At 39.5% G+C, this 72,089-nt stretch overlaps 3 protein-coding genes across 3 annotated transcripts; 2 read left to right on the forward strand and 1 right to left on the reverse strand.

Annotated features, from left to right (window-relative positions):
• The first annotated feature begins 1,895 nt into the window (after positions 1–1,895).
• On the forward strand, positions 1,896–3,136 carry LOC128544613 (C-C motif chemokine 4 homolog). The gene is made up of 3 exons (XM_053514881.1): positions 1,896–2,185; positions 2,698–2,809; positions 3,013–3,136. The coding sequence occupies exons 1-3, from the start codon at positions 2,116–2,118 to the stop codon at positions 3,134–3,136; spliced, it is 306 nt and encodes a 101-aa protein (XP_053370856.1). The 5' UTR covers positions 1,896–2,115.
• A 17,693-nt stretch (positions 3,137–20,829) lies between these two features.
• LOC128544690 (C-C motif chemokine 3-like) lies at positions 20,830–22,443 on the forward strand. The gene is made up of 3 exons (XM_053514971.1): positions 20,830–20,899; positions 21,415–21,526; positions 22,341–22,443. Exons 1-3 carry the CDS (start codon positions 20,830–20,832, stop codon positions 22,441–22,443), a joined length of 285 nt encoding a protein of 94 aa, XP_053370946.1.
• Positions 22,444–39,353: 16,910 nt separating this feature from the next.
• LOC128525583 (C-C motif chemokine 3-like) lies at positions 39,354–40,584 on the reverse strand. The gene is made up of 3 exons (XM_053497527.1): positions 40,455–40,584; positions 39,777–39,888; positions 39,354–39,566 (listed from the first exon to the last, which is right to left on the reverse strand). Exons 1-3 carry the CDS (start codon positions 40,522–40,524, stop codon positions 39,443–39,445), a joined length of 306 nt encoding a protein of 101 aa, XP_053353502.1. The 5' UTR covers positions 40,525–40,584; the 3' UTR covers positions 39,354–39,442.
• Between the last annotated feature and the right edge of the window lie 31,505 nt (positions 40,585–72,089).

Raw genomic sequence — 72,089 nt, forward strand, 5'->3', positions numbered from 1 at the left:
TAATATATACACTTATACGAATACTCATACTGCAGTTAGGTTTCAGAGTACAGTACACACACCGACTTTCTCTCCCTCTCTCAATTCTTAATGTGCATGCTCTTAAAGAGCTCGCTAACCCTTTCCTGTCCATCTGACTCCTTTACCTTTGTACTGTAGGTGTACTGTAAGTGAATTCCTGCCGCTTCTCAGCAGTGACATGGCAGAGTAATGTTAACGGTACCTGAGACTCGCCTGAGATTTGTGATGGACGAATGTGGCAGTATTAATAAAATAAGTAATAAATGAGCATTGTTTATTGCAGCAAACATAAGAATTAAAATGACAATAAAATCTCTTGCCGTCATTATCTCTTGAGCTTGCAGGTATTTTCTCTCCCACTGAAACACAATGACATTTTAGAATCACCAGTCTACTCCTCCCTCAGAGACTCAGCTGTAGCTCATCAACATGTCTTCACTCCTCTCAATTTACACCTCTGCGCGCTAAACATTTGAAGGACGGCTGGTTCATATCACGTTACATCTGTGTCTGATACCTGAGCAATAAATTCACTCGTGCGTTCATTTAAATGCGCCGATCAGAAAGCGGTAAATAGAATTACTCCGCCTCAAGCTGCTGTTCAGCCAATCAGAAACAAGATTAGAATTATAATGTTGCCTCCTCCAGCTTTTGATTGGCTATGACAGTAAACACGGAGAGTGCACAGCATGGAGTTTTCGCTAACGTTTTTTTTTTTTACAAAAGTAACACTATAGTTCCCCTCATACAATCAAAACATCAAAATGTAACTTCCCAGACATTTCACCCCCCGCTTAACTCACTAATCGTTAGATGCTAAAAAGTTTCATTGCAGTCACCAAATTGAGGACTGGAACCCAATCAACAAAAAAAATCCCACAACCTGCACTGCTTTAAAACAGCTGCACAGTAAACACATTATCCTTTTGTCAGAATATGCAGACCTATATTAAGATAGCTGATGGCTGGATTGCCATGGTGATATTTCAGAACAAATGTCATCAAAACATTTCTAGCCTGCATGAAAGTGAGGGGCTTCCGCTGCCTTACCCGTGCCTCTTCCTGTGGATAATCTTTTAAAAAGTCTTAAAAATGCTGAACTTGCATCTAGATCTTGAATGTCAAAGTATTATAAAATTAACATGATTTACCGCCAAATTACAAGGAAAAACATTAAATTTTTAGTATGGACATTAACCTTTATCTAATGAGTTTCATATTTATTTACAATTTATTACTGTAATTTTATATAAAGTTGTACGTAATTTACGAAAAAAGAAAAAAAACTGTAAAAATAATATGATATTTTTACTGTTAAAAATGAGAAAAAAGTATTGAAGTATAGTTAAAATAACAGTTGACTTAATTTAAAGACATTATTTGACATAAGATTTGTATGTAGGTTTTTTTTGTAAGTTATTTCTGTAAAATTAGGACTTTTTCACAGTGTCGTGCATCGTCTGAATACTTGACTGGATTGAGATCCAGGGAATTTGCAGGCTGGATCAAGAACCTTGAATTGTTTGCCTGATAAAGCCCATAGGTTGGAGTCTGTAACACAATTCTTGTTCTGATATCTTTATTTTGCAGCCAGCACTGATTTTTTTTTTTTCATTAGTTTGTGCTACATTGTCTTTTCTGTAAGATAAAACTGACATGCTGACCTTTGGTCAGAAGTAAATTGATTAAAATTTTTCATCTTAATTATTATTGGTGTTTGTTGCAAATATTTTTAAACGTTATATTTAATAAAAAAGTAAAAATGTGCTTTGGCAGGAGATATATAATATCTAAGCTGGACTCCACAGAATGAACATTTAACTCTAATTAACTGCTTTTTTGTTTTTATTTTGTTATATAATGTAATACCGGAGGGTGAGATGAGTTTGACTGTAAATTGCTAGACATTCAGTTCTTACACAGAAAACCACAGCCGGGTTTCCTGTGACTGAGAAAGCAAAGTGTCATCTTCTCTGCCATGTTCAACAACCTAAACCACATTCCCCCTCCTCCTTTTAGCTTATATATATTGAAGAATGAGATGAAATATGCATTAATACATCGCAACCATCATCATCATCATCATCTACAGTCATGTCGTCTCGTTCTCTTCTGCTGGTCCTGGTGATTCTCGTCTGCCTTCAGTGCTTCACAATGTCCAACAGTAAGATAATGTTCACACCGTTAATATTTATTTATTTTTTCTTCCTTTTCTTCTCCTTATTACTATTATTATTATTAGTAGTAGTAGTAGTAGTAATTTTTGACTAAGAGTTTATTACACTCTTCAAGTAAAATCCTGAGTGACAGGATGTGGATTATTTTCATTTATCAACATTTACCCAAGTGTTTTATTCCTTTTTATAAAATAACAATTCTTATGTTTCATATTTTTTACTTATATTTAATGTTGATTTAGTTCCTTTTCTCACTTTTAACAAAACTAAACACTGGAATTGGTGATTCCTTCCATGTGCTTTTACATAAATCTCTGTTGAGCAACTGTACTACTGTCAGACCTCCTGTTATAGAAAATTAATCAACAACTTAACAAACACAACTCAAACATAATATAATACAAAAACTTTCATCTCATACTGAATCTAAAAATGTCTAAAATCTTTTTTTAATCGAATATTTAATCACAGAAATTAATGCATGAATTGTTTACTACAGATGGACATGGACCAGAAAAATGCTGTTTTGATTACCTGAAGAATCCAAACCCTAAACAAAACATCATATCTTATACCAAAACAGAGCATCAATGTCCAAAACCTGGAGTCATGTAAGATTTTACTGCTTGCTTTGTAAAAATGTATATCTGTTAATATTTAACAATTGTCTATTATTGATATATGTTTATGTTTAATAAACGCTATTTTTGAATAATCTTGGAAAAATGGGCTGGAAGAATGTGAGAATGTTTAATTTCATTACAGTTTTACACAGATGTAAATTTGTAGATTTGTATTTCTCTCTTCTCTGCAGCTTTATCCTGAAGAAAGGATACCAGGTGTGTGCCGACCCCAGGGTCGAGTGGGTGAAGGAACGCATGAAAAAAATTGACCAGCTCAAGGTTAAAAACAAGACCCGACCTAAAACCACTGTTTAAATCCTTTTTTTCCATTAACTAGTAATTCATACTTATTTTACAAAAAATTATTATATGTAGTCAGAGAGTAGGAATATTTTATGTTTATAGTTTATCTTAAAAAAATAGATAAAATGCTTACCAGCATTTAACTAATTTGTACTATAAGCTGAGTAGATAAATAAATATTTTTACGCATAAATCACATTGTTTCAGTTTTTTTAAACAATAAACATTTTTAACATTTAAAATTTTACATTAAAAAGACAACAGTGTCGGTTGCATTTAAACTGCTTCTCATTCTCATTATGTGGATGTACAGACGTGTACAATTCTCTTGATAATTACCAAGTTTTAGGCATGTTTGTGGAGTGGTGTACGTAGTATTTGTTCCATCCATGAACTTAATTTGCTGATTCTAATTACCACAGTTCTTTATCCAGATAAAAGAGAACTAATTAGTGACATCACCTGATTTGTCCACAGGGAGAACTATAGTACAGTACATGGCATGTGAGTGAGTGTTGTTTTAATAATTCTGTATTATCTCATACATACGAGTGAGTGAGTGAGAGAGAGAGAGAGAGAGAGAGAGATTGCTTAAGTCAGTGCACTTTGTTAATACTGGTTCTTTTTATCATTATGCCAGTAAAGCCAGGCCCGTAGCCAGCCTAGTGCTAGGGGGGGTTCTTTTTTTTAAAAAAAAGTGGACCTTTTTTCTCAGTATTTTGTATTGGAGTATTTACTCATTTTGTATTTCATTTTGAGGTTTAAATACCGCAAGTTGGTGACATGTGCTGGATTAGCTTGTCTGCTGGTATTATAATGTGCATGCTTTTGAAAAATATTACCAATAATGATCTAATAATAATAATATACAAATATTACGGGAAAAAAACAATCAGTTAATGTACTTACAAGACTGTGGGATGAATAAAAATTATTTTTTGTGGGCTTATTTTATTTTATGTTTTATGTAACAATTATTCATGATAAACTTTATTCGAATGCTGTCTACACCGCGTATAGACACTAGACAGCATCGCCTATGGTTAATAGAATAATTTAATAAATTTACTAATTTAATATAATAATTTATTAATTCAAAATAAAATGTTAATAAATCCTAATCTTATGCATGGTCAAGCAGGTTTGTTTACGCATTGAACTCGTCGTTCTTTCTTTTCTTTTCTTTTTTTTTTGATAGATTAACATTATTTAACATAATAAATTCACAGATCCATCAGATAGGCTCCTGTCTGTTAATGTTTATTTAAGATGTTACAGACTTGTCATAGCCATTCAGACTGCTCAAGAAAAGGCACAAGAGAACTATTCTGTGTGTGATGTGGGGTTGACGATTAGCTACCACTTAACTAGCGTTAGCAATTTGATCTTGAGGTAGTAACAGACTTACTCTGTTTGGCAGTCTTTTTGAACATATGTTCAATATTCTGCGATATTGACGCTGCTGCCTGCTTTCTCTCCCGTCTCTCCTGCTCTTTTTGACCCATATTATACACCGCTGGATGCCGCCTCACAGATTTTAAAAAACGTCAGTTGCTGCGCAGACTTGTCACATGTCGCGTTTTTTTTTTTTGCAAATTGTTTTGTAATAAATTGTTATTTTAAATAATGCCCAACAATTTAAATCTGTCTCAATAATAATAATAATAATAATAAAAATCATAATAACAAAAAATTCTGGACCTTTGGCAGTGGGGGTGGGTTGTTCGAACCACCCGAACCCCCCCCCCCCCCCCCGGCTACGGGCCTGAAAGCTTACTTCAGTTGAACTGAAAGAGCAAAAGAACCCTAACTTGAATAGCTAGTCAGTTTCCCTTGATGTTTCTTTTTTGAAATAGGCCAGAAACCTAGACTGTTTTTTTTTTTCTTTTCTTTCATACCCAGGGCCCCTCTTGATGTCTCTGCGTGCGTGTCTTTCATCCTTGCGTGTGGTAAACTTCCTCTCTGTAACTCTCTACTGTATGCATGTTTGATGCTTTGTTATGAAACAACCACAATTTAAAGCAAAAATATTTAAGGCTAAAACCCCACAGGTTACTGCCTGAAGATTCTGTACAGAAATTTGCCACAGACATGCAGAGTTTGCTTTAAAATTCACTAGTTTTTAATATTTTTTGTGCTTAAAAAAACACGCACGCACCTGAGACGAGGTGGCTAATTAGAGTAATTATTATAAATAGCCTGTTTTAGTTCAGTTCAATGTGTAGCATTTGTTATTGTTATTTTGATGGTGGTTGTTTCTTAATTTAACATAAAGATGATATATTAAAGTTCTCGGAGGGCTCTAGGAAAAGAGCATTGTTTTTGTTGGTTTTCCTTAATATATCAATAAAAAGACCTCTTGCCTCTGCAGTTATGCCACGAACACGCCGACAGCCACAACATGACACGCCCGATCGGTGCACAGGGAGAAAATTAAACATATCATATATGTTGAAACACATTGTCACGTCTGCACCTCCACAGTCTGGGGGATTAAGATCTGGGTCTCCGGACTACTGAGACGCAGCTTTGTCCCCCCCTAGTGTGTCATCAAGTTCAAGTTCGAAACGCCAGACAGCGGGCTGGGAAGCCCTTGCGTATGTCTCTTTTTGTTGGGAACTAATCTTCTGTGTTTAAGCGTTCGGCCGCCTGCAGACCCAGCCTGAGGAGGCTCGGAAGAAGCCCGTTTAGTTACTTTGATTATATTTTGTGTGTTTTTTTTGTTGAACGAAAAAAGACTTTCTAAAATAATAAACGAAAGACTATATATTCACCATTCCTGCGTTTTGCGTCCTCTAAATCCACATCCAAATCATGACACACATGTATGACTGATCAGGATGTTTATTTCATTGATTTTTTTCCCTCCAATAATAGTGACCATTTTGCTGAAAATTGTGTTTGACTTGTTTTCTTCATGTATTCTTTACTCTTTTTTTCTTTTAATTTTGTGTTTCTTTTTTTTTTTAAATGTAAAATGATTTCATCATTCCTTTATACACACTGCAGACAGCCTTTAAAATTACTGAATTCAGGGAAAAACCTTATCAGAATCAGAAAGAGTTTTATTGCCAAGTACGCTTGCACGTAAAAAAAAAATAGTTTTAGTGACAGAGCTTCCAGAACAAAACAAATGACAAGAAAATCCAGCACGACACACAAAAAAAGTGTGAAACAAATGGAGTAGGATGTTTTTTTTTTTTTTCTAAGGAAAAGGTTAACATCAAATAGAGTACGGTGTGAGATACTTTTAAATAAGTTACAAAACTTATGGCATTGCACAGTATATTGCAAAGTGGTATACTATAGATATATTCATTGACAGTGAGAAGAATGTTTAGCTGTTCATGAGGTAACTTTTGCCTGGGGAAAAAACGTTCGGTGCTCTGTAGCATCGACCCAATGGCGAAAGTTCAAAGAGAAAATGGCTTGGGTGTGAGGGGTCCAAAGTGATATTCCGAGCCCTTTTCTTCACTCTGAATTTATACACTAACTGTTAAACATTTCTATTTATATATGCATAGAGAGAGAGAGAGAGATTTTCTGCACATCATTTCTGTGCAACATGTTTAACACGTGCCATCTTGTGGTCAAATCATAAAATACAAAATCCCATTTTGCTTATTTAAAAATTTACAGTGAATATTGAGTATTGTATTTTGGAGATATACTGTAAACCAAATGAAGCAAACAGGAGGATGTGATGTGCAATTAGAATGTGGAGTAATATGTTCTGAAATCTGGTTTAGCCACAGTCACGTATTTAATAATTTATTCATTTATTTATTTAATATTTTAACAGAAAACTCCGTTTTAAAACTTGTAATTCTTCTTTTCATTGACAACTTTCTGGCAGAGGGCAACAAATTTTCCTCAGTATTTTTTTTTTTATAATTTTCCTCCTGTACTAACCAGTGCTCCAGTCCCTGCTGCAGACTTTAGGAATGGTGTTATTTAGGTGCTGATCTGTATTGGGTTTCTGCTTGACACATCATTCAGTGTTAATTAAAATTCCGTCTCATCTGACATTAACAATGATTTTCAATATGGCCTCAAAATCTTCGAACTGCATTTTCGTGTTTTTTTTTCTTTTTTTTTCTTGAGGAGTGTCTTTTATTCTTGCAAACCTCACAGACAAGCTCTATTTGTGAAGAATTTGTGATATTAATGTCACCTGCACACAATGACCACTCTATGTCATTAATTCCTGCAACTGCGTTAGAGTTGCTGGAGGTCTCTATCAGATTCTCTGTGCAGTGTCCTCCTGGTTCTTTCATCCAGGTTGAAGCGGCATCATGATACAGGGAGGGTCGGTGTTCCACCAAATACCTTCTGTTTCTTAAGTATAGACTTTACTGTGCTTTTAGGCAGTGATAAAGCTTTGGAATTGTTTTACTTTACTACTTTATCACAGAGATCTTTGGACATTGCCTTACCACCCTTAGTTGATGTTTGCTTCAATTGTACTACCAGGGATTGACATGCTCCAGCTTTTTATGCTGAGCTAATCAAAATGACCACAGCTGATCACAGTTGAAAGTCAAATGGCTTTGTATGTCATTGAGAATATTCCCATGATTTAATTCTTTTCCAAATCAGTGCTTCTGTTTTTTATTCTATTTTTTTTTCCAGAAATGTTGGTGTTACTGTATATCTTATACCTGCCTGTTAAAAGTTGGACTGATCAAATACAGCTAGATAAAACAAAACGGTGTCTTTCATTTTAAGCTGAAAAGCAACAAAATGTGACTAACTAGTGAAACTTTTCTATACCCACTGTATATGCATTTTACCTCTACATACACCTAACTTTAAAAAAAGAAGATAAAATTACGGTGTGTGGCACCACATGGAAACAACAAAGTTGACTTTAGGATGCAACTGATATGAACAAATCTTCTACGATGGCTTGGGACTGCAATTTGAAAAAAAGTCCCCTTAATTTATTGCTCTATTTTTATGTTCAAGTGCTAATTGTTGGTATTTCTACCATGCAGCGTGTGTTCTGACTCCTTCCTATCAGGGCCAGTATTCCCTTTTGCAGCAGATTGTTCTACAGAAGCTCTTCAGTGTGATCTGATCAGACAGACTTACCTTTACTCTTCACACACATCAGTGCGCCTCGGGCCCCATAACCCTGTTAGCCTGTAGCGTCATAGCTGATCAGTGTATACAACTATTTACTTTACATTTATTTTTTGAGCAAAACTTACTATTAAGGAAGTTGACAAGACAGGTTTATAGGAAGTTTAATGACTTACATTTTTTTGATGCAATAAAGTGAGTAAGCAGTTTCTGTTTGATGTGGTTTGTAAGAAGCTATAAATGATACAATTCTTCCATTACACTTTTAGTGTATATACTGTGTGTCAGCCCTTAAAGATTATTGCTCAGACATGCCCTTGTCACACCACACCTCCACTGATCTGCTATATTTGTGATGGCTTTCAGGTGGGAGGTAATTGGTTCTCTATATTCATCTCTGTATTTGAGCATTAAGTCCCTCAGCAGGAAGTCCCCTTCCCTTCTTACACAGTTACCCTTCCTCCACTCTTTTCACACACACACGCATGCACAGCAAAAACGCTGATATATCCGAAAATTAAAGGAGAAATCTCTCTAATAACACTCGATTGAGCGACACACTAACAGAATCACTGCTGTAAAGTGAAAATAAAACAAATTAACCTGGACTTTACCTTTAAAAAGAATCACAACAGAGCAGAGTTTCTGTGTAGAGCAGAGAGAAAGAGAGTGTGTGTGTGTGTGTGTGAAGGTGAAAGTAGGAGGGGTCTGAAGAAGGTGAAAGAGCAGGCTGATACAGAGAGAGAAAATGGATCTTTAACCTCTCTAGTGAGAGGTTATTTTGCTTTACACGTGCTCTATACACACATGCGCGTACAGACATAAAATAAAATATGTTTTTACGTGCACACACGTGGTCACAGTGTTATAGTAAACAGTACACGCATGCACAGATGTTGATTATATCAGTGAAAGAGACGCACTAAGACCCAGCAGGGGAGACAATTACCCACAATCCCAAATGAAAAAGCACCAACTCAAAGCACAGATATTTCAGGCTGAAGCTGAGTCCAAAGACGTCTTCAGTACTCTGGTGTTACTCGCTCAATCTAATCCATAGCTTCCTGAAGATTCTGTACTGAAATTTGCAGCAGAAATTACTTCAATTACAATAATTCACAATTTCACAATAATTCAAAACATTTCCAATGTTTTTGGAAAACTCCATTCCAAAACTCTATGTTCAGTGTGGTTGGGTGGACAGGGGAAACTGAGATTTTGTTTGTTGTAATGTCACCCAGGGCCGGTTCTAGACCAGACCATATGGGGGGGCAGTGAGAAATGTGAAGGGGGCATCATGTGTACACATCATGTTCGAGCACTGTTTTTCCCCCTGTGCTTATAGTAACAGTATTATCCTTGCTGAATTGTGTTATTAGCTGCGTCCAAAGCCTGGAGAAGTGTATTACACTTTGTCAGGCCTCTACCTTCAGACCTGTCCAACTTGGGTGTCCCACTTGAAGACTAAGCTCCTGCTGGTATAGCTCTTAAGGTCACTGAGGCAGGCGAACCCCCTGACCACAATAAGGTGGCAATCCCTCAGGGGGGAAACTATTAAATAAATAAAACAAAATAAAATAAAATATCCTTAATCCAGATTTTATCAATCAACGACATAACATTTATCTTAGCTGGATGGTCTAATTCTCAAAAACATTTAACCTAAAGTAAGACTTAACACACTTTAACTAGTAAATGAACAGCTCTCTTCTCTCCAATCCACTCTACAACAACAGTCTCCTATTTCCCTTTGGAAATATTTGGCCAATTCATCCATGAACTAGAGTGTGGGACGGGGCTTTACGTAGGGGTAATTTGTCTTCGGTCTGTCAAATTCAGCGGACGTGGACTCATCGCCGTGCTTGTAATTGAAAAAAACGCTGCAACTGCTTCAAAGTCTTTCCACTCCGTGACCGCTGAAATCCGACACGACACTACGGTAGGCTTGACTCATTTGGTTTCTCAACATTTGAAAATTTTTATTTGAGGGGACAAGACATTTATTTGAGGGGGCTTTGACCCCTCTTGCCCCCCTGTAGAACCGGCCTTGATGTCACCTTGTGTGGATGATGTCATCGCTGGGTGCAGTCTCCTTGATTAAACATCAGCTTTGTTTATGAGGGTATTTTGTGCCATGGTGGCCGTACATACAGTAAACCAGTGACTGTGTTAATGTTGTGTACTGAACTTTTACATGCGTGTACATACACACACAGTTACCCACACATAATGTTAATGAACAGAGGTGACTGAATGTACTGCGGAGTTCACTTCTGCTACATACTGTACAAAACTCTGACGACACAGACCCTGTAAACAGCGACGGTGGTGTCAGATGAGACCCATCGCATTTCTACAAAGCGCAAACGGAAATGGTGTTTTGTCTAGGCTCCTGATTGGCCCCCTGTTGATTATGGGGGCTCCTACAGTAATAGCACTTAACTCTGGTTAAGTGCTATTACTGTACATGTATGTACATGGTTTTGGCCAACACTGTACATGTATGACTGATCAGGATGTTTGGTTCATTTTGTTTTACCCCCTTCATCAATAATGACTAGTTTGCTGTAAATTGTGTTTCACTTGATGTTGGTCCAGTGCTATTCCACAGGGTTTTTATGATGTCTTGGACAGTACATTTATTAATGTACTGTGCTTTAAGTAAATGTCAATCACTCTTACACCATCATTCACCAGCAATTTTACAAGATCCCGTCTAACTAGAACACTCTTTAGCTTGCATTTTACCCGAGCTTTGTTATACAGTTTGCACACTAAATGGTGACAGTGGCTTTTTGTACAGAAAAATACCACAGGGAATTGTTATGTTATGTTATACCATTTAAGAAATAATGTCATGGATGACATTTCTGCAGCAGGATGTTCATTAGATGAACCCTCTCTGTCTACATGTGATGCTCATTCCCACTCCTACGGCCATATGCTCATTTACATACATTACTGGTTCTATGGTAATAGCTTGTTTATTCACAATTTAAATTATAATGCATATCCATTACAGGGTATTTATTATGTAAAAAAAAACCTGATTTGATTGATTATTTAATTTATTGAAACTCTTTAACTGTAAGCTCTCCTGTTTGGAAAGCTGACTTGCTGAGGGCACAATTCTTTTTAATCAAAGCCACAGAGTCAGAGGTCATAGTCATCGTCACTGCATGAAACCACAACTTAAGGGCGTGACGTTATGAATTGTAGTTGTTTAATGCCTGGTGTATTTGGCAAAGTGTAATGTGCCTTAATGAGGCTTGACTGAGCTCCATCTCCATTGTTTATTTGTTAGACTACCTTCACAAATGTTAATATTCACCAAAGCAATGATTGGACATAGTTGTGTTTTAGTATTTGCACACACAAAAAAAAAAAAAACACACACACAAACACCAAGAGATTAATTCTGTTTCCTTTTTTTATTTAAAGTAAATATATGCTTTATTCTTACATGCACAGAATTAATAAGGACTGGATCTTCTGCATTAAACAATAATGTCTAACATTTGCTTCACTCTCACCATCTTTTGATCAAATATTAAAACATAAACCTCGACAAACTTGTAATTACTGAGATATGGAGACATTCATTTATCATTCATGAAATGAGTCACACAATCACGCATCTCAATTTGTTTAAGTAAGGGCCAGGGGTAGCTCAGTGGTTAAGGCATTGGACTACGGTTCGGAAGATCCCAGGTTCAAACCCCACAACCACCAAGTCGCCACTGTGGGGCCCTTGAGCAAGGCCCTTAACTGCTCAGATGTATAATGAAAAAAAAATGTAAGTCGCTCTGGATAAGAACGTCTGCTAAATGTAAGTAAAGTCCCATTTAGCTGATCGAAAAAAAAAATCCCACATATATCACCTGCATATGTCTATCTGAATTTAAAATCAATGGTTGTTTTATTACAGATATATGAACCAAATTTCATATGAACCAAATGAAAAAAATGGACAATGCGATTTTCAATAAGAATGTGATTGTTGTGTAAGATGTTATGAAACACATTTAGTCACAATTACAATATTCTTTCTTTCTTTCTTTCTTTCTGTCTTTCAACAAAGTACACTATACTGTATTTCAGTTGTAATACAATGTACCTACAAGTGTACTGCAGTTAGACTTAACCATACTCGAGGTGTACTGCAGTTTTTATACAATATGCTACAGGTGTAAGCCAGTTGTACTACACTATACTACAGTTCTTTTGCAGATCACAGATATGGGTCATAGCTCTGAAATGTCCTACTCATATTAAATGTTATATATGCTCATAAGGAAAGTTCACACATTTTTTAAATCTGTGTGTGTGTGTGTGTGCGCGCGCACATGTGTGGGTTTGGACTGTCATGTGTTTCAGTTCTGAAAGTTCCTACTCATTACTCATATGTGCCACTGACTGTGTCTTACCTTTATGATAAACATCACACATAAATATTCAGAAAAAAAAAAAAAACTTTATATTTGTCATGAGCCATAAAGGGCACTGGTGGCTCAGTGGTAGGTGTTTCGCCTGCCATGCGGAAGGCCCGGGTTCGATTCCCAGCCTGTGCTCAAACCACTTTGTGTCAGGAAGGTCATCCGTCCTAAAACCTGTGCCAAGTTGTTGTGCGGACTGGACTGTGGCGATCCCTTGCAGGGAGCAGCAGAAAGACTAAACTCAAGACTGTTTTGAGCTGTAACATTTCATGTTTAGTACTCAGATTAAAAAGCAAGGCTTTTCTCTCTTACTGATCTCATTAATATAATTGTTATTATTACTATTATTGAATAATGGAGATGCTCAAATCCTCACAACATATGATGAAATATAATATTCACTTTCATCTCTTTAATCTGGCATACGCGTAACTCATCCCATAACCTCATACTCCAGTACACCTATCCTGAATGGCAACTACGCTAATTCTCTCCATTTTTTCTCTATTTTTCTACCCATCCTGAGACATCTGGAGATTGTGCCAGCTTCAGTAGACAAAGGCCAACCCTGCGAGGTTTCTAAGGCATCTTGAGAAGGACCTGCTCCAGCTAGATTCTGCTTTATGATGGCTGGAGCTACACATCCTGCTCCTGTGCTTCCAGTGATCCTGACCCCATCTGCCCTCTGCACCTACTGCTGAACTGAATCTACACAACTTCTGATATATTGAACTTTCACCTGCACAACACACTTGATGTTATTTCTATCTGTTATCACCCAGATGAGGATGGGTTTCCTGTTGAGTCTGGTTCCTCTCAAGGTTTCTTCCTATTGCCATCTCAGGGAGTTTTTCCTTGCCACTGTCGCCGTCACCCTTGGCTTGCTCATCAGAGACATTTCATTCATCATTCATTCATTTCATTATTATCACACTTCCAAATATTTTCTTTTCTTTTCTTTTCTATAAAAAAATCTTTATTTATTTATTTATTTTTTTTGTGATGCTGCTTTGGGACAATGACCATTGTTAAAAGCGCTATATAAATAAAATTGAATTGAATTGAATTGAATATGCCACAGCATTGGTTTTTGGACCTAAATTGGCCAGAACAGGTTAATTTTCTATAACATTGGCTCTGTGCAGGTTAATATTAATGGTCTTGTTTTAAGACATTATCATTTCTTTAGTAAAAGCTCATTCACATCTAGACATATACAATGGTAATGCCCAAACACAGATAAAAAATAATAATAATTGTCTACCACCTGACGGAGTGGTGATTTGGGCGTGTTTAAAGCCGCAGGACATGGGAAGCTTACAGTCAATAATGAAGTAATGAAGTCCACTTTATACTTTTGTCCAATTTTTGAAATGTATTTATTTTTTTAGTCACGTTAGAATGTATGTTCAGTGGGTATCCTGTAGAAAAGAATCCCCCCATAAAATAATTACATTAATCACATACAAATCACAAATCATCCCAGCCTGAATAAAAGATAGACAGATTTATTGTTTTAATGAGCTGTACTTACTAACAACGTTTAACATCCAAATTAAAGATAAAACACCAATGTGAACATATTTGTCCACTCTTATTTGCAGAACTACTCAAGTTGTGTTAAATTTGATGGTGACTTACACAGCACCAGACACAACACCGGGACGCTGCGCTTATTGTGGCGGGGGACTTTAATAGTGCCAACCTCAAACGCGCAGCGCTGAACTTTTATCAGCATATCACCTGCCCCACCAGGGGCGAAACGACACTGGACCATTGTTACACTACGGTCAAGGACGGCTAAAAGGCTCAATCTTGTCTATCTTTTGGTAAATCCAACCACGCCGCCATCTTCCTCATACCAAAATACAAACAAAGGCTGAAACAGAAAGTTCCGGTTCAGAGGGAGGTCGCGCGCTGGACGGACCAATCGGTGGCCGCGTTACAAGATGCACTCGATGACGCAGACTGGGACATGTTCAGAAACAGCTCTGATGACGTCAGCGTGTTTACGGAAGCGGTTGTGGGATTCTTAGGGAAACTAGCGGATGATACCATGGAGAAAAAGACTATTAGAACGTTTTCCAACCAGAAGCCGTGGGTGGAAAACCATCTCGCACCGCTGCCTACAACACGGGACTCGCGTCGGGGGACCATACAAGGCTGTGTCATACAGCATCCGGAAGGCGGTGAAAGAGGCGAAGCAGCGCTTGTGACTAGAGTCACAACTCCAACAGAGTAACTCTAGGAGCCTGTGGCAGGGACTAAGGACAATTATGGATTAATTGAACACCAGGAGAGCAGCAGGACCAGACGGCATCTCAGGCCGTATCTTTAGAGCCTGCGCAGACCAGCTATCACCCGTGTTCACTGAGATATTCAACATCTCTTTATCTCAGTCGGTGATCCCTACATGCTTCAAAGAGTCCATCATTGTTCCTGTCCCAAAGAAACCTCATCCTGCTTCCCTCAATGATTATCGCCCTGTAGCCCTCACCTCAGTAGTGTAGGATTACAAATTTATAAAATGTTAAATCTAGCTTCCAACGTAATAGTATATAAACTGAACAAGTTATGTACATTGGGTTTTACATTTTAAGGTAAAGTTGGTGACATTCTAAGAAGATCAAGTCTTGTACCCCAGGTGTCAGAGACATTAACCTTTTGTCTTTATGTACTTCCTGACCACTGGGTAGGGTCCCAAAGTCAATGTGAATGCTAATCTCAAGGCCAGGCTATGCCTTTTGTCTCTATGAGAATGTAAAGGTTTGGGGGATACTGTCAGGCTGATTAGATTAGCACCTATGCATTTGAAAGCCACTGTTATGCTGATGAGATCAGGGCTGGGGAACTTCCGTTACCAGGCTGACTCCTGTACTAGACTATGCTATGTTTAGATTGTCTCCACCTCTTTGTATCCCTCCCTCTTGTAAAGTATAAACTCTTCCGAGCTAAGTTTTCGGTTAGACTTGGATGACTACAGCGACGCTCGGCGAGTTCTCAATAAAGAGTAACTTCTGCTTGAATGATATCCCAACGTCTCCTGGTCTCTGAAAAAGTTCCCAACAGTAGTGATGAAGTGCTTAGAACGCCTGGTCAGAGACTTCATCTTATCTTCACTACCAGACACACTGGACCCACTACAATTTGCCTACCGTTCAAACCGCTCTACGGATGACGCAATCTCTCATCTCCTTCATACATCTCTCACTCACCTGGACGCTCGGAGGGGGAATTATGTGAAAATGCTCTTCTTTGACTACAGCTCTGCATTTAATACCATAATTCCCTCCACACCACCAAGCTGGAGCACCTGGGACTCAGCTCATTATTGAGTCAGTGGATCTCCAATTTTCTGACTGGCAGACCACAGGCAGTAAGGATGGGCGGACATGTCTCAGCCTCCATCACTCTCAGCACTGGAGCCCCCCAGGGTTGTGTTCTGAGCCCCCTGCTGTACTCTCTGTTACAGTTTTTTTTTCTTAAATGTTCTTGTACAGTATATTTCTATTTGTACAGTATATTTCTATTTTTGTACAGCATATTTCTATTTTTCCTAGTTCAATTTTATTTTTTATTTAATTTTTCTATCTTTTATTGGTATTTCTTTTATTTATATTTATTTCTTATTATAAGCTTTAATTCTCTTTTTAAGGTCACTGGCGGTCGTATAAGCATTTCACTACATTTCGTACTGTGTATGACTGTGTATGTGACAAATTAAATTTAAATTTGAATTTTGAATGGACTGTTTGTAGACTCATTCCACAGATTTTCAATGGGGATTAAGTCTCGGACACTCGCCTTTTTCTCCTTCAACCACTGTGTAGGGTTTTTAACGTATTAATGACAATGAATGGCTGCCGGCATTCTTCATCATTAATATGTAGGGTTTACATAATAAAGACAACGAATGACAGTTGCATTGTCCACCAATAAGTGTAGACATTTTACTGTGGACACAATGCCAATGCATTCTTTACCATTTAATATGTAGTGTTTAGCTCTGGGTCAGAGTTGTATCGAATTTTTTACAAATCTGGTTAATTTGATTAACTGAATCAAAATTTATAATGTCACTTTATCGACTAAAGAGTTCAAGTAATCGGGAGGTTAACATCACAACTGCAACCTACAACATCTTTCCATCTTTCCAACTCTTTCTCCTTAGGGTTTTTGTCCCTTCGGGGTCAGTCCGCCCCATGGGTGATTGGTCCAATCGGATGTGGTTGCGAGGCTTAGCCACGCCTCACGTGGTTCCTCCTTTTGTGCATACATTAGCCCGGTGTTTTGGCTGTCATGTGGGGTCCATCCGGGTTGGAGTTTTTAATACCTTTTATAAAGTAATTTTGCATGAGCTCGGTTGATGCTACCAACTTCCCATGTTCACATTCTTGGTATAAAGTCAGCTTTAGATTGGCATCAAACATTACATATTTTACCCACTCACTCCTTCCTTTATCTAATAAAAGGGGTTTGTAAATTCTGATTACACCTTTAAAGTTATGCAGAATAATCAAACATATACACAGAAATTAAATACTGGCACACTTTAAAGATGTTTAAAATAGTGTCTATGCCCTATGCCTTTGTTCATTGAAAGGCATGTCTTCCGGAGGTCAAAAGAGTGTCCAGGTGTACTAGGTTCTTCCCCCAGCTCAGGGTGAATCTGTAAAACTGTCTGCTTTGTTTCTCGGATCGCCGATTTACACCCATGGTTTTGGGGTCTACTTTAAAGCATCTGGCCTTGTGGAGTTTCTTAGTTTTACAGACGTCCCCCTTAAGATCGGGAACCAGATAAGGTTATCAGGATGGCGCCATGCATGCTGGGAGAGAGTGTCTGCACTGTGATCCCTTAATTGCTCTCTCTATGGGAGCCCTGGTATTCGCTACACACTGTGTGGTTATTTTTTGGTCACTGTTGTGTTGGAAGGTGAACCTTCTTCCCATTGACAGCTTTTTGGCAGAGGGCAGCAGATTTTATTAAGGAATTTGACAATATTTAGTGTTATTACTGTAGGAATGGTGTTATTTTGATGGCAAGTTTTACAGGATTTCTGCAAAGACATATCATTCAGTCTTGTGGCCGAATAATTAAAGTTTTCGTCTTATCAGATAAAACATTTTTCCATCTTCAAACAGTTTTTTTTAATATATTTTTTGAAAAGTGTCTTTTTTCTTTCATACCTCCCATATAAACCACAATTGTGAAAAGATTGTGATATTGTTGCCACATGCACACAATGACCACTCTTTTTCATGAATTCCAGTAACTGCTTCAGAGTTGCTGTGGGCCTCTGGTTAGCCTCTCTGACCAGTTTCATCCTGACTCTTTCATCCAGTTTGGAGCAAAGTCCTGATCCAAGGAGGGTCTGTGTTGTACAAAATACCATTTACTTCCTAAGTATAGACTTCACTGTGCTTCTAAGCAGTGATAAATCTTTTAAAATCTTTGACTTATACAACTTTATCCTGAAGATCTTTTCACAGTGCCTTGCCACGCTTGATGTTGGTTTCAGGTGAACTACCAGGGATTAAAGTTATTCAGCTTTTTATGCTGAGCTAATCAAAGTGACCACAGTTTATTACAGTTGAAGATCAAATGGATTTGTGAGATTGAGTTTACAATTCATTTTTTAAGAATTCATTTTTCCAAAACAGTGATTATGTCTTTCTTTTTTTTTTTCTGACATGTTGGTGTTATATCTTTAACTTGGATTTTAAACTTTGCATTGAGTAAATAAAGCTGGATAAAACAAAAAATGCGTCTGTCTTCATTTTAGGCTGAAAAGCAACAAAATGTTAATATTTTTAATGGAGGATGCTTTTCTCTACCCACTGTATATGCAAATTAGAATTTGTCAAAATAATGATGTGTGGCACTACATACTGTAGAAACAGCAAAGTTGACTTTGGAATGCAACTGATAATCACATATTCTGCGATGACTCTGCAATTTACTTTACATTTTTTTCGCTTTAAAGTTTATTTTGAGTACAACTTATTTATGACAAAGTTGAAAAAACAAGTTTACAGGAAGCCTAATGACTCATAGCTTTTTGATGCAATAAAGTGACTAAGCAGTTTCTGTTTGATGTGGTTTGTAAGCTGTATTAAATCGTACACTTAACATGGTATCTTCCATTACACCTTGTGTGTATAAATATTTTTTCCTTAAATATTATTGCCTAGACATGCCCACTGATCTGTCATATTTACGGTAAAGGATGTAAATTGTCAGTGTTTTTAAGTGGAAGGTGATTGATTCTCTATATTTAACTCTGTATGTGACCATTAAGTGCTTAGCATAAAGCTGGTGTGGTGATGTAGCTTAGAGTAACACGAGTGTGTGTAGCGACTTCTAGCCCTTCACCTAAACAACTTGCTTTTGGATGAGTGTATGATTTTATGTAATGTATAATTATCTAAAATGAAACATACACATGCCAGCCATAATGTTAAAACCACCTGCCTAATACTGTGAAGATATCTGGCAGTAAGCCATCATTAGCAGTTCTTGTAAGTAGGGCCTACATGAATCAGCAGTCAACACCTAAAATTCTCCATTATATTCCTCAAATATTCCCATGCATTAAGTGCAGTGGTTCTGGGCATATTATCTTTCTAAAAGATGTCACTGCCATTTAGGAACATTGTATCTATGATGGGGTCAGCAACAATGTTTTTACAGGTCTTACCTAACTCCCTGACTGGCATAAACAGGAAAAAAGGGAGAACGCAAAAAGGGTGTCACCTCCCTATTTACCATTATGTACAAGGCGATATTTACAAAGTATACTAATTGATGTTCTTAGAAAGGGGGAATAACAGAATCAAGGTCGAAAAGGGCAGCAAAAGTCGATAAATAGTAAGGTAGATATGAGCTAGCAAAACAAATTAACAAGTCAAGCAGTTGTTTAAATACAGTTTCCCAACCTGCTAGTCCAATGGCGAAACAGGAAGCAGGAGTAAGGCGCACATGATCAGGTGAGCTTGTCCAATGGTGATACAGGAAGCAGGAGTAAAGCACACAGGTTTAGGAAATGCTTGTCCAGTGGAGACACAGTAAGTCACACATCAAAGATCGATCCTCCAATCAGCACTCCTCTCCAAAGTAGAGGCTTTTAAACCTACTTGAGAGACAGAGAGAAGGACAACCTTAACAAAGAGGCCAGGCAACACAAAGAACGACGTTCAAAAACATAATTATAATACGTCAGCGATGTATCACAAAGCCACCTTCTTTCATCGGTCTGTTGTTCATTTCTGATGCTCACATGTCTATTGTAGGATCTTTTGGTGGTGGACACAAGTCAACATGGCCATGCTGATCTGTCTGCAGTTATGTAGCCCAATACACAACGGTGATGCATTGTGTTTTCTGACTGTGTTCTATTAGAACAAGCACTTCTCTGTGGGATTGGACCAGACAGCCCAGCGTTCACTCAGTGTGTGCATCAGTGACCCCTGGGTGACCATGACACAGAAACCAGTTGACTGGTTTTCATTTCTTGGACCACTTTTGGTCCTGATCACTGCATAGTGGGAACATCCCACAAGAGCTGCAGTTTTAGAAGTGCTCAGACCCAGTCATTTAGTCATCACAATCTGACCCTTGTCAAAGTCTCTCAGGTCTTTAAGCTTGCACATTTTTCTTGCCTTCAGCAAATCTTTAAGAAACTGACTGTTCATTCAATTGATAATATATCCCCTGATAAGATGCATTACAATGAGGTTATCAGTGTCATTCATTACACCTTACAGTGGGTTACATTTTAAATTCATCAGCATATTAGTTATTCCGCAACTAAATTATTAGTGGTAATTATTTGTACAAATGTATAACATAACAAAAACCTTTACTCCAATAAAGCTGCTTTGATTCATCTTTATTTTATTTTATGATTGTAATACAGGAGTGCGAGATGAGTTTGACCACAAGTGTTAAACATTAAGTTCTTCCTCATGTAAATGAAAACCACAGCCATCCTATGATAGTTTCCTTTTTTTTTTTTTGGTCTTTTAGTCAAAGTGGAACTTTTTAGGCACCTACAGACACCCAAACCATACCCACCCCCCTCTTCGTACCAAAATATATAGAGTGACAAGTGATAGTATTGATACCATTCTGTTCACACCGTTCTGTTCTGATCATCATCAACATCATCATCATCATCTGAAGCCATGGTCTCTCGCTCTCTCCTGCTGGTTCTGCTTGTCCTTGCTTGTGCTCAGTTCTTCACAACAGCCTACAGTAATATAAAGTTCATATTTAACTCGTTCTTCTTCTTCTTCTTATTATTATTATTATTATTATTAGTAGTAGTAGTAGTAGTAGTAGTACAGTAGTAGTAGTAGTAGTAGTGGGTTGGGAGGCATGCTTTTTCATTATAGATTTCATTATAGACATTTTCGACTTTTTGTCCGTTCAAAGGTGTATAAAATTTTAGTGAAACACTTGAAGCTCCTTCTATACATATTAAATAAGCATCTCTTTGGTGACATCTTCATCATATCAGTAATGGCGTTCAGATTTATGTATTGTGTCAGTTGTGCACATTCCTGTGAATGAGCTAATACTATATAAATCTCAATATACTTAATGAGAGCATTTATACAAACCTAGAAACTCCTATGCAGCTGCAATAGTGTCAGAGTCACCCTTAAATTATTACTTTAGAAAAGCTTGCATCTTATACTAGATTATATACAAATAATCAATATATAATTATTGAAAAGTTAATTAGAGAACTAAATGCTTTCCTACAGATGGAAATGGACCAAAACGATGCTGTTTTAAATACCAGAAGACACAAATTCCTGTAGGAATCATTACAGATTATGAAGTAACAGAGCATCAGTGTACAAAACCTGGAGTCATGTAAGCTTTCACACTCTCATTCATTCATTAATTCATTCATTCATTTATTGTATAAGTTACTACAAATAAAAATCTCTATTTTTTTATCTTCATTGTGGCTAACTTACTAACTGTTAGCAAGAGAGAGAGTAAGAAGCTGACATTTAGTGTAATTAAAGGTGTATTTAAATTATTCCTTGTATTATGTGGGCTAAAGTTCAGGAGAATAAAACATGAAGGTGATCGTCAGTCTTAAAAAAATATTGTAAATTTCTCTTTATATTTCCACTTATTGGACTCCACCAGGTTGCCACTGTTGGGCCCTTGAGCAAGGCCCTTAACCCTAACTGCTCCAGGGGCGCTGTATCATGGCTGACCCTGCGCTCTGACCCCAGTTACGCTGGGATATGTGAAGAAGGAATTTCACTGTGCTGTAATGTATATGTACAAATAAAGGCTTAATTTAAAAACTTAACCAAGTGGCGTTCTTGATCTTGGTGTTCAGGGGTTAAAGAGGGAATTGGGAGTCTGTCTTGTGTTAGAACCTAGCTAGTTCATGTTCAACACACACAGGCAGCTGCTCTCTCCCTTTCATTCATACTGTGACTGACAGTAATTAATGCTTATTACTGTAGAACATCTGTGACATGGAGTGATACATATATTTATGTACCAGTACTTTTATCATCCTTTTATCTGCACTCGTGGAATAGCTCTTGCCTATCAGATTTCTTGCTCGTAACTAACTGTTGTATGAATTAGAATCTAACTTTAATAGGAAAGTGTTTCGAGTTTTTGATTTTAGTGCCATTTAACACTCGCCTCTCCTCTGCAGTTTTACCCTAGTGAATGGCCGCCGTGTGTGTGCAGACCCCAAGGTCAAATGGGTGCAGGAACACAAGAACACAATTAACCAGCTCCATGTTCAACAAGCCTGAAAAAAAACACAAACAATGATGTTTAATTCTCTCTCCGATCTTAATTTATTTCATCACATACATGTACAGTGTGTTGTAAAAAAGGAGAAATAAAGCGTTTTTATTTTTTATTTTTATAAAAACTATATTAAAGACCTAAACTAACTTACCAGATGATTATTTAACTGATTTATTTTATTGATCATGGGATATATTAATTTATTATCAGAATATATAATGAATACAATAAATTATAGTTCATATGTTTATTATTCTCATGCACAAATTGCATCTTAAGTTTAAAGGTTGTTATTAATGACAATTGCCATTAAATTTTTATTTGGTCTTTTCTAGTTTTTATTTCTTATTTTCATAAAATAATATTATGTATCATGTAGAAGAAAAGGTATTTTAAAAAATGAATTTCTTATTGTGCTTTTTTACACAAAGCTCAGTGAACATGTGTAATCAATGTTGGAAATCTAACACATACACAATTAGTGCTTTGGTTTATCTCTGTCAAGACTCATTTTGCAAATCAGTACATCATTAGTAAAGCGCATCACACTTAGTCCAATACACCAGACATTAAACAGAGAACAATTACAGTCCATATTGTCACAACGCCCTCAAGTGGTGGTTTGATGCAGTAACATGACATGACCTCTGACTGTTGTTTTAATGGAAACACTTTGAGGTCTAAGCGAGTTAACCTTTTAGGCTAAAGGCTCAAGGAAAAATAAATGAATAAATAGATACATAAATAAAAAGCTGGTATTTTGCACCATAATTATCTTGTAGTGCAGATAAATATTAAATGTACTGTAGATAAGTTTTGTATATGAATAAGCCATTGCCATATAAGTGATAATAAATGGATTACAAGTGTATGATGGGACTGAGTTTTAACTGTCGAGAGGGGAAGGTGGAACAAGCAAGCAGCATATAATGCTTTGCAACAGTGTAACAGCAGCTCCTTCATGCTCATAAAATCATATGCAATAATACCGATGACAAAATTAGCAAAATGGTCGTATGCATGATTAGCAAATGTGACTTACAATATGAAAAGTCAGGACAGAAATGTGACAGACTTTCTGTAAAATAGATATTTTTTAGACTTTCTTCACACATGGCTCTAATAAAGCATAAAACCACCCTATCTCTCTGTGTGTATGCAAGTGTTTCATGTGTGAAAGTTGAAGTGTGAAACTCACATCTCACAAATTCACACCTTTTTACACACATACATTTCAAACACGTGGTTGATATGCAAGAGTCTGGAAAGGGTTACCAAGCTATTTCTAATGCTTTGGGACTCCAGAAAACCTTTATCCACAAATGGAAGAACTTGGAACAGTGGTGAATTTATTCCAGGAGTGGTCAGCATACCAAATTACGTATGGCACAATAATGATTCATCCAGGAGCTGAGAACAATATCCAAAGACCTGCAGACCTCACTTGCTTTAGATAAGGTCTGTGTTTATGATTCAGCAATTAAAAAAAGAGAGGGCAAATATGTCATCAATAAGAGAGTTTCAGGGTGAAAGCTGCTGCTAACCAAAAAGAACATACAGATCTCACATTTTCCAGAAATCACATTGATTATCTCAAGATATTTGGGCAAACATGTTCCTGAATGAAAATGTCGAGCCATCTGTTTGTGACCTAATGCTCACACAAGTGCCCTTTGGCTTTGCAGTAGAACAAATGATCTGAAACACAACAGCAAGTCCACCTCAAAATGGCTAAAAAATATAAAATTAGGGTTAGTCAAAGTTCAAACTTAAATCAGATTAAGATCCATAAACAGACTATTGATGGTGTAAAAATCTTTCAGTGTGGATGAATTAAAACAATTCTGTGAAAAGTGGGCAAAAAAATTCTCCCACAGCAATGTGAAAGACTCAACAGTTATGATAAGAACTCAAAAGATTGGGACTAAACTACTTTTCAGCCATAACGAAACCACTTTACATTTACACATTTGGTAGACACTTTTAACCAGAGCAACTTATTCTAACGGGTTCGACCCTATGTGCATGGGCGGCACCATAAAGCGCAGACATAAGGCGAGGTCTTATAGAAAAAAGGGTAATTTATTTAGGAAAAAATGGGGTAGGAAAGGGTTAAAGGAGGGAGGACAGAGAGAAAGGGAAAGGAATGAAGTGCACGTGCAAGTGCCCTGCTGTTCGTCTGCTCGCGCTGACTCTGCTCTCTGCAGATGGCCGGACCGGTTCCTCCCTTCTCTCTCTGTGGGCGCGGCCTCGGACGGGAGTCCTCTCTGATGTCCGGCAAGTGGGCGGCTTACCCCGGCTGGGAACAGGGGCTGTGACGTGACTCTCCTTGCGGTCTTTTCCTCTTCGGCGGCAGGGTCACCATAATCCGGCTCCATTATAAAAGCGTTGAAGAGCCAGCATGTCCTGGTCGCGGCGATCAAAGACTTACTCGCTTCTTTGTGGCCCCTGGGGCGCGTTCCATTGCTCCACTAGCTTGCACATCCACTTTGTTGCGTGCGCGTCCCACTCACACCGCATAGTAAAAATCCACAGCAATCCAGAGCTACCCACACTGTATTCTATAGCATGGGGAGAAGCCCGGGATTAGTAGCAGCGATAGCTCATCAACCGTGTCTAGTTCCACTGCCCCGGTCCATCGCATATCTGAAGGGGAGGCTGCCTAACTAGTGAGCTTCAAAGTGAGCGAGGAACAATATTGATTTGGGTGCACACCCATCACAGGAGCACGCCGTGACACTTACAAAAAAAGGAAAAAGTGTTTTCTGCGGTTGTTGTTCCGAAAATCCATGCTCATATTTTTAAATGTCACTTAAAATACCATATACTATAAAGACTATTTGCAGAATTTATAGCTATAAAGGCTTAGAAACTCTCTCTCTCTCTCTTTCTCTCCCTCTCTTCCTCTCTCTCTGTGTGGGTGTATGGGTGTGTGAATCAAGTGTTTCATGTGTGAAAGTTTGTCTCATTTATCTTTACACCATCATACAGAGTGTATGTTTCACCACAACACATAATATGTAACATTTTGCCCTCAAGCTCACAAGGTCAGGAGTTCAAGCACCAGCTCCATCAGGCTGTGATTTTGAGCACTTCAGCAAAGACCTTAACCCCTTTTTGCTTTAGGGAGGTTATATTATTAAGCTATATCACGAGGCCATACTGTTGAATACAGAATGGGTTAGTGTGTATGAAAGTCATCCTACACAATTACACCTCCTCTCCTCCTCATTCTCCTTTCTCTCATACCAGCTATTCCCCTCACAACATTCCTTTCTCAATTTAAAGTCTCAGAGACACATTTCACTGTGAGATTCATTTCCTTAGGTGCGATTATGGTTTTTTGCAACATGATAGCAGTTTGGGGAAATGGGACAGATTTATTGTAGTGGATTGGTATGTGTTACATTGTATATTTAGGTCAGATGCTGCGCATGCCTAACCTCTTCCAAGACAGTGGTGACAGATGGTGTATATGGCAGTGTATCCAGGCCTACAGGACAACAACTATAGGAAAACAACATCTGCCTGGGATAGAGATTCCTCCCTCCCAGATGCCCTGAACAGATGCCATGCTTCTATGCAGAATGACATGATGAAGAAGTAGACCACTCCAACTCCCAGTGAGCAGTGATCAATTTTGCACAGAGTGAGTCAATCCATAGAAGATTGCTGAACTATAAAGCATTTCTGACAGAGTGCTCAGGTGATGTGCAGGCTGTATAGTGTTCCTCCTGACCAGTGCTACTATGTCTAAGGGTTAACCTCATTGTCCCCATTATAAAGAAGTCCTAAGTGTCCTGTCTAATCGAGGAAGTATCTGTTGCACTCACACCCACTATCTTGAAATGCTGGACCTTTGCAGTTTCTGTATCATTCCAACAGATGCACTTCTGTCTTTTTTTTTTGGCTGAACATGACCACTTGTCTTGCTGTATTAAGGCACCATGATACACTAATCTGTGATAATTTTTAAAGAAATTTAAGAAAACCAATAACAACTTAAAAGAGTTTTGTAGGAGCAGTTGTTCCTTTTATTTAAAACAGATACAACATTACTAGAAACATTCTGTTTTATATTCCAGAAGGATAAAATACCTCTATGTCTCATTTCTAAGTATAGACCAACTTGGCAAGATTGTACAATCCCTGGAATCATGTAAGATTTTAATCCTTCATTTCATTTCAATAAATAATATAAATTTCCCCACGTATCAAATAAAATGTTATGGCTACATAAAATATTATGTAATTTTATTAGAATATAACTTTCAATAACCTTTATATTATTTAAAATGTATCATAAATATCAATAATGTTGGTAGTTTGGGGTGAGTGAGAGTGTTATATTAATTCAATCTAATCAGAGTGAGTAAATTTTAGTTTGGGCATGGGTGTGTCTGTGTGACTGTGTGGCAATTGCAAATGGTTCTCATGGCTCACAGGTCAGGTATGAGGGCTTCTTCACCAGATTATGCCTCAGACCCTACGGTATTCAGGACTGCTCTGAATCTATGGCTTGTGGGCATTAAAGGACATTTTTTGATTAAACAGCATACATGCATATATTACATAATATAAAATGTGTTTCACAGTATAAGTGATGCGGCATCTCATGTGTTATAATGTTACTTTTATAATATGTATAGTGTCAATGTGGTAGTATAAACTTAGATATAGTAGAATCTGTAGCGACAAAGTGTTAGTACTGTAGTATAGGCAGGTGTGTTCTTTCAGTCTATTTTGGTATAAAAATCTAATTGTATGTTCAAGGACAATATCATCTTAAATGTTTTTAACCAGCACCCGTTTCTACTACTGAAGAAGGTTCTACTATGACACACAACATAGAATGTAAGTTAATATATAATATTAACACAAACCTTTTGTTTTTATAATACTATAAAAAAAGCAAAATGAAAAATAATTTGTTCACACCAACAAGGTTTTTTTTTTTTTTTTTGCAGAAAGACATTTTGATTTTATTTAATTTTTTTGTCTGGGATATTGTCACAACCCGTCAAGCTACAGCTCTGCCATGATCATATAAGCACTCCTGCTCCACGTTCCCAACCACTCCTTGCTTCTTGCCACCTCACCTTCCGCTCTCAACACACCTGTGCATTATCTGCAATCATCCTCCTTACCTATTTAAACCACGCTCTGCCACAGTCACGTTGCCAGATTATTGTGTGCCTTTCGTAGCCCAATTTTCCAGCGTTAGTTTCATGTCTCGACTACCTGTTATCGACCACGCTTCGTTTCTTCTCGACCACGCCACTGTCTCACGTTTGGATTTCACGCTCACGGAGTTTTGTTATCGACCCTTGGATTTGCCTCAACGACCACGAATTCGGATCACGGACCTTCTCTTGTTCTTCTGGCTCTGAACCTTGCTCACCTTCGACCACGATAAAGTTTTGCAAAACCAGCCACCAACCTGTGCGGCGTCTCCATTCGCCCGCCGGTTCTCCACGTCTCTGCTACACTGCGCGAAGCGCGCTGCACACCAAGTTCCTCACCGGCTCTTTGCACTTCCGCATTCCTGCACAGGACACACAAGACGCTCTCGCCGACTCGCGGCGCTTTAGCATTCCTCACAGGTCCACGCTGCACACAGAGCGCTCACACGCGCTTCCGCATTCCAGCGAGACTCTGCTCACGCCACAGCACAGAGCTAAACCGGCACTTTCTCTTTCATCCACTCGGCCGGCTCAGTCTGCTACACAAGCACTACCACAAATCAGGTCTAACTCTGCGCTTGGATCCATCACGCCCTCTAGCGCCCCGTGACAGAATAATCTGGCCAAAAGGAATGGATCCAGCAGAGGCTGCTCGCCTGAGGGGGGCATTAGAGAGCCAAGGAACCCTCTTAGGTACACATCAGCAGGAAATCACACAAATCACTACTACACTTCAAACCATCACCGAAACCTTGCAGTCTCTTTCCACTCAGATTCAAAATCAGCCACCTCCTGCACCCGCTCCGCTACATCCCCCCCCGGTGCTCTCTCCAGTCCATGAGCCACGCCTCCCTGCTCCGCCTACCTATGACGGGAATCCAGCCACATGTCGCTCTTTTCTCTCCCAATGCTCGCTCGTTCTGGAACTGCAGGCCACGTCATTTCCCACAGAGCGCTCTAAGGTCGCCTACATCATCACTCTCCTCTCTGGAAAGGCGAGAGAGTGGGGAACGGCACTGTGGGATGCTCAAGTTTCATGTTGCTTCACTTATAGAACTTTTACTGAGGAAATGAGGAGGGTTTTTGATCGTTCCTTCACAGGACATCAGGCAGCTAACCAAATACTTCAGTTACGTCAGGGAGCACGTTCTGTCTCTGACTATGCCATTGATTTCCGGACTCTAGCTCCCTCTTGTGACTGGGACGAGAAAGCTCTTTTTGACTGTTTTCTCCATGGGCTTACAGACTCAGTGAAAGACGAGCTTGCAGCTCGTGAACTCCCCTCGGACCTGCAGGGACTCATTGACCTGGCAACACGTATTGACGCTCGCAAGCGGATTCGACGGTCTGAACGGCAGCCTTGTTTCACACCATGCACCTCTGCACCAACCTTAGACACTTCCGAGGCACCCCCTGAACCCATGCAGATAGGCCGCACACGCATCTCACCCAAGGAACGCCAGCGCCGCAGAGATAACGGCGCCTGCTTCTATTGCGGCCAGACCGGTCACGTTGTGCGCTCCTGCCCACTAAAAGGGCAGGCCCCCCCGTAGTTCTGGGGATGCAGGGGGGCCCCGCATCTGTTTCTTCCCCGGACCAACGATCATGTTTTTCCGTGACTTTGACCCATGACGACCAATCCCACGTCACTCACGCACTAGTCGACTCCGGGGCCGATCAGAACTTAATCTCCTCTTGCACTGCCTCCAAGTTCAATATTCCTCTCACGCCCCTGCATCAACCCTTCGTGGTTCAGGCTCTTGATGGCAGCAAATTAAACCCGATTACCCACCGTACTGCCCCCATCACCCTACAGTTTTCAGGAAACCACACAGAGCTCATTTCGCTCCTAATTGTTCATAATGCTCATGCACCCATTGTTTTAGGCCTCCCTTGGTTAAGGCTGCATAACCCACACATTGACTGGGTCAAAAGAAGGGTCCTGGATTGGAGTCCCACCTGCCTCTCTTCATGTCTACGCTCCGCCCCTATGGGCCAAACCTTGTCTACGCCACGAGAGGTGATCCCCGACCTAACCAGGGTTCCCACAGATTATCATGACCTAAGTCAGGTGTTCAGTAAGTCACGGGCTATCTCTTTACCTCCACACCGCCCTTATGATTGCGCGATTGACCTTCTTCCCGGCACCTCTCCCCCCAAGGGGCGACTTTACTCCCTCTCTCGCCCTGAGAGAGAGGCCATGGAACAGTACATAAAGGAGTCACTTGCCGCAGGGATCATCCGCCCATCCTCTTCGCCAGCAGGGGCAGGGTTCTTCTTTGTGGAAAAGAAGGACAAGTCCCTCAGACCCTGCATTGATTACAGAGGGCTAAATGAGATCACGGTCAAGAACCGCTACCCCCTTCCTCTGATGTCATCAGCCTTCGAACTTCTCCAGGACGCCCGTGTCTTCACTAAGTTGGATCTGAGAAACGCCTACCACCTTGTCAGGATACGGGAGGGTGATGAGTGGAAGACTGCCTTCAACACACCCACCGGCCATTATGAGTATCTAGTGGTTCCTTTTGGCTTAACCAATGCGCCGGCAGTGTTTCAGACTCTCATAAATGATGTTCTCAGGGATTTTCTCAATGTCTTTGTCTTTGCCTACCTGGACGATATTTTAATTTTCTCACGCTCAGTCAAGGAACACAGATCCCACGTTCGCCAGGTCCTGCAACGGCTACTTGAAAATAAACTTTACGTCAAGGCAGAGAAATGCGAGTTTCATTGCTCGTCCACATCCTTTTTGGGATATTGCATCTCCCCTGAGGGCATCCAGATGGACCCCACCAAGGTGAGGGCAGTCACCGACTGGCCAGTACCATCATCAAGACGCGAACTTCAACGCTTCTTAGGGTTCGCCAATTTTTATCGCCGTTTCATCCGGAGCTACAGTATGGTCGCGGCCCCACTTACGACCCTCACGTCGTCCAAGATCTCATTTAAATGGAACCACCAGGCAGACTTAGCTTTCAGGGATCTTAAACAGCGCTTCACCACTGCACCTATCCTCATCTTTCCCGACCCCTCTCTCCAGTTTGTCGTGGAAGTAGACGCGTCCGAAACTGGGGTGGGGGCCATCCTGTCCCAGAGGTCCACAGAGGACAACAAACTTCACCCATGCTCCTTCTTCTCCCGCAGACTCACACCCCCTGAACGCAACTACAACATTGGGGACCGTGAACTGTTGGCGGTCAAATTGGCCCTAGAAGAATGGAGGCATTGGCTGGAAGGGGCCGACCACCCCTTTCTTGTGTGGACTGACCATAAAAACCTAGAATACCTAAGAACGGCAAAAAGACTCAACTCACGCCAGGCACGGTGGTCGTTATTCTTTTCTCGTTTCCGCTTCACGCTGTCTTATCGCCCTGGTTCCAAGAACGCTAAACCTGACGCCCTCTCTCGCCAATTTTCCACTTCCCAGGACGCTTCCACAACGGAGACTATCCTTCCTCCCCAATGTCTTGTGGCAATAACCCGGCTTACTGTGGAGCAGCTTGTCCAGCAGACCCTCGAACGGGAACCAGGCCCAAGCACCGTCCCACCTGACAAGCTCTTTGTTCCAGTCTCTGTACGACCACAGGTGTTGGACTGGGCTCACAGTTCCAGACTGGCATGCCATCCTGGGGCAGCACGCACTCTCTTCCTCCTTCAACAGCGCTTCTGGTGGTCCACGATGAAGGAGGATGTGAAGAACTTTGTGGCGTCCTGTGACACCTGTGTCAGGAACAAGGTCACCAACCGCCCTCCAGAGGGCTTCCTTAGACCGCTCCCCATTCCCCACCGCCCTTGGTCCCACATCTCCATCGACTTCGTCACCGGCCTACCACCATCCCAAAACAATACCTGCATCCTGACCATTGTGGATCGCTTCTCTAAGTCTGCCCATTTCATACCACTACCGAAACTCCCGTCTGCGAAGGAAACGGCTGAACTGATAATCAACCATGTCTTCCGACTTCACGGACTCCCAGTCGACATCGTCTCGGACAGAGGCCCCCAGTTTTCTGCCCAATTCTGGAAAGCCTTTTGCAACCTCGTCGGTGCTAACCCCAGCCTTTCTTCCGGTTTCCATCCCCAAACTAACGGCCAAACGGAACGAGTCAACCAGGAGCTGGAGAAATCTTTAAGATGCATGGCCACCCGGGATCCATCCTCCTGGAGCCGCTTTTTACCCTGGGTTGAGTACGCCCACAACTCGCTTCCTACCTCCTCCACAGGCATGTCCCCCTTCCACTGTTGCCTGGGCTATCAACCACCCCTCTTTCCGACCCAGGAAGAGGAGGTAGCCGTCCCCTCAGCCCAAACCTTTATCCGGCGCTGCAAGAGAACATGGCAGCGTGCCCGCAACCAACTACGGCGCACCGTAAGTGCCTTCCAAAGCCAGGCTAATCGTCATCGGTCACCAGCCCCTAGATATCTTGTCGGCCAAAGGGTCATGCTGTCTGCACGTGACCTCCCCCTCAAGACCACATCCAAGAAAATTTCACCAAGATTCATCGGACCTTTCACCATCACCCGGATCATAAATCCATGCTCCGTCCGACTAGCTCTACCACTCTCTATGCGCAGAATCAATCCTACATTTCACGTTTCCCAGATCCGCCGACTGGTCCCCTGTCCACTATCTCCACCCATCCAACCCCCTCCCCCCCCTCGACTCATAGACGGAGGTGAAGCCTTCACAGTCCGTAGACTCCTCAGGTCTCGCCGCCGCGGTCGTGGTCTCCAGTACCTGGTGGACTGGGAGGGCTATGGCCCTGAGGAGCGGAGTTGGGTACCAGCCAAATTCATCCTGGACCGCTCCCTAATCGCTGACTTTCATAGACTTCACCCTGAGGCGCCTACTAGAACGCCAGGTGGCGTTCTTAGGGGGGGGGGGTACTGTCACGACCCGTCAAGCTACAGCTCTGCCATGATCATATAAGCACTCCTGCTCCACGTTCCCAACCACTCCTTGCTTCTTGCCACCTCACCTTCCGCTCTCAACACACCTGTGCATTATCTGCAATCATCCTCCTTACCTATTTAAACCACGCTCTGCCACAGTCACGTTGCCAGATTATTGTGTGCCTTTCGTAGCCCAATTTTCCAGCGTTAGTTTCATGTCTCGATTACCTGTTACCGACCACGCTTCGTTTCTTCTCGAACACGCCACTGTCTCACGTTTGGATTTCACGCTCACGGAGTTTTGTTATCGACCCTTGGATTTGCCTCAACGACCACGAATTCGGATCACGGACCTTCTCTTGTCTCTCTGGCTCTGAACCTTGCTCACCTTCGACCACGATAAAGTTTTGCAAAACCAGCCACCAACCTGTGCGGCGTCTCCATTCGCCCGCCGGTTCTCCACGTCTCTGCTACACTGCGCGAAGCGCGCTGCACACCAAGTTCCTCACCGGCTCTTTGCACTTCCGCATTCCTGCACAGGACACACAAGACGCTCTTGCCGACTCGCGGCGCTTTAGCATTCCTCACAGGTCCACGCTGCACACAGAGCGCTCACACGCGCTTCCGCATTCCAGTGAGACTCTGCTCACGCCACAGCACAGAGCTAAACCGGCACTTTCTCTTTCATCCACTCGGCCGGCTCAGTCTGCTACACAAGCACTACCACAAATCAGGTCTAACTCTGCGCTTGGATCCATCACGCCCTCTAGCGCCCCGTGACAGATATATCTTGGGGTGGGCTTGATGATTGATTGAATGGAGTGCTGAAACTTTGGCGGAGTTTTTAAATTTAACTTCAAATTACTTTATTCTGGCAATGGTATTAAAAAAATATGAAGATGTGTGAGCTTCCTCATATAACATCCTATCTGTCATGATTGCAGGGTTCGGAGGCAGACGCAAATGCAGGTTTTGCAAACAAGTCTTTATTATCTCTGAAACAGCATTGAACAAAATGAACCCAAATTAAACGAACAAAACAAACGGATCCCCAGGCTGGGTCTGCAGGCGGCCGTGCAGGTCAAAAATAAAAAGACAAATAAACTAACAAAAAAAAACAGTCTGAACAGAAAAGGCTGAGAACCTCTTAGCCTTGACCTTGACCTCGGTCTGGAGAACGGAAAACATCCTGGCACTGCAGACACGGCTTAGTCGTGAAGAAATAGTAAACAGAGCGACTGGTTTATCACGCACACACAACATGGAAAAGCACAGCGGTGGACAGACAGGGAGCTACGGGTTCGACTGGCTTAAAAAAGGGAACACACGGGGCAGACAAAGTGAACTTAATTTAGTAATATTGTGGAACATGTACACACAGACACACTAGAGGGAGAAAAAGGCGTGACACTATCCTGCTCCCAGATATGCCCATCTGCCATAAAATAACACTACAAAACATTATGCCCCATATTGTGTAGTTTCACCTTCTTCCAGCAGATGGGTCCACACATTTAAGAATGTTAATGTGTTGATGTTTTGTGGTGTTAATCTTATTTAGTGTGGCTTTACATTTATTTATTTATTTTTTTTTGTTTTGGTCAAGACAGTTTTAAAGCCCACTTAACTTCATGCAATTCTATGTACAGTTGAGTGTGTAACAGATAAAAGTTAAATTTGAACTAGTAATATGTTTGCAGGTTTACAGGGTTAATATAACAATACTCATACTGTAGCTGCACAAAGTTATACCATAGTGGTTGGACAATTGTGTAATTTTAGCATGTGTTTATATAAGGGTTAATTGACCTGTTAAAGTTTACATATATGTCATTTTTGTGTGTTTGCTTGTTTAGCACCTGTTTTCTTGCATGTCACACCTGTTAATGCCTCAGCAAAAACAAAGCATAAGTAAATTATATATATATATAATGTTTATAGGATATTTCTAAAAAACATACTACTGATACTGCCCCAGCAAAAATAACATATACTGTAAGTAAAGTATTCAGAAATACAATATACACAGTTTATATTATTTTTGTCAGTCTATGTTGGTATAAAGGTATAATTACAGGGTCATGTGCATCTAATCTAATATGTTTTTTTTTTTTTTTTTTTTTTTTTACCCAGACCCCGTTTCTATTACTGAACCATCTTCTACTGCAACACACAATTTAGAACCCAAACTACTCGTATTAAAACAGAATGTCTGGTCATGTATTATTAAGAAATTGCCATGGAAAAGCAAAATGATGATAATTTGTTCACATCAAGACTCATTTTTGCTGGGAGATCAATATAATTGGAAAAGTGTTTACATGGATATGGCTTCTTATTGTGTTATTTATTTCTTTTGTCAAGAAAATTTTAAAATCCATTTAACTGCATGTGGTTCTGGTTGGGTGTGTGTAAAAAATACAAATTGTATTAAAATTAGTGGTATAAAGTTAAAGGGTTAGTATAACAATATTGAAAATGGTGTAATGTTATACCATAGTGGGTGGACAGTTGTGTGATTTTAGAATGTTGATATAAGGATTAACCTGTAATGGTTTATATATATATATATATATATATATATATATATATATATATATATATATATATATATATATATATATATATATAAAACATATATATGTTTTGTTTGTTTGTTTGTTTGTTTACATCAGCCCAAGTCACACCTAATATTGTTACTGCCTTAGGCAAAACAAATAAATGAATCAAGCACATATACAATATATTTAGTTTGTATTTAAGTATTCATAGTGATATACTCATTGGACTGTTAGGAACTATAATTAAAAGGGGGGAAGTATAGTCTTAAATTATTACCAGTACTTTGTAGTCAAAGGTGAGGACAACAAATGATGGAGGTGGTGTACAAATTGTGTATCTTTTTTTATTCTACAGAAAAGCATTACATTTTTCTTTTTTTTTTTTTTTTTTAGCAAGCTTTTTACAATGAGCTAATTCTGTCACATGTCCTGCCCAGGGGCATCACCGTTTTAGAAATGTTAGCTGTGCTTTGTGTTTCGGATTTGCCCAGAAAATAGCAGCAGTGAAGTTAAAAAAACACAACAAAAAAGGCAAGAAAAACATGAAGGCATAACGATCTGAGTGACATTGGCAAGAGTCTACCTATGATTGCTAGAATGACTGGGTCAGAGCAAATCTAAAAATGACAGCGTCATGGGCACCCAGGGGTGATGCACGTGGGGAGCAAAGGCTTGTTCATCTGCTCCATTCCCACAGAGAAGTGCTACTGTAGACCATACTGCTTTAAAGATAAATGCTGGTTCTTATAAAACAGAGTCAAAACACAGTACTGTATATAGCTGAATAGCTGAAGACTGATTAGAGTTCCCATGCAGACACAGGTAAGATGCCAAAAGCTCCTAGAATGCTCAATAGGCACATAAGCATATCAAATAAGGTAGTCTGCTCGGTTGAATGTTGAGTCATGTTTTATTTTATGTCATCTAGATGCCTGGGTGTATGTGGATCCACTTACCCAGGAAAATAATGGCACCAGAATGCAAAATGGAAATAAAGTGGACGCTCCTTTAAAATGTACCACATATATTGTTGCTGACAAAGTTACACATCGTCATGGAAAGAAGGTTGTTCCCTGATGGCCATCGCCTCCTTCAGCAGGATAGTGCACCCTGCCATTTTGTTCAGGACTAGTTTGAGGAATATGGCAGTTTAAGGTGTTGACTCAGCCTCCGAATTCTCAATCCAATCTAGCATCTGTGGGACATGCTGGAAAAACAAATCTAATTCAAGTGAGGCCCAACTTCAAAAACTTACAGGACTTAACAGAATTGATAATGATGGCTTAGTGACTGATACCCTAACACACATCCAGAGACCTATCCAATATTAGTTAAGGGGTTTTAAAGTTACAGTATGGCTGACACATGTATGTTTCATTTTTATTTTTTATTATTATACATTTTCCACATGTGAGAAGGTCACTAAAAATATCACAAACATAACAGATTAGTGAAGGGATGGTGTGACAAGTGCATGTTTGGCCAATAATATTTTAGGGCTTACACATATGTATCTTCCATTACAATAGGTGGTATAAAAATAAAAAAAAAATTTATTTACACAGGGTGTAATGGAAGATACCATGTTACATGTACCATGTATAACTTCTTACAACCCACATCAAACAGAAACTGCTTAGTCACTTTATTGCATCAAAAATCTGTGAGTCATTAGGCTTCCTGTAAACCTGTTTTACTCTATAAACTTCATCATAAATAAGATTTACTTAAAATAAATGTTTAACTAAAAAAAAAAAAAATTATAAGTAAATACTGTAGTTGTATACACTGATCAGCAATAACGTTAACCACTGACTGGTAAAATGTACTGAACTGGTAACAGGGTCATGGGGCCCAAGGCCTCAACTGATGTGTGTGGGGATTAAGTCTGTCTAGTCTGAAACTTCTAAAAAGTGAACACTTACTCTGATAGGAAGGAGTCAGAACACATACTGCATATCAACTTGCTGTTTATGGAACTCCGTAGCTGCAGATGAGTCATGGTGCCCCTGATGACTGTGAAGATGCTTACAATAGGCAAATTGAACATCAGAAGTGAATGATGGAGCAATAACACAAGATGCCTTCTTTTTTAAATTGCAGTCCTAAGTTGTAAGTCATTCTAGCAGAACAGTTCTTAGCAGTTGCATTTCGAAGTCAGCTATGTTGTTTGAGCCTTGTTGTGCAGCCTTAACTGCAACATGATATTTCTTTTTATAACTGTTTTCTTCTCTTTTATGTAAAGTACTTTGAATTACCATTGTGTCTGTCATGTGCTATACAAAGAAACTTGCTTTGCCTTGCCCTGCCTTTGCTTTTAGTATGGTACAAAAACTAGGCCCAACCTCCCTTCCATGGCACGTGCCCTGAGACCTCAATAATTTTCTTTAAAACAACCATTATGGCAGACACAGAGCCCCGTAAAAATCACCTGTATCTTCACTTGTTTGGGTTTTTGATATCTTGTTTGTTTTGACACCTATCTCTGAATGTCAACAAGACAAAGGAAATGGTTGTTGATTTCAGGGAGACATGAAGCGACTACCCTCCGCTGAGCATCAACGGCTCCTCTGTGGAGATCATCGACATCATCAAATTCCTGGGTGTCCACCTACAGTAGGGAAGAACCTCATCTGGTCAGACACCAGCTCTCTGCACAGGAAAGCCCAACCGTGTCTCATCTTCCTCAGAAGGTGAGGAAGGACCACCTTCTATAGAGGGGCTATCGAGAGCATCCTGAGTGGCTGCATCACTGTCTGGTTTGGGAATTGTGCCATATCGGAGTGCAAGACACTACAGCGGATAGTGAGGACAGCAGAAAAGATCATGGGGGTCTCTCTCCCCTCTATTAAAGACATCTACACCACACGATGCATCCGCAAAGTCATCAGCATTGTGGCTGATCTGACACACCTCTCACACACTCTTCACACTCCTGCCATCTGGAAAAGGTACCAAAGCATTCGTTCACACACATCCAGCTTTTTTCCGTCTCCTCAACAAAAAGAGACTAGACTGATAACTTTTTTGTTGTCTTTAATCTGTCTTGTCTCAGCTAGCTAGCTAATTATGCTTCTTAGTTAGCATGTTAGTTTTCTGTTAATTTATGTTCTAAATTTATGTTGCATGTAGCACCTTAGTGCTGAAGGAACGTTGTTTTAGTTCACTGTGTACTAACTGTATATAATTAGTAACATAAGTGAATATAGAGCATACTTGACATTTTTGACTTCACTTGACCTTGTCACATGATCGGTGCATTTGCATATGCATTAATATTCATTATAGTCTGCCAAAGATGGGCATGTACACAGGATCAGCCTTGTCTGTGTTCAATGTTTATATAACACATTGTATTTGCTATAGTGACTATTTTATTTTTTCTCTTCATTTTAATATACATTCTTAGGGATACAATATAAATTTTGAGAACCATGTATTACTGAATCATTATTTGATCATTTCAAATTTGATGCCTGCTACAGGTCTTAGGATTGTAAAAAAAAAAAAAAAAAAAAAAAGAGTAAAATTTTACTTTTGCATGAAAACAACAACAAGTCAAACATAATTTGCATAAAACCAGTGACCTTACATACGGGAAATTAAGAAAATGAATGAGCAAACATCCTGATCAGTTAATACAGTGCATGTCATATATTATAGTTACAAATCAGGTGATGTCATTAATTATTTCTCATCTATCTGCATGAGGAGTATTGGTGATTAGAATCAGTTGATTTAATTAATGAATTGAACAAGTATGTGGCAGAACATTAGCTTTCAAAAGCCAGGTTGTGAACCTCTGCACAAACATAGCTAAAAGTCCAAACTTCTCAAGACAAATCTCTGTACATGTTTTTCAGGAAATAATGAAGCAGACATAGATTAAGTGAGTGATGGAGGCCCAGTTATGAAGATGTCTTTTTGACTCTGTTCCACTGACATGCGGCATTAGTCATAGATATGTTTGTCTTGAGGTTCAGGTGTTTCATAACTGAGCAGAAGGTGTTAAGCACCACACGCAAAGATGGAAGATGGAAGGAAAAACAAGTGTTAGGGTTCTGTCGCTTTTGTTCATATAGTATATTTTAATGTAGGTACCAAAAGTTTTTAAATGCAACTAACATGATTGTCTTTTATAAGGGAAAATGTAATTAATAAAACAAAAAGCTGAAACAATGTGATTTATGCATAATTTTATTGATGTATACAGTGCATAGAATAAATTAGGTAAATACTGGTAACATTTTTATCTCATTTCATCTTTAAATAAAAATTATAAATAAGAAATATTCCATCTCTCTGACTACATAAAATTCTCTTTTGTACAATGCGTATTAATTACTTATAAATAGAAAAAGGTTTTAAACAGTGGTTTTAGGTTGGGTCGGGTTTGTAACGTTGAGCTGGTCAATTTGTTCCATGCGTTCCTTCACCCACTCGACCCCGGGATCGGCACACACCTGTCGTCCTTTATTTAGGATAAAGCTGCAGAGGAAAGAGAGGATTTACATCAGCGCAAAACTGTAATATAACATAAAAAATAACGAAACATTCTCACACTCTCCCAACCCTCCAAGATAATTTAAAGTTAGATTTTATTAAACACAACCATATATCAGCAATATACGTTAACATTTTTAAATATTAACACACACACATATATATATATATATTATGCAAGCAGTGAAATCTTACATGACTCCAGGATATATACACTGACGCTCTGTTTCCCTATAAGCTTTAATTATTCGTGCAGGGATTTGCTGTAACTGGTAATCAAAACAGCACTGTTTTGGTCCATGTGCATCTGTAAGAAAACATTTGTGCATTTAATTTTAATATTTAATGTTTAATAAAAAGATTTTAGACACTTTTGTATTCAGTATAAGATGCAGGTTTCCTAAATTCGGATTATTTTGAATGGAATCTCCAGCATCAGTTTTTTTTTTTTTTTTTTTTTTTATTAGGAGAGAAAAAAAAAGCTGATGTAGGTATCTACAAAAACATAAATGGGAAAAGGAACTAACTTAATTAACATTAATTATATAAAATTACACATTTAACTATAAAATGATGAAACAAAACAATTGTTCTTTTATAAAAAGGATTAAAACTCTTGGGGAAGTCCTTATATAGAAAAAAACAAATCAACATCCTGTCACTCAGTAGTTTACCTGAGGAGTCTAATAAACACACAGAGGTTCATTAATGCTGGTTATTTTCAGCAACCTAGTTGTATTTTCAGCAACATTGTAAACCAGGAATGTTGAGTCAAAAAACTATTACTTCTACTATTATTAGTAAGAAGAAGAAGAAGTATGGCAATAATAATAATAATAATAATAATAATAATAAAATTAAAAGTTGTCTTACTGTTGGCTGTTGTGAAGAACTGAAGGCAGGTGAATATCACCAGAACCAGCAGGATAGAACGAGAGGACATGACTGCAGACAATGATGATTATGGTTATGTTGTATTAATGCATATTTCCTCTCATTCCTCCGTCTATATAAGCTGGTAAGTCGAGGAGGGGATGTGGTTTGGGTCGTTGTTCATGACAGAAAAGATGACACTTTGCCTCCTCTATTACAGGAAACCTGGCTGTGGTTTAAAATTAATACGAACCGAAAGTGTCATTTGCCAACAAACTTACATCACACTTATGCTACATTAAATTATAAAATAAGATAAATATAGTAGTTAATTAGGGTTAAACATTCATTCTGTGGAGTCCAGGACAGATCTCCTGACAAAGAAAAATATTACATTTTTAATTAAATAAAACATGTTAAAATATTCATAAAAAATACTACTAATTATTTAAGGTGGAAAATTGATATTATATATAAAATATATAAAGGCTCACCCACCCTTAAAGGGGCCCAATGGCCAGCATGTCTGAACACTGATAGAAGCAGGAAAAAAAGCTTAATGAGTCACTTTGACAAAGGCCAGAGTGTGTTTTCTGGGTAACAGCGTCTCTAAAACAGTAGGTCTTAGGGGGTATTATTACCTAGAAAATGAGCTACAAGGAAAGACAACCAGTGAACAAGTGACAGGGTCACGGATGCAAAGAGTTTGAAGTGGGTGACTCAACCTCCAAATTCCCCAGAGTTCAATCCAATAGATGGATTAATGATGGATAAATAGAAGGAGTATAAGTAGATCAGGTGAAAAGTGATTGATAGAGAGGGTGGATGGATGGATGGATGGATGGATGGATGGATGGAGATTTTACACACACAATTTAAAGTGCCGATCAGTTATTAAATTCTGATTTGATCCTTTTTTATGTTTGTCCAATTTTATTGAATAGAGTGTTTCCATGATCACAATTTTTAAAAGTTGTATTTTTACATAAAAAGAAATCATGAAAGCATGGACTCATTCAAAAACAATTCAAACAGTAAATAATATACAACATACAATGTATAAGACAAGGGGGAGGAGTCACACTTATGTTACTCTAAGCTTAGTAACCACACTGGCTTCCTGTAGCGTGTCCCTTACTCAGCAGTCACAAATATAGCAGATGAGTGGAGGGGTGGTGTGACATCGGGCAATAAAATGTAGGCATTTGCACAGAAAAAAATAAATATTCTCTCACACACACCCACACACACACACTGTGTAATGGAAAATACTATTACATTTTAAATGTGCATACATTTCTGCTCATGAAAAAATAAAAAAATAAATAAATCTGATTACTTATTTTATTGTAGCAAAAAATCATGGTTAGGCTTCCTGTAAACCTGTTTTGCCAACAAACTCATTAATGCATTTATTGAAAATAAAATTCCGGAATAAAAATAAATGAAGTAAATGGTTCATATATATCCTTATATTTCGATGATAAAAAAGCAACACTGAGAAGTGACAAAAAAAAGTCTAAAAAATTCTATGGTATAAAATGAAGTTCAGTATTAACTCAAGACTCAAGAAGTTCTCAAGACTTAAGTCCTGTTGCTTTAAAACAGGCCCAAATCACCACCCTTGACCACTAGGATGAGCAGCTGTTACTGTGTGTGGTGTTTGTAGTGGTATGCCATCTTTGAGAAATGTTTACTATTCTAACACAAGAAACTACATACTATTGGTATGAATGTTTTTGCATTGTAATGTCATGACTGATTGGTGTATTGGGAACAGTGAGTTCTCCAATGTGCTGGAAGCAGGGAAAATGGGCAAGGATCTGCGATTACACTAACAAACAACAGATGTCTGTTGTCTAGACAACTGGGTCAGAGCATCTCAAAATCAGGAGGTCTTGTGGGATGTGTGCAAGGTTTAAAAGGAGGAAATGGATGGATTAAAGGGTGGAAAAATGGAAGAATGGATGGAGTTTTAATGGGTCAAATGGAAAGGGATTAATAAAGGGAAATGAGGAGGCAGGTACAGAGAGGGATGGATGGTTGAATAGTTAAGCATCATATACACACACACACAATTTACTATACTGATCATTTATTAAACACTGGGCTGATTGTTTTTAATATTTGCCTCATTTTATTAACAACAGTGTTTCCATTAAAACAATTTATTAAAGTTGTGTTATGATAAAAGTATAATTAATGCATTGGCTTGAAAATCTTTTAAAGCAAATCATATGCAGTATGTGTGAATAAAGGGGTGGGAGTCCTACGACACACTATTACTATTATTCTATGCTTAGTCACCACACCAGCTTTTTCCTGAGAGACGTAATGCTCACATACAGAGTTAAATTTAGAGAAAAAAACCCTTCCATCTGACAGAACTGACGAGTCACATCCTTCACCGTATGACTTACTCTAAAGGTGAGTGTGAAAAGCAGCAATAAAATGTAGGGTTTGCACAGGGAAGTGCGCGCGCACACACACACACACACACACACACACACACACATAGTGTAATAGAAGTTACTATAAGATGTTAAATGTACATTCATTTATCATTTATTTAAAAAGTCAAGAAAAATCTGCTTACTTACTTTATTGCACAAAAAGCTTTTGAGTCATTAGGCTTACTCATTAGTGCTTATTATTGAAAAATTAATTTTGGAATAAAAAATATAAAGTAAATACTTACAGTGACTACCATACAGCCAAAACATTTAAACCACTGACTTAAGTAAAGTGAATATAGCCTACTATATTCCTAAATATTTAATGTTTTACAGTCATGTAAAAAAAAAAGTATTTGCACCCTTATAAGGGCCTAAAGAACAACTGTGGTATTCACAACTCCTCTCACCACGAGTCCTATGAACTATAAGAAGTGACAAAGTGTAAAGAATATTCTGGAATATTAGGCCATAAGGAAAAGGTGATTTTTGTTCCCATTCCTGGGCACTACTTTTTAAATGAACTTCTAGATAAACAACACCATTATGGGTTTTATATTAAAGGTTCACCACAAAAAAACCCTGCAGTTTTTGTCAGGAAGCATAAATGTACAAAATTGTGAATTCATAAAAAACTAAAATCGGATGTTGCTAATTTAGGCTATAACTTTATTATTATGCATCACAACAACACAATCTATATGTCAAACTCACATTTTTACATGTGCCCACACATTTGAGACATGTATTGGTACATATTGGTCTATAGAAGTGTGAATAAAGACCATGAAATGGGACAAATTTATACAAAACTGAATTTATGAAAAACTGAAAAAATTATCTTTTATACATCAAAATTTTCAGTAGGCACTGAATAATCAGAGAAAGGTAAAAATAAAAAAACACTCTTTGGGCCAAGTTGGTTGAAATGACTCAGAATTCTGCCCTGATTTTTCAATAATGACAAAATGTTACAATTTTACAGCAGATTTATCACTGCTCCAATGAACCTGAAATATGACCCAGCTCAACATTCTTCATCACTTACATCCCTATCACTATCATCAGAGCCATCAGCCCACTAAGTTCTTTCCTCTGTTTCCTGGAAAACATTTGCACAAATGTGGCACCGACATAAATCTGTACAAGACAATTTTGCAGACATACAAGAACATCTAAATCCAGTCCCTCTCTCACAAGCAACAGAAAATAACTTTTTTTTCCTTTGCTATAGAAGGCACTTGTAGAGTCACAGCCAGAGAAGGTATGGATACATACATAGTAATCGAGTATTCTACCAAAAATTTAATCCATTAATCGAGTAATCAGAGAAAATGTACTTTTGCTTAATTAAACAGCAATGTAAAATGTGTAAGAGAAACAAAGATTAATTGGTTTCCTTTTTAGAAGAATCAACTTATAGCTTACAGCATTTTATTAAAAATAAACATGGTCATTATTCACAATATAAGGAACAGCTTAAAGTTGACTAAGATGAATTAAGTGCATTATAGATATAGATATTTCAAAGCATTTCCCCAAATGAAAAACTAAAAAAAGGTATTTCAAATGACTTTAGGTATCAAAAAAACTAAGGCACACATAAAATAAATTTGAATATACTCCAATATATATATTTTTTTATCGTTTCCTTCCTTTTTGCTGCCCGCAACAGAACGCTCCCTCAAATCAATACACAGCTGTTTGCGTCTCCTTTCGCTTTGTGGGTGACGTAAGCGTGTCTTCATCAGTGTTTAGTGGCAGCTTGCAACCGAAAGCGCGCTGTGTCACACCAAACAAATAATTGCGCAAAAACATAACGCAAGCTCTTAAAATTAATTAAAAGAAGCTCCGATCATTTTTTGTAATCTGATAACTCGAGGAATCATTTCAGCCCTACACTGGTGCCAAGAGCTGATGACACCTTAGATAAGTCAATGATCCTGGTTTTGTTGCCAACCCCAGTGAAAAAAATACAACCTACATGGTAAATCTGGCTGCAGACTTAATGCAATCAGTGCCACATCAGTATCAGGGCTCTTGATGACTACAGTTTGGCATTCCTGTGCAGCCTGTTGTGCATGAAAAAAAGAAAAACCTGCTGTCATTTTCCTAATGAACACAAGTCAGATCTTCAACAGCACTGAGAGTTTGTAGACCCTTCGTTACAGCCACACAGTGACAAAGGTCTCCATGTGCTATTTAAAAGCTTAAATCCTTGCTGAAACTTGTAAGATCAGCATCTCACCACATAACATAGAGAAATTCTGCCAGCACTTCTTTGTTTGTTCCATCTGATATGATAGAAACTTTTTCTACTGTATTGGTGTCTTTTGATCCCATCAATATATTTCCACCAGTTGTGTGCTACCATAAGCAAAGTAATAAAAGGTGACATTGTGTCCTCTTTAGTATTGACAGAGGCCATTTAACTTTCTCTTTGCGGACCAGCCACTATTCTTGATGTGTTTTCACCGTCACTTTGGCTAGTTAGTTCAGTTGACTCTGTTGTTTCCGTACCTGGTGAAGGAGATATTGTATCTACCAGTTTATTTGCAGGAAGTGTCTCAACAAAAACAAATTCACTGATGCTGCACGTGCTGTGGGAGTGAAACACCAGTTGGGGGAAATCATGGGTCGGCCTCCTCTTCAGTTTATCCTGCCTGAAACATAGCTTCATGCTATGTTTCAGGCAGGAACCTCTTGGCACTGTCAGCACCTCTTGGTTTACAATGATTCAATGGCAGATGATTCTTTCAGAGAAAATCTTGTAGCTAACACTGTAGGTTGGCTCACTTCTAAAAACAAAGCAAACAAACAAAAAACAATACAGAATTTTAAAATATAATATTATTTTGCAGAATAAAATATAATTTAATTTTTCACTCTTAAAATAAATATATTTCAAGTATTTTATTAACAGCTAAACATTTGGTCATGTTGAATTATTGTACGAATAGCTGTGAGGTCAAGACTTTAAACTAATATTTACACGCCTTTACGATGTTCTTCAACCTCATTGGTCTAGCGGGAGACACGTGACGGAGCCGCGTCACTCACGAGCAAAAAAAAAACCCTGAATACGCAAATAATAACGCATATGGCAAGCCGTTTTAATATTTAATGGCAAGTCTGGATTTTTTACAGATATCCGTAATTTAGTTTTTCCTAGGCAAAATAAAAATGTCAGATATCCACAATGGCATTCTTCCTATCAACAACTGTCATTCCAGATCTCCACACGATCGTTCTTCCTAGGACGAATGACATCACTTTTCCCATTCATATTTATGGAGCTTCCTTTTACAGATATTTTTAACTCAGTTGTAGATATCCACATAATTCCAATTATAGATATCTACAATTTAATTCTGACTTGTCACAATTCCAATTCAAGATATCATCAACTCCCCTAAATTAAAAATATTTATAATGTCCTTTTTAGATATCTTAAATTCTATTTTAACTACTCAAAACTGGATTATAGATATCTTGAACTGGTATTGTCACTAGTCAGAATGAAACTGTAGATATCTCTAACAGATTGAGTGAGAAGAAGATGTCGGCCATTGTTTTTCGCCGCTGGAGCAAAATGTCGCCTAAGTGAGTGTTGTGTACAGTTGTTGGGTGTAATAGCAAACACAGCAGTTGTCATTCACTACCGACATCTGAGCCGCTGAGGAGGCAGTGGCTAAATTTTGTTTTTAAAGCTAACATCCCCACCGATCTACCTAAATGCGTTCATGTTTGCGCTAATCATTTTTCACCAGACTGCTTTATAACTGCGGGTCAATATGAAGCAGGTTTTGCTAGGAAGCAGCTCCCAAAAAATGGATCTGTACTAACGCTTCGTGTTCCTGCTTCATCTTCATCAGGCTCTGTAAGTGTAATTTTTTTTTTCTCGATTAATCTTTGCAGATCGCCTTTTCTAATAATCATGATGAATGCGGAGTGTAAGTTAACTTATACTCTCATAGAACATGGTTATGGCTTCTTCTCTGTGTACATCCGTCTCTATATAATCCCTAATCGCCCGTTTATAATAAACAATGCATTGAGGTGATTGTCTAGTTGCAAACTGTGTACGTAGTCGGAAAACTATATTATGGTTACCTTTGTAACGTTAGATGGTTTATAACGGTGTCTGTCAAAGATTAAGAAGTCATGTAAACACATCAGTAAACACATCGCGTCCGTATCTCTCTCAGTAAGCTTCTCCACTTTTGTTGTTGTTGCTCGCGGCAGCGTAAAAGCCCGCTAATTCAAAATCAAGTCGATGCATGTCCATTCTTTTAATTTCTGCGTTGTCAGGCAACACTCTAAAAAATGATTCTGTGGCCTTGTAAATTTCACAGTTATAAACAGGTTATGTTACCTTAATAAAATCTCTAAAAGTCACATACATGATTGTTTGAGTTAGACAAATCAAAATAAATGCCTAAAAAAACAACTATTAATTTAGTCTTAAATTTACACTATAATTTAAGTTTACTTCACTAGTAAAAATCAGTATTTGACTAACTTAATTATATTTTTAACATGCACTTAATATTTTTTGATACATTTAAATCAAAATATCTGTTAATGGAGTAATTGTACTGATTAGTTTCAAGAACTACAATTATCACTCATTCCAACTCAATATTCTTTATGTTTAACAACAAAAACTTAAATAATTGAGTAAATTGCCCTGTGCAAGTGCTCATGGGAAGTCTGGTGTAACATCAGAGACAAGAAGGCTGTGAGGATGTGAGAATGGACATGAAGCACCTGGAACATTCTGGAACATTCCTTACAAATCCTGGTGGGTAAACAGCTAACACAAGTTACTGTAATAATGACTCTGTCTGCCTGCACACACAACTTTATAGTGTGTGAGTTACTGTTCTGAATCCTGTCACAGCCGAGCTCCAGAGCTAACGATAGCTAGCAACAGGCCAGTCCTGGGGTTCAGTGTGATTTAGCTTGTTTGTTCCAACCACCGAACTGCTCAGCTAAAGTGCGTTTAATACAGACACTTAAAATCTGGTGTAAAAGGAGAGATTTAACACCGAGCAGCAGCGCGTGCATGTCCGGGTTTCCTCCGGGTTTCTCGGTGTAACCGGCGGCGGTTGGGCCGCAATATTTGAATTTCTCCCGCCAAATGCGGTGATTTTGCGCCGCCAACCGCCACTGTGGCGAGGATATAAAACTAACATGTTCAAATAATTACCGCGTGTGTAACATTACACACCTCAGACACTGAACCGCGAGTCTGCTCGGTCACTCCGACACTTTAAGGAGGAAACTCAGAACAAATCCGGTTTAAACAGCAGAAATGAGGTGCAGTGTCCGGGTTCTGGCAGTGTTTTATCCGTTACTGTATATGAGTATTTTTAACATGATTAAACACTGAGCACGCAGATGTTATAAAATTAATGTGCTAAGTACTGTACTAGTAACTAAAGCTATGAAATATAAAGATTTAGTGAAAATACAACATTTCTCTCAGACTTTTAATTGAGAGAAAGTAATGTATGTTGTGATATGTAAGTAAAAAAAACTAAAACTGATTGATTTTGTGTGTTTGTGTGAAACATGTTATATATTTTCTATATCTCTTTCACAGCACCAACACCACTAATGAAGAGAAGTTGAATGGAGATAAAACAGAAGGTAAATGTAAACTTTTTAAATGTTACAGAAGTATTAAATGTGTAACCATTGAATCAAAGATAGAAATTAAAACAAGGCTTAAAATATTTCACTTTACCTATAATAAGTCTAGACTATACAAGTTTTCCACTCGAGTATACTAGATTTTCTATTAACCAAAGTAAAAAATTGATATAGTTGATAGTCATGCATAAATAAAGTTGGGTATCATTTTTATACAAGGGACAAAAACATGTACAAGGGACGTTCAAGTCAAAGCGGGACCATTGATTGTGCAGAATAACAGAACATGCTTTTGTGTAAAAGCATTCCACTGGAATGTTCACCGGAATTTTACCAGCAATGGGCTACGTAAAATCAAACCAGTTTTACGTCTTCGTTTTAGAGAATTTTCATCACAAGTCCCGCTTTGACTTAAACACCACTCGTAGATCAGTGTGATGATGTATATTAGTCCAAAAAGTATGTATTTGAACGGAAGTACTATTTTACCAGTCTGGGGTGCGTTTCCCGTACAACGATGTAGCTCTTTACTTAACCACCGTTGTACAATGCAACGTTGAAGAAAATAACTAACTAGTCACGACTGTTTCCCAACACCATTGTACCTGTGTCGCACTTCCATCGTTAAAACCATGTTGGTTTAATCTGTCGTTCTTCTTCTTCTTCGATACAATGGCGGAGTAGTGCCATAGGCACATATCGCCCCCTACTGTAAAGTGTTTTTTACAGCTCTTCGGCTTGCATTCAATGCGCTTTCGCAGTGACGTTACGTAGAAGTGGTGTATTAATGTCACGAACGCAACATTCATTATTTGCACAATAAAGTATATATAGGCATACACAGTTTAAATGCGCTCTTTTTGAATAACAAAGTCTATAACTTTTAGTTATATTTCATTAGAACTCATTTTTATTTGGTATTGATACATAAGTACAATTAAAATAAAAAGAAATTATGGGTTTTGAAAATGCTGGGATTGTGTTGTGAACACCTGTTACCTATTTTGCTCAAGATCATTTCTGATATAAGTCCCTTTACATAAAGGCATGTTTTAATGAGAGTTGATGTAAAAAAAAAAAATGACACAAAAATTTACTAAAAAAGAGCTTGCAGTTCTTTTGGAGGAGGTGGGAAACGATCAAATCTTGCTTTTCTCCAAATAAAAAAACACAGTTACAAATTCTAAAAAAAAAAAAAACATGGAATGAAATCGCACAAAAAATTAATGCTTCTGGAAATGGGTATGAGAGAAGCCCAGAGGAAGTCAGAAACAAGTGGAGGGACTTTGCAAGTGTGACCAAATAAACAAGTTCAGTGGTGGCCAGAAACCGAACCCCTCCAAAAGCTGCTATGTAATTGTAGTTACTGCAATTCTCTACAACATTGCAGTCAAGGAAAATTTCCCGCTTTTTGATGAGGAAGAGGGGGTCTTTCTGGTGCTGCTGATGAGGATGAGGAAGATGACACTTCTGATGAGGATATATATAATTTGTATTTTTTTAACCTATGAAGAGTCCATATTCTACTTCTGAGAGCACAACAAAAAACTCACTTAAAAACTCACCTTTTCTTCGCACAAACGAAACGAAGGCCGTGTTCCAACCGGAACATAAATAATGGTTTCGTAGGGCACTTTGAAGGGAGAATAATTGCGATTGTATCGCTGTTATATCGTTTCAGCGTGAATTTGTAATTAAAATAACCGAAAAATGAATAACCTAATATCTGAGCACCAAAGCATTAAGTTGTCCAAATCGCTCAAAGTGGTTGGGAAAATATTTAGAAACTTATAGTGCGTAGGGTCATGAACTGTGAATAGAACACACCCAGCCGCGGCAGGGAACTATGCTTCTAACCACAGGTCGAAGGCTGTAGTTCCAACCATGTAAGTTTGCGACGCTGTTTGCGAATGTTCGTTTGAACTATGGTTTCGAAAAACACCAAATTGTTGAACTATGTTGGTAACGACAGAACTTGCGACCATAGTTCGCTAACGATGCTTTTGGGAAACGCACCCCTGGTAGACTTTATATTAACAGTCACATTTGTACTTACTTGTATACTATTATTCTTTTTTTAGGTGCCAGCATTATGCGATGGCGGTGTAAACTGTGTGCATTTGTCGCAACATTAAAAGGAATTTCGATCATTATCGAGTGAAGCATGGTACTGTTGGTCATGGATATTTAGTGTCCTGTGTTCATTTAGACTGTCATTGCTTCTTTAAGACCTGAGAAGGTCTGCACACACATTTGTATGGATCCCACAGTTTGCAGGAAACTGAAGTGTGAAGGTGTGCAATCTTTCAGATGTAAAATGTGACTCATTAGATTCTAATACAAAAGTCTACTTTCCATATGTTAACTGTATAATACTTGTGGCAGGAGTATTGTTTCTGAAACTGTTTACTAATAACATAAAATCCAGCTATTTGTTTATGATCTTGTTACATGTCATTTGCATGTAAACCAGGTTGAGTTTAGACTTCATGTATTGTCAAATTTGGCAAATAAATGTTTAAATAAAATGGTAATGTGTGTATTGTTTTTTTTTTTCATTCAGTTAAAATATTAAGTAAATGTAGCACATTTGTTTGTTAAATAATAGTAAAATTTTCAGTATCTTCTACCTTCCATTTCAATTATATCTACTCAATTATTTTACTCATTTTCACTTTGCATTAACTTCTGATTTTCATTACATTTACTTAATTTTGTACATCATTGTACTAAATATAGTTATTCAGGTCTACTTAATTTTTTTACTGACTTGTACTCAACTCATGAAGTATATTTTACATGATTTTTATATTTTTTTTATATTTACTCAATATTTTTAAGTGTAAAAATGTTTCACCAAAAAAATTGAGTACAGCACAGTTTTATTTTTTAGAGTGAATATTACAAACTTCCGGGTGGGTTCCATACTTAAATTAAACCAAAAACTACTTAAGAAAATAGGCCCAGGCTCTATATTCCAGCGTTTTCCAGTTTGGACTGCATTACCCACAAAGCATTGCCCGCACTGCGTTATGGGCAATGCTTTGTGGGTAATGCAGTCCAAAGCATTGCCCGCACTAGACTGCACTCCACGTGTGTTGTGAAGACACGCCCCACAGAACTGGGGGGCGGGCTCAGCAGAGATCATAAGCATTTAAAGGCCCATGCACTGAAACAGGTTCCTGAGAACAGAGCTAGTTTTTAAAAGGTAAAAGTAGTGTTTTTTTTTTTTACACAACCATTAAGAATTTTTTATTAAAGTATATTACAAACTTTTCATTAGGACTCTAAAAATTCATATTAACATTTAATGAAAAATGGGATGTGTGGGACCTTTAAATGAATTTTGATTAGAGATATCTCAAATAAGAGATATCTTTAACTTTCATTCTGCCTAGTCAAATTGTAATTACAGATATCTTGAATATAGAGCTTTGACTAGGCAAAATAATGTTGGAGATATCTGTAATTGTGTCAGAAGTTACGGCAAATAGGAGGACGGAACAGGTTTTATATTGGCGGGAGCGGCTTACTGTTTAAATACGACGTATTTTTTTTTTTTCCCACAGCGAAGCTTTCGTTCCCCACAGATTCCTTGATTGGGTATGAGTTAAATTGATTGACCCTTCAAAACTTAATTGCAGATATCCCTAACTGTCATTTTGACTTGTCAGAATGCAATTATGACTATTCAAAAATATATTGATATCTGTAAGGTTCATTCCGGATAGTCAAGTTTTGCCATTTAATGTTAAAACGGCTTGCCATAGACACAGGGGTAGCTGCAGATCGGAGTAATGGGCGTGTCGAAAGGTTGGGGTGTTAAACGCTATTGTTTATTTGTTCTAATGCGTTTAAGTAATGCAGTCAACATAATCCTCTATATTAAAATTCTATTCTTTTTCTGTAAAATATCGATATTACATATATCCCTTTCTTAACGTTCTACTGCGTTGCCACAGGTTTCTGACGTCATCCTCACGTGTTTTAGTCATGGTCGTGGCTAGAAGGGATATATAGCTCCGACGGAAAACTAACAATGAAATAAATTGTTATACCTATTGGATCATTTTTTTTTACATCTAAAACTAATCCTTTCTGTAATACAAAAGGTTTTATTGTTGTACAGTGAGGAAAAAAAAAAACGTTAGATTGACGTGCGCATGCCCAATAGAGCTCGAGCTGTATTCCTTCTAGCCTTAACCGTATTAAACCCATAATCAAAATCAAATTACAATTATTTAAAAGAATGTAGTACCACAAGCTGTTCATAATTTTTTTAATGTAATTTTTTATAGTTTTTGGAATACTATTAACTTTGTATTGGTTAAACAAGACCAAAAAAAGTTACAGAATCAGTTATTCAGAATGTTTTGAACTGACAGTTGTTTTTCTGTAGTTTTACTAAAAGTGCATGAAAACTACACACACATTGCCTGATAAGGACAAATATGGGTCATAAAACACAAGAAGGAGGAGGAGGAGTACAGTTTAGTAACCTTTGAAGTGGCACTAATTTAGTAAACAGACACAATTTTAGCCAATAAAACATTTATTTAGTTTCAAAACGAACAATTAAATGATAAAAATAAGGAAAAAAAAAGATTTATATTGACTAACAATACCAGGCCTTACCGCCGCCATGTTAAACTAAAGGTGCTTACATATAAATAGGATTACCGCTGATTGGCCAACGCAGAAGCTCCTTTCACCAATGAGAAACCTTTCGGCATGCCGCGACCTTTTGGCACGCCTATTGCTCCAGCCTACAGTTTTCCCTACTTGCAAATAATGTAACTATTGCCGAATTTAAACACTTATAAAAAATAAACTGCAGGATTGCAGATGGGAAACTTTATTTTTATATTCTTAACCAATAGATCTTATTAAAACGAAAAGAGTTTAGTGGCCCATGCTGTATATGGGAATGGATTAAAACGAAAAGCTGCTTCAACATCATGGCCTATAAATTGTGTAGACTTGACCACTGGGATTAGCAGGTGGCATGCAGTGGGTAGTGGCATGCCATGCTTGAAGATTATTTAATATGGTAACAACCACATCGCTGTCACGAACGGGGTGTTGTGGCAGGTGTTGAATGCCGTGGGCGGAAGGAGCAGGCATAGAGGCAGAGGGGTTATGTAATCAAAGAGTCTTTTAATAATAGTTAAACACGAAGTATAAATAAAGACACAAACAAAGGAACAAACAAACTTAAACAATACTTAACTCTGTGCTAACAGGGGCTCTCTGGCGAGACACAGGCAGAGGGAGACACATAACACGCCCTGTGGCGAGACACAGGCAGAGGGAGACACATAACACGCCCTGTGGCGAGACACAGGCAGAGGGAGACACATAACACGCCCTGTGGCGAGACACAGGCAGAGGGAGACACATAACACGCCCTGTGGCGAGACACAGGCAGAGGGAGACACATAACACGCCCTGTGGCGAGACACAGGCAGAGGGAGACACATAACACGCCCTGTGGCGAGACACAGGCAGAGGGAGACACATAACACGCCCTGTGGCGAGACACAGGCAGAGGGAGACACATAACACGCCCTGTGGCGAGACACAGGCAGAGGGAGACACATAACACGCCCTGTGGCGAGACACAGGCAGAGGGAGACACATAACACGCCCTGTGGCGAGACACAGGCAGAGGGAGACACATAACACGCCCTGTGGCGAGACACAGGCAGAGGGAGACACATAACACGCCCTGTGGCGAGACACAGGCAGAGGGAGACACATAACACGCCCTGTGGCGAGACACAGGCAGAGGGAGACACATAACACGCCCTGTGGCGAGACACAGGCAGAGGGAGACACGCAGAGACAAGAGAGAGACGGGACGAGGACTAAAGACATGGCAATCAGCTAGGCATGGCTTTTAGCTAAACACAACTTAACCATGGCAGTCAGCTACACATACACCTAGCTAAGCATGTCTTTAGCAACAACATGCACTAAGCTACACTTTCCTAATAGCTTAAACACACACTAGGGAATGGGGGCACAGAAACACAGACGAGGGATACCCAGTGGCTAGGCTAGGGGACCCTCAAAGGCTAGGCTCACTGGGATCTAGGGAGGCAGGAAACACAGAAATGCTAGAGACACATAGGGGCTATGGCTAGAAGCATGCTGGTTACGGTAACTCAACATAGATTTTAGCTCCACACACTCCTAGCCAAACACACACCTATCTACTTACCTGACTCTAGCTAAACAAAAGAAAACAAGAGGACAACAACCACAGTACATACATACACAGATGACATGAGATCAGCTCTACTAACACAGACACACAAAACATACAGACACACAGAAACATTGCCAATATAAGAGAGCCCAAGTCAACACAACTAAAATCAAAATAAACTAAACAAAGAACAGAAATAAACTAAAACTAAATGCCCACACAAATGACAGTGGTGATACCAAAAATGCTCGACCCAGTTTCCCAGACTAAACAGCTATTTATAGATTGATTGATGGCTACCTCGGTTCAGGTGTGCACTCGCATCACCTGACCGAGGTGCCTGCTGGGAAACTGAGTCGGCCAATAAAAACTACAAAATAAAAACAGTGACCTCTAGCGGGGGACCCTTACAATCGCAACTATTGAACAAATAAAAAAATAAAATAAAATCTACACTCAACAAAAATATAAACGCAACACCTTTGTTTCTGCTCCAATTTTTCATGAGATGGACTTAAAGATCTAAAATTCATTCCAGATACACAATATTACCATTTCTCTTAAACATTGTTCACAAATCAGTCTAAATGTGTGATAGTGAGCACTTCTGCTTTGCTGAGATAATCCATCCCACCTCACAGGTGTGCCACATCAAGATGCTGATCTGACATCATGAGTAGTGCACAGGTGTACCTTATACTGCCCACAATAAAAGGCCACAGCTTCACAGTGAGGTCCTAGTCCGGGAGCATGACGTCAGAGTGAGAGTAATTTTAAGAAGCTGTCCATGGGAAAAATCCAGTAAGAGGGATAATCTACAAAGGAACAGTTTCGGCAACTCTCCCGAACAAACTGCGAAAGAAAATGGCGATGTAAACACACAAAACAGTATCATCTTATGAAAACTACAGCAGGGGGCAGAGCTTTTTCTTACAAAGGCCTAAAGTTATGGAATAGTCTTCCGAATAATGTTTTAGAATCTTGTTAATGTTGTTAGACATTGTTTAAGTATAGGATAAAAACCTATTTATTTAGACAAGCATTTTTATAAATAGATTTGGCTTGGGTAAAGGAGTAGATCTGGGGGACTCATGGACGTAGAGTATTATGGTGAACTGGTATGTTTGGATGCTGTCTTCCTCACTCTCATTGATCACTCAGGTTTGTTGACGGTGAGGTGATTGTTTGCTTTACATGTCAGGAAGCCCTCATGTCTGTGTTTCCTTCTGGCTCTCCCTTTTAGTTATGATGTCGTAGTTAGTCCTGCCGGAGTCTCTGCTTGCACTCTACAGTTAATATACATTCACATTATACATTGTGTGACTGTGACCAGACCTAACTGCCATCTCTCCTTCTCTTCTGCTCTCTCCTCTCTTCTTCTCTCTCTCTCTCCCTCTCTCTCCTTTCCTCTCTTTCTTTTCCTCTCTCTGTCTGGCTATATATGTCGCTACTGAGCTGCCAGTGATCCAGACCTCCTCTGCCCTCTGGACCTGTATGACTCGACCTTGTGTTCTGCTTCTGGTTGGAGATATTATTGCATGGATGCCCCGTGTGGTCTGCCTGGGATACGTGTGGCGACTGCGGATGGTTCCACTTGTCCACAAAGATGATCCTGGCCTCAGCTGATGCTGACAGCTTCTCTCTGAGGATTTCATACGGTCTACCTGAGCCTCCAATAACAAACTGGAATCCATATTAACTTAAACACATCTCCTGTTATACTGAAGTTTCAGTCTCACACAGTATGAGTGCAGATCAATGCCTGCTATCCGTTATCACCCAAATGAGAATGGGTTCCCTATTGAGTCTGGTTCCTCTTAAGTGTTCTTCCTCAGGGAGTTTTTCCTATATATATATATATATATATATATGTTTGTGCTAAGCTACATAAGGTAACCTTTCAGCATGATTAACATTGTTATCTACGTGCTCCCCTAAACAATGTAAATGGCAATAAAAGAAAATGTTTCACATACTGTAAACTAGTAAAATCTAGCAAAAATAAGGAAAAATAATATTAGCTTTATATTATTACTATAAGGATTATATAAGAATTCATAACTTACTGAGTAAGTTATGAATTGCTTGCTGCTTTCTCCTTCTTGGCTGGAGCAATTTTTTTTTTAAAACACACCCTAAAAATGCTAAACTCCTCCTATTGTCCAGAACATTTTGTAGAGCTTCAAAACCTTCCACATGTGCAATAAACTTACTGACTCTGTGTGTGTTGGGCGTGTGGCCTTGTATGTAGATTACTCAGACTGTTTCCCCTGTAAATAGATTGTGGCCATATCCTGTCTCAGGTCATTATCAAATAATGAAGTGTGAGAGAACGTGCCTTACATTGGGTTCGCACAGATTGCATGAATTGAGAATATTTATTTTTTTTTAACTTACTTAATTTAAAAGTAGACCCTTAAAGCTTTCTATAGATATATTTATCAGGTCTGTGTGTAAAGTCTTTATTCATGTCCATTTCATGTTAGGTGAAAACCACAGTCATGTTTCCTGTATGAGAGGTGATAGTTATCTTTGAGTCAAGGTGTAAAATTATTTGTCACCTCTAAACTGCCCTCCCCATCCTCTTCACATCTTATAATACCAGCACTAAAGTCATATCTGCATTCACTCAGAGATCACAAACTCTCTTTAGACAGAGATCATCATCATCACCATCTTCATCATCAGCAGCAGCACCAGCAGCACCAGCAGCTGCAGTCATGTCTGTTTGTTCTCTCTTTTTGGTTCTGCTGTTTTTTTCCTGCCTTCAGTCCTCCACAATGGCTGAGCGTAAGACAAAGTTCACTTTTTTAGCTTTAGAACATGTTACTTTGGACGTAATATTATGTATTTTAATGTGAATTTGTTAAAATCAGTTAATGTGCAATAGTAAATAATTTAATGTGTGTGTGTGTGTGTGTGTGAGAGAGAGAAGAGAGAGAGAGAGAGAGAGAGCATGCTGCAAGGATCCTTTCCTACTTTTTGGTCCTAAGAATCCTCTTGTTGCTTTTGGTGCTTTGTACTTTTGTTAAGTTGGATCCTTTGAGTGGAGTTGTGTTAACTTACTTCTGTATTATATTTATCCTTATAATTAAGGAAACTACTCTTTGTTTGTGATGAGGCCTTAAGTTTTTGTAACTGTTAATTTAGTTTGGAGTTTAGTAGAGAGTTTTTTTTTTTTTTTTTTTAGTCTGTTTTATTCCTGTTTGTTAGTTAAGGAGTTGGGGTATTTCAATGTACTTTTGTTTCTTTTTCTTTTGGCAGGTTAGTTAGATTCTGAACACCAGTTATAGGTGTTTTGTTTGTTGTTTTGGCCTGAGCCTCCTCTTGATATCTTTAAAACCCTGTTTATAGCCTCCTAACAATAAACATATTAAGTTTATCTCTTATATTTGTTGCGAAGTGAGTTTAAGTTGTTTAACCTATGAAGGTTGTTGATTGGTCAGCGGTGCTACCACACATGCATAGCTTCCAGCTTTATTTTGTTGCATGCCATTTCTCCCTAGACGTAAAAATAATAGGGCACGTAACAGGATCAACACATCAAATATTGACTTTTTGCATAAACATAATAGTCAATAAAAGCCTTTGACACTTATAAAATGATTGTCATTATACAAACTTCAGTATGACATAGTAAAATCTTATAACATCTAAACACAAAAGCAGCAGACTTTGTGAGAATTAGTATTTTTGTCATTCTCTAAACTTTTGGACATGGCTGTATATCTAATGGCATGTCTAACCAAAAACATTTTTTTTTTATATCCCAACAGATCATAATTCACTAGAGATCTGCTGTTTCACATTCCTGAAGATAAGGATCCCTTTACATCGCATTACTGGGTATAGAAAAACTGATTGTGACTGCCCAATGCCTGGAATCATGTAAGATATAAATCCCTTATTTATTTGTTTGTTTTATTTTATCAATACTGTAAATTTTCCCCATATCAAACATTATTGTATGGTTACATATGGTTGATAATTTTTGATTATATAATTTAAAATTCCCTTAATGGTGTTTTAAAGTATAATTTAGGTGTGAGTGAGAGTATTAAATGTAAGTGTATACTTTTTAGATTGCAATTTAATTATGATGTAAATCTTTGTTCATTTGCAGATTTTTGCTTAAGAGCGGTGATCGTGTGTGTGCAGACCTCACAATTCAGTGGGTGAAGGAGCACATGAATAAAATTGACCATCGCCTTTATGCAACCCTGATCCCCCCTAAGCGGCGTGAGTAAATCTTTTTTGCATCCATTAATGCAAAATTATTACACACTTTTGTATATATAAACACACACACATACACCCTGACAAAAGTTTTATTAACTATCCAAGTTGTAGGAACAACCCATAACTTGACTTTTAGTTGATCATTTGGAACCAGAAGTGGCTTATATGATCACAAAGGCCTCTAGATTATGCTAATTTTACCAATATAAAATTTTATCATGCCCTGATTTTCAATTCTTTAATTAGGACAGAAAGGTCAGACTTTGCTTAGACAAAAGTCTTGTCACATCTTTAAAGGATTCAACCAATCACAGATTAGCATGTCACTTGTGAAAAAAACTGTAACAAATTCCCAGGTGTGTAGAAGAAGAACCAGAGCACACCCAACCCTCACTTGAAATGCATCCTGGCCAGATAGCACGCCAAAGATTTAAACAAAGACCATTAGTGCTAACCATTAAGAACCTAAAGACCAAGTCTCCTGCTGAGATGGAAGACATATTTAATGTATCTAAACGTCAAGTGGAGAGGATAAGAAAAAGATTTGAAAAAAATACTGAAGTTCATGACAGGCCCAGGTCAGGCAGACCCCGTAAGACAACTGTTCAAGGGGACCGCTTGTTGGTTTGACAGTCTACGGCGATCAGCAGTAGCCGGGGTTAGCTCAGTGGTTAAGGCATTGGACTACGGTTCAGAAGATCCCAGGTTCAAACCCCACAACCACCAAGTTGCCACTGTTGGGCCCTTGAGCGTGGCCCTTAACCCTCAACTGCTCAGATGTATAATGAGATAAAAATGTAAGTCGCTCTGGATAAGAGCGTCTGCCAAATGCATAAATGTAAATGTACATAATAACTGGTCATCAGAAACCCCTTTATCTACAAGAACAGTTTATCGAATTTTCTCATGCAGTGGTCTCTGGTCGGATTGGTGCATAAAACCACCATTAAAGAGAAGACAACTAAGGAAATTGTTGCATTTGCCAAGGGCCACAGCTTGCAGGAAGGATGGACTGTGGAAAGTGTCAGAAGGTTGATTTTTCCGATGAATCATCTATTAAACTGCATCCCAACCATCGCAAATATTGCAGAAAACCTATTGGAACCCGCATGGACCACACAGCAAACAGTCAAGTTCAGTGGAGGAAAAATCATGGTTTGCAGATCTCTCGCACACACAATCCTGAAGAGTTAATGGCAACATTAACAGCCTGATGTATCAACACATTCTTGCTGACCATTACATTCCAAACCACAAGAGAGGGCAAATTCTTCAGCAAGATGGCGCTTTTTCTTATACATCAGCCTCCACATCAAAGTTCTTGAAAGCAAAGAAAATCAAGGTGCTGCATTATTGGCAAGCCCAGTCACCAAACATGAACATTATTGAGCATGTCTGGGTTAAGATGAAGAAGGAGGCATTGAAGCTGAAACCAAAAAATCTTGATGAACTCTGGGAGTCCAGCAAAAATGCTTTGACATTCCAGATGCCTTTCTTAATAAGTTATTTCTTTATTAATAAGTTATATTTAATCGACTCCCTGCTCGGTCTTGGTGCGCGTTTCTCACTGGTATAAGCAACATCCGTGCACACGTGTACTGTTGACTATAACACTGTGATCACGTGTGTGCGTGTAAAGCTTCTTTTATTTTGTGTATGCATGTGTGAACAGCGTGCATATAAAGCAAAAGAAAGTCACATTAGAGAGGTTAAAGATTCATTTTCTCTCTCTCTCTCTCTGTGTCAGCCTGCATTGATTCCATTATGTGCATTGGACACTGTGCCCCTTTCACACACACCCCTCCTCCTCTCACCTTCACAGACCCACAGACTTCACACACACACACAGCTTTGTTGGGATTTTTTTCAAAGGTAAAATGCCTGTTAATTTGTTTCAATTTTATTTTACAGCAGCGAGTCTATTAGTGTGTGTGGACACTCAAGTGTCAAAGATGTTTCTTGTTATTTTTTCTGATGAGGCAGTGTTTCCGTTAGTGTGTGTGCGTGTAAGAAAGTGGTCCCGCACAAATAAGAGTGGAGGAAGGGTTACAAGAAGAGGGAGAGAGTGTTTCACAAACACACACACACACACACACACACACACACACACACACACACACACACACACACACACACACAGAGCACATACACGCACAAACACAGAGCAAGTTAGGTAAAGTGCAGGTTAATTTGTTATTTTTTTACTTTATATTTAATATAATAATTTTTTTTTATGTATTTATTTTTTTGGGTAGTGGAATGAATAATTTAAGTTATTATTTCTTATGGTTAAACTGTATTAAATGTGTTGAATACTGGTAGTGTGTCAAGTAACACCAAAGAAGCCCTTTAATGTAAGGGTCCGCCACTAGAGGCCACTGTTTTTATTTTGTAGTTTTTGTTGGCCGACTCAGTTTCCCAGCAGGCACCTTGGTCAGGTAATGCGAGTGCACACCTGAACCGAGGTAGCCATCAATCAATCTATAAATAGCTGTTTAGACTGGGTAACTGGGTCGAGCATTTTTGGTAACACCACTGTCATTTGTGTGGGCATTTTGTTCTGTTCTGTTTTGTTATTTGTTTAGTTTGTACTTTGATTTTAGTTGTGTTGACTTGGGCTCTCTTATTGGCAATGTTTCTGTGTATCTTGTGTGTGTCTGTGTTAGTGGAGCTGATTCAGTCCTGTCCTCCTGGGTTCTTGTGTTTAGCTAGAGCAGGTAAGTAGTTAGGTGTGTGTGTTTGGCTAGGAGCGTGTTCAGCTAAGATCTATGTGGAGTTACAGTAACTAGCATGCTTCTAGCCATAGCCCCTCTGTGTCTTTAGCTGTCCTGTGTTTCCTCTCCCCCTAGTGTCCCAGTGCGCCTAGCTTTAGAGTGCTGGCCCTCCTGGCTTTGGAGTAACGACTAGCTTGTGAGTGCCGCCTCGCTTAGTCTTGGAGGGCTGCCTCGCCTAGCCACTGGGTATCCTTTGTCTATGTTTCTGTGCCCCCATCCCCTTGTGTGTGTTAAGCTATTAGGTAAGTGTAGCTTATTGCATGTTGGGGCTAAAGACATGCTTAGCTAGGTGTATGTGTAGCTAACTGCCATGGTTAAGCACTGCTTAACCATGTTTAGCTAAAAGTCATGCCTAGCTGATTGCCATGTCTTTAGTCCTCGTCCCGTCCCTCTCTTGGTCTCTCGTCTCTAGTCTCTACGTGTCTCCCGTTCTCTCTAGTGTCTCCCGTTCTCTCTAGTGTCTCCCGTTCTCTCTAGTGTCTCCCGTTCTCTCTAGTGTCTCCCTTGTTTTGTGTCTCCCCCTGCCTGTGTCTCGCCACAGGGCGTGTTTTGTGTCTCCCCCTGCCTGTGTCTCGCCACAGGGCGTGTTTTGTGTCTCGCCACAGGGCGTGTTTTGTGTCTCGCCACAGGGCGTGTTTTGTGTCTCGCCACAGGGCGTGTTTTGTGTCTCGCCACAGGGCGTGTTTTGTGTCTCGCCACAGGGCGTGTTTTGTGTCTCCCCCTGCCTGTGTCTTGCCAGAGAGCCCCTGTTAGCGCAAAGTTAAGTATTGTTTGAGTTTGTTTGTTCCTTTGTTTGTGTCTTTATTTATACTTTGTGTTTAACCATAATTAAAACTCTTTTTGGTTACACCACCCCTCTGCCTCTATGCCTGCTCCTTCCGCCCACGGCGTTCAACACCTGCCACAACACCCCAATCGTGACATTTAATTATTTTTTTCTTTGCTCTCTAACTTTCTGTGAGACTGTTTCCAAGCCTCTTCTGTGATTCAGATCCATACACCATCCAACTTTACTGTAGTTGTTTTTATATCGTATCTAACACATGATAAATGACTGAACAGTTCTAACTAATACAAAAAATATATAATTTAATACAATTAAACAAATACAGTTTGCACAATAAGATGTCGGTTACATATAAACATTAGCAGGTTAAATTAGCTAAATTAATATTAATGGGGAAATTTAAGTAGTGAAATAAAACCCAATTTGGATGTATTTGTCAACGCTGTCACATAATAAGTCAACATTGTCAGATATCCTGACAGTGTTCATGCCTGATGCCGTTGACCATGGGTGTCGCTAGGCCATTTTAGGGGGGGCTTTAGCACCCCTAACATTTGTACTCAGCCCCCCTAAAAATTCTCCATAAATTTCACACAAATTGCTAATCGCCCATTGTCTCCTTTAAATTTCATATGGAAGCGGCGGTAGACTTCGTTTCCTTCGGCTCCTCCCCGTCTTTTAGCACCGTCTTCAATTCGCCATCACAGTGGGAGGATTAACGCAAGGTGTGTGTTATTTGATAAATTGTTCTATCTGCATCAGTGCAGTCTTTTCTCATAAATACAGTTTACAAAATGTTATGAGGGATTAATCAGTTAAATCTTCGCTGTGTTCACCCTCATCACACCAGCTGTTTCCTCTATTGAACATGAAGCCCTTAATACATGCCCTATGAACCTATAGTCTACTTTATAAAACAATCATGCTGTTACTGTTTTAATTGGAAAACCTAACTGTCTATATTGTGGCGTTGGTGCGGACCGTGGTCTTCGCCCGTTGTGCTTGTGCGCAAAAAGGACGAATCGTGGCGGTTTTGTGTGGACTACCGGCGGTTAAACGAGGTGATCGTTTCCTGGATGATTTATTGGTGCACGGCAAGGAGTTTGAGGTTGCGCTAGCTAACCTAAGTGAAGTATTTTTGGCTATCCGGCGGGCGAATTTGCGGCTCAACCCCAAAAAGTGCCAGCTGTTGCGGCGAGAGACGGGTTTTCTAGGACACATAATTAGTGCTAGAGGTATTGCCACCGATCCAGCAAAAATTGCGGCGGTACAGAATTGGCTTTGTCACAGAATTTGTCACAACTACGCACCTTCCTCGGGTTAGCCTCTTACTATCGTCGGTTTGTGAAGGATTTTGCCACAATCGCCAGTCCATTGCACGGGCTCACGAAGAAAAATCAGCTGTTTTGCTGGGACAGGGTGCACGCGCGTGCTTTCACTCGGTTACGGGAAGCTTTGGTCACATCGCCCGTTCTCGGATATCCTAATACATCTCGTATGTTTATCCTCGACACGGACGCAAGCGATGTAGGGCTGGGGGCTGCGCGTTGTCAGGACCGGAGAGGAACTACTGTGTCACCCGGCGCGAGCTGCTAGCGGTCGTCGTTTCGCCTGTGCCACAGATGGACTGTGATCAGCTAATTGCCGAACAGGAGAAAGATCCGGCGCTGCAGCGGGTCCTGGGGTGGGTTTACGCGGGCCAGAGACCGGATTATGCCGCTGTTGCTCACTTGGGGCCCGAGGAAAAAGCTCTTCACTCGCAGTTCAACCGACTAGCGTTGCAGGGAGGTTTACTCTACCGCCACTGGGAACGGCTGTGCGGCGCTGGCGAATCTTTTCAGTTGCTTGTGCTGCGGAATCTGCGGGCATGAGTGTTGGGAATGGTGCACGGGCATGTGGGTGCAGGACACTTCGGAGTCACTAAAACGCTGCGGCGGTTGCGCGCTCACTTCTACTGGCCAGGCTGCCACACTGATAGTGAACTCTTTGTGCACAGATGCGACGTCTGCACGGCAAAGACGGGCCCTACCCAGCGCTCGCGAGCACCCCTGCAAGACTTTCAGGTGGGGGCACCTATGGAGCGTATGGGCGTGGACATTCTTGGGCCGTTTCCCATCTCCGATCGCGGGAACCGGTATGTGCTGGTGGCCATGGATTATTTCACAAAGTGGCCGGAGGCGTTTGCTGTCCCTGACCAGAGCGCTTCCACCACGGCTCTAGTGCTGGTGGATGAGGTGTTCAGCCGATTCGGCGCCCCGGAGCAGTTGCACAGCGATCAGGGGCGTAACTTTGAGGCGGAGGTGTTTCGGGGTGAAAAAGACCCGCACCACGCCCCTTCATCCGCAGAGTGACTGCCTCGTGGAACGCTTCAATCGAATGCTCACCACCCAACTCGCGGTGCTTACCAGCGACCGGCAGAAGGATTGGGACGAACATTTGCCTCTCGTGCTTTGGGCTTATCGCACAGCAGTGCAGGAGTCCTCACAGCTGACGCCAGCTGCTTTAATGTTCGGTCGCGAGTTGCGCACGCCCGTGGACCTTGTGTTCGGGTCCCCTCCACAAGTGGATTTACCCAGGAAGCCGGGTTTGGATTATTTTTTTTCACTGAAAGACAAACTGTTCCGTGTCCATGAGTTGGCGCGTAGACACTTGGCGGACGCCGATGTTAAGCAGCGCCGCGTGTATGACACTCACCACCGGGGGCGAGACTTTGCTACTGGGGAGCAGGTGTGGGTGTATTCCCCCGGAAGGAAAAGGGGGCTCTGCCCTAAGCTCATGTCTCACTGGGTGGGCCCCTGCACAGTCATTGCCCAACTCTCCGATATAGTCTACCGGGTGCGGTTGACGGGGTGGTCGCGAGTGGTCGTGCTCCACCGGGACCGTCTCGCTCCCTATCGGCCCAACGCCAGTGAAACACTAAACTCTGTGGAGGCCGGTCCGCCTCAGGAAGAGGGCTCCACCCCTTCTTCTTCCGCAAAAAGACTCGGGCGTTCACAACGCCAGCGCCGACCACCTTCACGCCTCCAAGACTGAGTTCGCCATAGTGACTGGGGACGGTCACAGCTCGGGTGGGGGCAGTGTGGCGTGGGTGGGGTTTGTGTGACAACCATCATGCTTTGCGGGAGCCCTCTTCCAATTCCAATTCAGTTGATTGGCTGAGCTCTCTCAGATGAGAGGGATAAAAATACTCGCACTCCCACATTAATCATGGCTCTACAAGCCAATCAGGAGTGTCTGTAAATGTAGAAGCTTAACGTGGGAGCCCCCTAGTGACTGAAAGAAATTGGACACCACTAAATTAGGGAGAAAAATTGGGTAAAAATCCCCCCCAAAAAAAGAAATAAAAAAAGGATCACTAAAAAGATGCTTTGTTTAATTACATTAAAACAATGTTTGTCTGTTCCGTGTCCATGAGTTGGCGCGTAGACACTTGGCGGACGCCGATGTTAAGCAGCGCCGCGTGTATGACACTCACCACCGGGGGCGAGACTTTGCTACTGGGGAGCAGGTGTGGGTGTATTCCCCCGGAAGGAAAAGGGGGCTCTGCCCTAAGCTCATGTCTCACTGGGTGGGCCCCTGCACAGTCATTGCCCAGCTCTCCGATATAGTCTACCGGGTGCGGTTGACGGGGTGGTCGCGAGTGGTCGTGCTCCACCGGGACCGTCTCGCTCCCTATCGGCCCAACGCCAGTGAAACACTGAACTCTGTGGAGGCCGGTCCGCCTCAGGAAGAGGGCTCCACCCCTTCTTCTTCCGCAAAAAGACTCGGGCGTTCACAACGCCAGCACCGACCACCTTCACGCCTCCAAGACTGAGTTCGCCATAGTGACTGGGGACGGTCACAGCTCGGGTGGGGGCAGTGTGGCGTGGGTGGGGTTTGAGTGACAACCATCATGCTTTGCGGGAGGGATTGTTATGTGTTCACCGTGTTGGGAAAAGGTGTTTGGGGTAGTGGTTTCGGCCAGGTTGTGTGTGTGTGTGGGTAGATATCTGTTTTAATTGGTGTGGATGTGTATTTATGGAGGTTGGATGTGCTGTTTTGTGCTGGTGTTGAATAAAGTACTCCCAGCCGTTTGCATTGGGCAGCCAGGAAGCTCACTCGTCTCTCCAAGTTCCTGCTTAGCGGTAAAAAACGCTACAATATAAAACATTGCACAGTGCATATGGCATTAACTACCATAGAGTTCTGCACATAAATGATTAAAAACAGTGACAGAAAGCATTTAGTGCACTCACTTTAACTGCATAGCAGTGTGATTTACTGTGATAGAAAAATCCATTTTTTTTTGTAATAAATATTGTATTGTATTAAATAATGTCCCAAATCATAAAATACATTTATTAAAGAGTAGGGTTTTTGACACTTTGAATTAGAAAAAGTTATTTTTTTTTATATTTTGTATTTTTTTGAATAGAAATGAAAAGAGTGCCTCCGAGTGGCGCAGTGGTAAAGTCCCCGCGCTATTATCCGGAGATCGCTGGTGAGATGCTGTAAACTCTCGCAGCCGGAGGTCTAGAGAGAGTTGATTGGCTGAGCTCTCTCAGATGAGAGGGATAAAAGATACTCGCGCTCCCACATTAATCATGGCTCTACAAGCCAATCAGGAGTGTCTGTGAGCTCGCGTAAGCAAAGGGAGCGGATAGCGCTGTCCTCCGAGTGCATTGCTCCGACCCCAACGGTGCGTGAGCAGTTCAAAAAGATGGTCGGTGATATGACGTTGGTCGGAGGAAACTCATAATAGTCTGCATCCCCTCCCGACTGAATGGTAGTAGAAGGCAAGGGGTAGCTCAGTGGTTAAGGCATTGGACTATGGTTCGGAAGATCCCAGGTTCAAACCCCACAGCCACCAAGTTGCCACTGTTGGGCCCTTGAGCAAGGCTCTTAACCCTCAACTGCTCAGATGTGTAATGAGATAAAAATGTAAGTCGCTCTGGATAAGAGCGTCTGCCAAATGCCCAAATGTAAATGTAAATGTAGAAGCTTAACGTGGGAGCCCCCTAGTGACTGAAAGAAATTGGACACCACTAAATTAGGGAGAAAAATTGGGTAAAAATCCCCCCCAAAAAAAGAAATCAAAAAAAGATCACTAAAAAGATGCTTTGTTTAATTACATTAAAACAATGTTTGTCTATATTAATGAATTTGAATAAATAGCCTAGTAGCTATGAAATTTTAAGAGGTTGAATAGAGAAGCTACTGTCTTATTTATGTAGCTAAAACACTAAATTAAACTAGATAACATGATGATCAAAGTTTGAATATTTATATTTAACTGTAGATGGAAGGTTTTTCAAGTCACATGAAAAAAAAAAAGTTGTTCTATTCCTACCTGCTGCTCATTTGAAGACCTTCTCCCATGTGACTTGAAAAACCTTCCATCTCCAGTTCTCTGTTCAGTTCTACAGTTCAGTTCTCTAAAAGCGCAGCCCCTCAGGCACATTAACACTTGGTTCCCAATATTGATTAAAGTCATTGCATTAAACTATTTTTCAATTTTTTATGTCTGCCATTTTCCACAAAAAGCAGCAGTATTGTCAAAGAATTAACAAATAATTGTTTGACATTTTTGGCACCACACGGTTTATTCCATTGTCCAGCCTCATACAGTATGTAAGTTTAAAGTTATATGATTGTAAACATGAGTTGTAAAAAGGTTTATACGGTAAACAGGGTGTGTGGTCAAGAAGACTCATTTGAGTACTGATTCTGGACAAGCCAAATATGTGTTAAACATCTATGGGGGCTGAGCCCCCCTTAACTGAAAAGCCTAGAAACGCCCCTGCAGTTGACAAAGTTCCACATCATGATAACTTCTGAAATGCCTGTGGTAACCAGTTTGATTTTCCATCATCTGTTAGATACATATTTAATGTGCTTGAAATTCATACATTTTACTAAAAACTACCAAAATTTAATATAATTTAAGACATACAGTTAACATTTTATGGTTGTGACCACAGTAGCATCAATGGTGCACCGTTAAAAAGAAAAAAAAAAAAAAGACTAAACATATAAGAACCTGAGCAGTTGACCAGGGTATGCTGTAGAACAAACAGGGAGTCATAACGAGTTCCTTGGAGTTTTGGTTGACCACAATATTATGTAACGTATTTTTTAGAAATGTCTGACAGTGTTGACAAACTCTGGACACAAATTTAGCAAGTTGAAAAAGTGTTCTAGCAATTTAAAAATGTCAACCATGTTCTGGTCAAGGACTCTCAGGCTTAGTCATGACTCTTTATCAAGTAAGATGAAGATAAAGTGTAAAAACATACTAAAAATAATCTGATCATAGTGGGTTTTAGGATTAGGCAAATACAACCTTGGACAAACAATAATGTGTAACTTTTTTTTTAACCATACTATTATTTAATTAACAACAATGGGGTAACAAATAAAAGGAAACAATTGCTTCAGTTTATTGACGTTTTTGGGTGATTGCTTTTGCACAGCTCACCACAGCATGTCAGTAGCGTTGGAATCTTGACTAGGCCATTCAGCAGCCTTGATTCTTTTATTTTTCAGCCATTCTGATGTTGATGTGCTCTTCTGTTTGTAGGTCCTGTTGTAAGACCCAATTTTAAACAAACTTTAGCTGTTGTACACATGGCCTTACATTTGTCTAAAATACTCTGGTAAAAGTATTCTGAGAGGAGGTTATGGTTAAATCAATGACTGCAACGTACTGAGGTCCTGTGGCTGCAAAAACAAGCCCAAGTCATCACCCCTCCACTACTGTGGTTGTCAGGGGTATGAGGTTTTTCTGCTGAAATGCTGTTTGGTTTCGAAAAACATGAGGCTGGGCATTCATGCCAAAACAACTTTTGTCTCATCTGTTAATTGGACATTATTTCAGAAGTCTAGTGCGTTCTTCATATGCAGTTTTGTGAACCTCAGTCATGCTTCATTATTTTTTGGACAGAAGAAGCTTTTCATGGCACCCCCTCCAAAAAAACTGTACTTGTTCACTCTTTGTTCTCTTGTGCAGTCATGGGCTTGCTCAGTAAGGCTTGTAGGGTCTGAGATGTAACTCTTGTGTTTTTGTATTTCTCTGGGCATTGTATTGACTTTGGGGTAAATATGTTGGAGGTTCATTCTTTGCAACTGTCTCTAATATTTTCTACTTGTAAATAATCTTTATCAATGTACAATTTTGGATGCAAATTGTATGGAAATGATTTTATAACCCACTCCAGATGGATGTACAGCAGCAACAACTGCTTCTCTAAGACCAATGATTATGTTTTTCCCTTCTTATTATTTTAGAGCAGCAATCTGACAAAACTTCTGCTTATATAGAGGTGTCAGCACCTGCAGTAAGGGTGTACTAAGTATTGCCTGCATGTTTTTCTTTTTTTCTTTTTCATTTCTGTGAAATAAATAATGACATGGGGGGAAAAAAGTCACGTATTCACCCAATACTAAGACCCACTATCATCAGATGTCATCGGGTTATTCATTTTTTTATACAAAAACATAGAGTTAAAAAGAGGGGTGTACATACAGTATATTAAATATTATATTAAAGGTTTAGCCTTTTTTAAAGTATTAGTATTGTTTGCTTTAAGAATTTGTTGTTACCAGTATGTGATTTCTTTTTTTTTTTTTTTTTTATTATTTATTTGTTTGAACCAGTGCCTAGCAAACGTTCTACTGCTACTACCTCAGGCAAGTTAGAATGTAAGTAAATTATTGAGACATACAATGTTTAGTAAATTTATTTGTATCTATAGTAATATTATATTTACTATATTATTTAATTTTCTCTATTTATTTCTGTTTAATATTATATATTTATATATTTATATTATATTACATTTAATGTTTTCTATTATTTCTCAATGTTAAAAAATGTTTATAGCTTTATGTGAGTGAAATTTTATCTGTAGTGACACAGTAGTATTTATAGTTATTTGTCACAATCCACCATGAACTGCATGTTAACGAAGCCAGCTTCCTCTCCTCCATGCTCCAGTCACTAACCTAACCCTCATAACTCATTAAACAGCCCTAAAGTTCCCTAAGAACCAGCAACCACCCTTATTCCCTTCTCCAGAAGAGGAAGGTTCTCTTCAATCAGCTCATGGCTTTGTCCACCACTTTTACTATTGACCATGATCATGATCCTGTTTATTATGTTACAGTGTTAGTACTGTGCCTTCAGGAAGTGTTTCCACAGTTACCAATTGACGTATTAGGAGGGCATTAATACGCTTTCATTTGTAGACACCAGTCTGTTGTATATATCTAATGTGGTCTTTGCTTAATGTTGGACATGTATTTTTGTGTAAAAATGTTGATCATCAAAAAAAAAATTTTTTATAGTGGAGCACATTTTTGAAGCTGTGCTCCCTAAATTCCATCAACATGTCAAGTGTGCCATCAGAGGAGCTAACACATTGGATAAAGTCTACACAAACATTAAACAGGTCTACAGGGTACACCTCAACAACACTTGATCTACTCTGACCATGTATAACTGTTTTTTTAATCCCAGCCTACATTCCACTCAGAAATAAAGCCCCTAACACCACAAGGACAGTTAAAACTTGGCCAGACGGAGCCTCTTAGCAACTGCAGGACTGTTTCAGCAGGACTGGGACATTTTTAAACAGCCAGACCTGGAGGTTTTTAGTGACAGTGTAATGTGTTATATTAGGAACTGCACAGACATTGTCACAGAGGATAAACATATTTGCGTTTACCCTAATTAGACGCCCTGGATGACCAGAGAATTTCAGAGGCTGCTGAAAGACAGAAATACTGCCTTCAGGTCTGTTGACAAAGCCCTCTTCAGCACAGTCCATGCTTTCCTGAAGAGGGGAATCCGAGAGGCCAAATCAGATTATAAGAGGAAGATTGAGTAACATCTGGACAGCAATAACAGAAAGCAGGTGTGGATGGGTGTCCAGCATATGACCAGCTATAGGACCAGTACCAGAGCTGTGGGAGGTGATCTATTGCTGGTGGAGGAACTCGGTCAGTACCTTGGCTGGATTGAGGTGGACCTCCAGGGACAACCAGACCCAATCCACAAACCAACAACCCCAACACAGTAGGTGAGACGCACACTGCAGACTGTTAACCCACGGAGGGCAGCTGGATCTGACGGCATCTCAGGGCACATGCTGAAGGACTGCTCTTCATAGACTTCAGCTCTGCATTCAATACTATTCTCCTCCACACACTGGTGACCAAACTGTCAGTCATAGGACTTCCACACTCCACCTGTCTTTGGATAAAGGACTTCCTGAGTGACCGCACTCAGAGGGTTAGAGTGAGCCCCCACTACTCCACTCCCATCAGCCTCAGCACTGACTCCCCACATGGCTGTGTGCTAACTCGGCTATTGCCTGCTTTATACCCTCTACACCCACAATTGCATTCCTGCCCACCACAGTAACACCATTGTTAAGTTCACTGACGATACAACTGTCATAGGGCTCATCTGCCTACAGGGACAAGGTGGAGTAATTGACAGTGTGGTGTAGGAATAACTCAATTCAATTAAAT

This window comes from Clarias gariepinus, chromosome 1 (assembly GCF_024256425.1).
Source record: "Clarias gariepinus isolate MV-2021 ecotype Netherlands chromosome 1, CGAR_prim_01v2, whole genome shotgun sequence".
NCBI lineage: Eukaryota > Metazoa > Chordata > Actinopteri > Siluriformes > Clariidae > Clarias > Clarias gariepinus.

Coding starts and splice junctions, on each gene's coding strand:
- LOC128544690 (XM_053514971.1), top strand. CDS start 20,830: ATGGTCTCTCGCTCTCTCCTGCTGGTTCTGCTTGTCCTTGCTTGTGCT. Junction 20,900..21,414: donor GTTCTTCACAACAGCCTACA/GTAATATAAAGT, acceptor GCTTTCCTACAG/ATGGAAATGGACCAAAACGA. Junction 21,527..22,340: donor TGTACAAAACCTGGAGTCAT/GTAAGCTTTCAC, acceptor TCTCCTCTGCAG/TTTTACCCTAGTGAATGGCC.
- LOC128525583 (XM_053497527.1), bottom strand. CDS start 40,524: ATGTCCTCTCGTTCTATCCTGCTGGTTCTGGTGATATTCACCTGCCTT. Junction 39,889..40,454: donor GTTCTTCACAACAGCCAACA/GTAAGACAACTT, acceptor GTTTTCTTACAG/ATGCACATGGACCAAAACAG. Junction 39,567..39,776: donor TGTATATATCCTGGAGTCAT/GTAAGATTTCAC, acceptor TTTCCTCTGCAG/CTTTATCCTAAATAAAGGAC.
- LOC128544613 (XM_053514881.1), top strand. CDS start 2,116: ATGTCGTCTCGTTCTCTTCTGCTGGTCCTGGTGATTCTCGTCTGCCTT. Junction 2,186..2,697: donor GTGCTTCACAATGTCCAACA/GTAAGATAATGT, acceptor TGTTTACTACAG/ATGGACATGGACCAGAAAAA. Junction 2,810..3,012: donor TGTCCAAAACCTGGAGTCAT/GTAAGATTTTAC, acceptor TCTTCTCTGCAG/CTTTATCCTGAAGAAAGGAT.